This window comes from Miscanthus floridulus, chromosome 12 (genome assembly GCF_019320115.1).
Source record: "Miscanthus floridulus cultivar M001 chromosome 12, ASM1932011v1, whole genome shotgun sequence".
Lineage (NCBI taxonomy): Eukaryota > Viridiplantae > Streptophyta > Magnoliopsida > Poales > Poaceae > Miscanthus > Miscanthus floridulus.
In genome coordinates, this window is record NC_089591.1 from 40,002,267 (window position 1) to 40,074,355 (window position 72,089).

A 72,089-nucleotide genomic window follows, 5' to 3' on the forward strand; every position below is an offset into this window, starting at 1 on the left:
GGACCCAACCCCAACCCTAGATGTGCTTGTATGAATTGAGTGGGATGTTTCCTCAACATGTATTGATCGATGTCAGTGCCTCTGCAAAATCCCCTTCATCTTGTCTCGTTGGGCGTAGGCTTGTAAGAGCTCCCTCTGGACCGTCATCGTCGCTGTAGCCTGCATAAAAGAAGAGCACAAGCAGGAGAAACGTGGGGATGAGCATAAGCAGCAGAAATATGGGGATGAGCAGAAGCAACAGAGGCACCACCTGCTCCTGCACCGTAGATATGGTGTCATATAGATAGGACAATGAAAATCCATATGCAGTTCTATAAAAAATAAACTACATATCATTTACCTAGATAAATCATGGAGGCACTTTAAATATGGACATAGAGTGGTAGGTAGCAAGTTGCCTACCTTCATCTGAGTTGATTATGGATACCAATCTCTAGAGAGGAACCTCGCTCTGTTTACCAAGTTCATACCTCACACAGCATCATGCAGAGGAGAAAATTTGTGACAAAAAAGAGGGAAATTAAAACAAAAAATATATGTAGGAAAGCATGGAAACTTAGAATAGCACGAGCGTGAGCACAAGAGAAAGATCATGTTCCAATAATAAAATCAGAAAGGCAAACATTATAGACATCAGGTTCAACCATCTGCACTGAACCTGAGAGCAGGAAGGGGAAAGCAAAATAATAAACTGCATAAGGACATGGCGCTTAAGCTGGAGCATAGTAAACTATTTTTTTATGCATTTGTAGCAGATAGCAAAAGGCAAAAAAAAAATGGATCGAACAAATTTAAGCAGAATTAAAGGGAATTTTGGAGAAAAGGCATAATATATACTAAGCAACAAGGAAATGGAGAGAGAGATAGGAATAAATACATCATCGGCAATGGGGTGTGCTCAGTAACACAACAATCTAGGAAGTATATATGAAGTAAAGTCATCATTGACAATGGACCTATGCTCAGTGGCAATATGAACTAACGAAAACAAAAGAACACATGCAAAAGAGAATTGGGAAGATATAATGATATTGTCATCACAAAAGTAATGCAGGCAGCAGTAATCATGGAAGGATGAAATAATTAATCATCACTGCACAATTCCATTGTCTTAGTAAAAAAAAAGTTCATCACCACACAGTCCTAAGACCTCAGTAGATAACATGAAGAATGAAACAATCAATCATCACCGTACAATGAAGTTTACCAGCTCTGCACATGATCTGTGCACTTAAAAACAAGAGAGTGGCAAGGTGTATGCATGACATGGCTGTAATTGCTCTACGCTCGAGTACATGGCAGGCAAGCAGCTCCAGGCCAGCCGACAACACGGCAACCCAAAGCTGTCACCGCTCGATGCCCATGCTAAAAATGGAGTCCATCAGTGTAGATAGAGATAAAACTGGCATGACATTAAAAATAGAGCATCATTCTTTCTGGAAACTCATTGGTTTGAGTTAAAGAGGAATCTCCTAGAAGGAGCACATGGACATATGCATTAACCAATCACTTTCGTAAATCACACAAGGGAAAAAATGGCATTAAAAAGGCACTGACCTTGCTGCTCTTTCAACGAATGGACACAATCCACTCCGAGGAGATGAGAAAACAATGCTAATATATCAAGATTGTACCTGTAATTAATTCAAGCAATAGAAAATACAATATTAAAGGGAATAAAATGAGCAAAAACTTTAGAATCTACAGTTCTCAACTGCCATAGAAATTATTGTGAGGATCTGCCACTCCCAAAAAACGCGAGGGAGAGAGGATCTGGGGGAGGAGCCATGGGACGAAGGAGTAGGAGAAGAGGGTGAGTCACTGTCAAATCCAGTCGCCGAGCTTCGCCGTTGCCGCTGCTGCACAGGCACCTAGGGTTTCATCGAGCAAAGGAGCACAAGCTCCCCAGCGGGAGGAGGCATTGAGAGCCCGCATGGAGGATGGGGGAGAGGGAGGGGGCCACCGAGCCCCTGCCGCGCCGGTGGACCGCCCGCAGGGGCGCCGTCGCCTGGCACCCACCGTGGCATCAGGAGGGAAGGGGACAGAGATAGATAGATAGAGAGAGAGAGAGAGAGAGGAAGGGGATGAAGAAACGGAGGTGAGAGGCAGGTGAGGGAGGGAGGGAGGGAGGAGGAGGGCGACCACCGCCACCGCGCCCGGCCGGTCGCGCCCGTTGCCCTGTTCGCGTCGGGACGGAGAGGGAGAGACCGATGGGGAGAGAGAGAGAGAGAGAGAGAGAGAGGAGGGAAGAATCTGGAAGGAGAAGCTAGAGCCGTAGTATATATTTGTTTCTCTAGATTCGGACGAGAAGCGGGAGAAGCAGAGTAAAAGCCGAAGAAGGCGAAGAGAATCATGAGAAGCCGCTTCCGGCGAGATCCGATTCAGAAAATCTGGACCGTTGAACGGCAGATCGAACGACCAGGAGATTTGGAGGCGACGTGGCCGTGGTTTCTGGCCAAGAACCCCACACAATCTTTAGAGTTAAAAATTAAAAATGTAGTAGTATATGGAAAGAAACTTAGAAATATGGGTGTGTACAAATGGATGGACTTAGATTGTGATGAAGTTTTGTATATACATGCTCTTACATGCATACTCATATATACACATTATACTTATGTAAATAAATGATTATTGAATTTTGGTCTGCCATGTTGTATACATAAATTTAATTTGGATTAGTTTTTAGGTCAACCCAACCTAATAGAGTCATGATGACACTAATAATGACAAACAACCTGATCGGCTGTGTCCAGTGGCTGCTGCAACTTACAGTCGGCTTTGCTTTTTTTATTTTAGGAAAACAGGAGCGGGTGCACCCCTACTATGCTTTTATTGAAATTTAAAGACTGTTCTTACAAACTGAGTTCAAGAAACAAAGAACGTTACAAAGAAAATCAATAAAATTACACATATGCATCTAGCCATTGAGTCAACAAAGGTGCTAAGCTGTTCTTTGCTCTAAGAATAACTTGAGCAAATTCACGTTTGAAGATGACCTTGCAATGCTGAATTGTATGCTGCACTTATCTGAAGATGGCATCATTTCTAACAGACCATATTGACCAGCTCATGGTGACAATGATCTCCGTAAAGAAATGAAGCTACAGTTGATTCTTGAATGAAGTCAGGGTGCCAAAGGGATCTGAGGGTTGCTGAATTGAGAGACCAAGAGTTGCTCAGCAGGATTGGGAGAAAGGGCATGCTAAGATCAAATGAACTAGAGACTCTTCCAAAGCCTGATTGACGTTTTTTTTAATGTCGCCTGCAAGTCGTTGTGGCAACCAGGAGCGAGCAGGGCCAAAATCCGCAGCTCGCTCACTCGCTAACCCAAAGGAGTATTTGTGCTTGTGTTACACAAAAATTAGCTGGCCACTTGTCTTGGGGACCGCACGCCACCTCGGTCAGATTCATTTCTCATTCTTTTTAATAAGGTCAGTCTCAATGGGAGTTTCATGTGCATTAAATAAGCTGATGTGGCATAATTTAAATGAAGAGGGAGGTGAAAATAGTTTCAGGGGATGAAATGAGTCTTGGAAATAGAGCCATGAAACTCGTATTGAAACTGGCCTGAGAATAGTTTCACCTCTAGTTATGCACTGCCCAATCCTAAGAACTGGCACCACGCGCGGCCCGTCAATCGGCTGCTCATCCACAGCTCATATCGTGTATGAAGGCAGGAGCAGCCATGCACATGGAGAAGCCAAAGAAAGAGCATGCGGCCAACGGACATTCTATTTGTTGTCTATAGGTAATTATGAAAGATGAGCCAAGAAAGAATTTGTATTTTGGCTACAAATAAGCACACTCATGTCGAACTGTGACAACAGTGAACTAGTGTTGAATCTAGTTCGAGAAATAACCTAGGGCGGACTTATACTCTAAAATTTTAGCTACCAGCGACTACTTACATGTTTTAGGCAAAAATTATAGAACAACCAACAAAGAATCAAGATGTTGCCTTTTAATAATGGAATTATCAATAATAGATGTTTCAATAGACAAATGAAGTATAGAACCTGTCACAAGTCAATTAGAAAACAACATTTTAATAATAAAAGCATTGAAGAATGTAAAAATAACATCTAGACGTACCTTTCCTAAAACACTAACAACATCGAGGCTGCTTTAGGGAGGTGGTAAACTCATCTTCCTATCTTTCATAGATTGGAAAGTCCTCTTAATTTTCTCAGGATCAAGTTAGGTAAAAATCTCCTTCTCAATGTCCACAAAATCAAGTCATTAAGCCACTCATAGCTCATTCTATTGCGCAAATCAGTCTTGATTATTAATTTTCTAAGGAACTGCAGTCTGTCTAATCATGGTGGCACTGTTTGAACGAACCAGCTTCATCTCCTTTTGTTTGCCTCTGTTTAGTAGGAGAAGCTGGAAAACAACTTTGCGAAGCTCTCCAGAATCCCTATTAAACAAGGGCGAAGTATATGTTCACAAACTTAAAGATGACCTCCTTCCCTCGCAAGGAGGACATTCTAAGTCCTTGAAAAACTCGGAGACCTCATTCGGACTTTCGATCTACCGATTCCTCCTACCTCGAATCTCTTAGCTTACATACCCCATTGTAAGTCCTCAAAGCACTTGAACCGAGAAACACGAACTCGCTACCCTCTCTGAGACTAGACATAGGGATCTGGCCTAAACCAGTATAATTTCCTTGTGTCTTGAGTGCTACTATCATCTTGCTAGGGCAGCACGACACTCGAAAATTTACTCGTCGGTTTACGAAACACTGACATCTAGACTCTGCGTCTTACTGTTGCAGGAAATGTGAGAAGGTAGGAAATATATAGCAACTTTTCATTTGCCATCAGCACACTCATTGATTTATCAGACAGTGAATAATATGACTATAAATGTTTGATCCAATATTGGTAGCATGTTCATCTTTGGTTAAACTTCAATGTGATTCCTTGATTTTTGGAACAGAGGGTTTACAATATTTCACTTGTTGATGACAATTTTCATTTTTAGGATATTTCACGAGGTGGACAGTTGTTAGTATAACCTATTTCCTAGGTTCGTATTGTAATTTCTTCAAGGTTGTCATTGTACCTGTCACAGTTGTGATAACTTTTAGATGTAACATTACATGCTATGAACTATAATAACTAATAATATTTTGAAAGTTTATACCTTTGTGCAGAATCTTATGATTAGTCCTTTTTTTGCCAAAGGAGTCTTATAATTACTCAGAGTATATAGACATATTCATACCTTTGGTGCCCTAATACTTGAGCATCGATACTGAAAGTGTTTTGTTCACTGAAATAGCGGCTTACTTGCATAAGTATTGACACGTTCATACCTTTGGTGCCCTAATATTTGGGCATCGGTACTGAAAGTGTTTTGTTCATTGAAATTGTGGCGTACTTGCATCAATATTGACATTTCAGCTACCTCTATGTGATATTTGGTATCAATATAACACATGTTTATACTTATATTATTAGGACATTATTTTTTTCCATTGCAACCTGCGGACATTTATCTAGTAATGACAAACAACCTGATCGGCTGTGTCCAGTGGCGGCTGCAGCCTACAGTTATGGCAATCGCTTCGAGCCTTCAACCTAAAGGCATGCAACTATTAGCTGGCCACTTGTCTTGGGGACCGAAGCCACATAGTCATACTCGGTGCATTGGCACCACATGCCACCATGCACATGCCACCACGGTCAGATTGATTTCTCATTCTTTTTACTAAGAATAGTTCGCCTCTAGTTTATGCACTCCTGTCTATAGGGAATTCTGAAAGATGAGCCAAGAAAGAATTTACATTTTGGCTATAAATAAGCACACTCATGTAGAGATGTGAGAACAGTGAACAGTCAAATATGATCCATATATAAATTTGAAGGGCCTGTTTGGTATAGTTCATCTTCACCGGTGAATCGGCTTTTTGGAACTTTGGATCGAAAAGTAGCTTTACTAGCGAAGCTGAATATGTTTTTGAACCATTTAGCAAAACAGCTTTTCCTGATGGACAAAAAGCATAAAATGACCATAATACCCTCCTTTTTCATTTTTTCTTTTTCTTCTTCCCTCCTCAGGCTTCCGTTCATCCACAACAGCTCTCCTCTTCCCTCTCTCCAACGCCTCCTTCCATGTGCCGCCTCTACACGCGCGCCCCACCCATCTTCGCTGCTGCTCGCATACCACCCGCCCCGCACACAATTGGCCCCACGCGCCCCACCCACCACCGTCGGCGCTCGCGCGCCACACCCACCACCACCAGACATCCGCACGCTGCCCTCCCCTCCTGCCTCTCCACCGCTGAGAGCCCTCATTTGAGGGCAAATATTGGCATGCTCAGCCCCACCAGTGTCAAAGGAAGCTGGGTAAAGCTGATATTTTCAGCTTCACTAGCTCTCCTTGGCCTGAGAGTGGGACTTTGGGAGCTTAAGCCTGAAGCTGTTTTGTTTACCTCTGTTTAGCAGGAGAGACCAAAAAACAACTTTTGTGAAGCTATCCAGAATCTCTATCGAACAAGGGCGAAGTACTCCCTCCGTCCACAAAAGAATGTAATTATGGGAATCGTGCCAGTCAAATTCACTCAAGTTTGACTAAATTTATAGTAAATAGTATTAGCATTTATGTTGCCAAATAATTTTATTATAAAAATATATTCTATGACTAATCTAATGGTACTTATTTTGTATAAAAATGTTAATACTTTTTTATATAAATATCCTGTCATAGCTCAAACTTTTTGACTTCTTGGAAAGCGAGAATTGCATTCTTTCGTGGATGGAGGGAGTATATTTTGCTCACCAAAGTCACAAGCCTGGCAATCTTCGTAGGGAAGAAAGGATTTAAATACCAAACTGAAAGGCTGCCTCCTTCCCTCGCAAGGAGGACATTTTTGCTATCCAGTACCTTCTTTTTCGGTAGTCTTCTACAGTAGAATTTTTTTTACATCAAAACCCTTCGTCTTATCTAGCACGTCCTGCAGAAGAAACCTAAATAAATGGTGGGATCAGATTCAACTAGTACCGGGCTCCTTCCCGCCCCTTGACGCCTCCACACCCATCCCATGGCGGTGCCGCTGCCGCAGCAGCTAGACCGCCCCTACACCTCCGGTAGCCTTGGCTACTTCCACCTCCATCTCGTGGGCCCCGCCCCAGCCCTTCTCCTCCTACGCACCGACCGCCTCTACTCGCTCTCCCACTCCCGCCGCCGGGGCTACCACCTCCGCCTACTCGCCAGTCCTCATCGCTGGCGCGCCCGCGACCTCCTGCTCAGCACCTACGACTGCGACCTTCGCCTCACACACCAATCTGGCACCGGCTCCCCGAGCGTCAATGGCTGGCCCCTCTGCGCGGGGACCCCCACCGAGCTAGCCGTTGAGTTCCGCCTCTCCTGTTCGCGATGACACCCACTCTTCATCACGCTGGATTTCGGCGCTCGCCTTCTGGGGGCTTGTCTTCTTCGGTTTCGCAGCTCCCTTCTTCGGCGCCATCTCTCAGATCTGGCTAGGGTTTGGCGGCGGAAGCAGGAGTAGATGTGAATCTAGAAATACGATGGCTGAGGAGGAAGATGAAATGGCAAAGGGGGCAAAGGTATGAGCGCAGGGGTGCGGTGGCGCAGTTATAAAGCATTTCCCCCACCTTTTCGTATTCGAGGGTTTTTGGGAAACTGTTACATCAATTTGCGTTTCTCCGAATTCCCCGCAACTGAAGGTGGGCCGTTACCTAGGCCTTCACGCAGCCCTGGCCCGTATCGCTGATTTATCTCCGTAATTTGTTACGGCTCGCCGAATATCCACCAACATCTCCGCCGACCGTTACGGCTCAGTAATTACTACTATACAACAATTACTCCGGTGTTTTCTCCGTGATTCTATTTTCTCCAAGTTGACTATTGTTTCTGACCCTGGCACCACGTGACCATGTCACCTACTGTCAGGCTCGGGGACTAAGTGGGCACACTTCACCTTGCGGTGAATGTGCTTTTCGGGGCTACGCCCGAGGACTGGCTGCCTGCTCGGCTGGTCTTCTATTTTTCTTCTACTTTGGACCCTGGCACCACATGACTACGTCATCTACTGTCAGGCTCGGGGACTAAGTGGGCACACTTCACCTTGTGGTGAATGTGTTTGCTTTATTCTGGAAGACTCCGCGCCTCTTGAAGATGAAGAAGACTATCTCCTTTTCTCGTGGTCAGACTCTAAGTGGGCACACTTGGTCCACTGCGAAGAAATTTTTGATTCTAAACTTGAGCTCCTTACACCCTTATGGCAAGCCGCACTTGGGTTATACTGCTCGGCTATGGTTCACGCTACTCGGCAACTGTTCATAGCTGCTCGGCAACTGCTCAGCAACTCATCATGGTGGTCGGACCATGAGTTTGACTGCTCGGCTTTGTTCGCACCTGCTCGGACAAGCTCAAGACGGCGTTGCACAACGGGTACAAGGCGCTCGGGGACTAGCTGTGGGGGGTACGACCCCGGATACCCACGGCAGACCACATGGGTTGTGCCCCTAGGGGCGGCCCAGCCCACAAGACGAAGCCTTGCGGGGCACGACTCTGCTCGGCGCCTTCCGCAAGACACCGGGAAGATATCCTGAAGATACTACAAGATCTGATAGGATATGAATGATCCCAAGATTCCTGTAATCTGTTATTACTTTTCGGTTCTCTCTCAAATCTAACCGACTTGTAACCCTGCCCCCGGACTATATAAGCCGAGCAGGGACCCCCTCCAAACTCACGCAATATCGTATGATAGCTAATACAAACCAACAGACTACAGGAGTAGGGTATTACGTCATACTGACAGCCTGAACATGTCTAACTCGTGTGTCTCTGTTGCCTTCTTGTTCTTGATCACACGCTTCTCTGCCGACCAATCTACCTTCGTGGGATACCCCTCGGAGGACTGCCGACGATATTCTGTCGACAATGCGTGTTATTGTTACTTCAGCTAACTTAGTACCGAGGCAGGTCAGTTTTTTTTCCTGCTCACTAATGGCTTAGCTTGAACTTTGTGCATCCTTCCATTTTGCCCCCCAAAAAATGTGTTTTCTCTTGTGAAGATCTGCTTCTATGGTCTTGCTGAAGGTTTACATAATTTATGCAGTGGCATCTCATAACAAACACAGTGTGGTGGCAAGACTTTCCTCGTAGAACATCCCTGGGCTATGCAGCACTTTTTAGTGCAGCCGAGAAACAAAAATCTGATTTTGCTGCTCAATTAGTATCATTCATAGCATCCATGGTCAATGAAGTCCCTAGCCAGTCATATTGGATAAATGAGATTGCTAAGTATGATTTTGAAGGAGCTGGTGGCTACCTCATCGCTTCAGTACCTGGAATACATGCACAAAGTCCTCCTTATTTGGAGTCTAATTATTTCCTTTCAGTAAGTTTAATTTTGCTAGCATATGACACACTATTTTGTTGTTTAGCCCTTCTAGTAAGAATATCAAACATATACTACCTCTGATTCTAAATGTAGGTCGTTTAGGATCCTATTTGGTCAAACTTTCTTTACTTGGACCATCAGTACATAACAAGTTACATGCTATCACAACATATGGTTGATGTTACTACGTTCATAAAGGGCGTACCCAGTACAGAGAGCTCCTGCTCTGTGCGGGGTCTGGGAAATGATGTTAGTGGCAAACCTTACCCTCGCCTGTGCAATGCGAGGAGACCGCGACTCGAACCCGGGACTTTCCGGTCACAAGCGGTAAGACTCTACCGCTTACTACATTCATCATGGAAATATTTTCAGAATATATAACTTTCATCATTTAAAATTATATATTTAACAAAAATTGCAAGTCGTTGTCCCAACGGCCTACATTTGGAATCAAAGTGAGTATATCTTTTGCACCAAACAATATATTGCTTATAATTTTGCATACTTTCTGAGGAAGATATTAGCATAAGTGAATTTAACCCTAAGCTCAGAACTAGCTAGTGCTTTGTCATTACTGGAAAAATAATAGCCTATTTTTATGGTGCCCTATTCCGTAACTAGCTGTATCCACTGGTTTTTTTCAGGCTAAACATAATGTACACGCAAAATCTGCACATAGAATGTTTATTGGCTCTGTTCAAACATCTGTAGTTGGCCTATCCCATCGGTTTCACATACCATCAGATGCTGGCAAACAACTAAGAGCCTTATCTGCATTTCTTGGAAAATGCCGTGAGAATATGCATGGGACTACAGAAGCGATCTTGAAGAGGAACACCAATATACCTGCAGATGCTAATTGCTGATATGGATAAATTTACTGAGGAAGGTATGCATAGTTCAGTATGTGCACTTTTACTGAATGTGTGCCCAAAGGTGTTATGTGTTTTATGGTTCACGTGCAAAACAACAAATTGCTACCTTTATATTTTCATTAACCATATCCCAATGCCTTTCAGATTGTGTCCAACTTGGTTTCTTGCCTAGAGAGGTTGCTAAGTGGGTAGTTCCCCTCAGTGATTCAGGATTCTTCAGTTTCTCTGGATTTATCTACCCTAGAGAAGCCCTCGAGGCTGCATATGGAGTTACTAATACTAAAGTGCAGTTGCTTCTATACGTATCAAAGGTACGCCAGAAAGATTTTAAGAAACCTTCCTCATAAGTTTGTACTACCATTGTGAAACTTCTCCATGCATATCCTAAACTGTTTCAATTAAATTCAGGGTCCAGAGTTGTCGGTGTTTCGAGGCACCACCAAAGTAAATTTCTAATATTGCGCGTCTGACTCGGATGGTGTGCTTAGAGGACACGAGGTTTATACTGGTTCGGACAGAATGACCCTACGTCCAGTTCGTCGCTGCTGCTCGTGTTACTAGCACTGAAAGTTTGCAGTAGGGGTTATGTCGGATATCTATACCCGGGTTTCCAAGCTAAAGGATTAAAGAGCGTCACGTCGTCTCATCCGATGGTTAAAGATGCAACTACGGCCTCGTCCGACTCCGAGGGCGAAGTTTCCGCCTCGTCCGACCCCCAGGGGCCGGGCCACGCCTCGTCCAACGCCGAGGACGAGGTTTCTGCCTCGTCCGACCCCCAGGGGCCAGGCCTCGCCTCGTCCGACGCCGAGGACGAGGTTTCCGCATCGTCCGACCCCCAGGGGCCGGGACACGCCTCATCCGGTCCCATGGGGAGGGCCCCGCCGCGTCCGACCCCCGTGGGTCGGATTCCGTCTCGCCCGGCTCCTAGGGAGAGATTTCTGCCTCGCCCAATCCTTAGGGATCGGATCTGCTACCGGACCAAAGCAGTGGTCCTAGGGTAGGGCTTGAACCGCTTCAACCACTACAGCATGGAAGCGCACGCCCGGGAGCACGTTGTAAGGAAAATGGACCCTAGGCCCATTTACTTTGGATTTTGGTGTTTGATGACTAACAACCAAATTGGACTAATGAATTTGCAAGTGTTTGTTTTGAAGTCCAATAGGGTGCAAGACGTGACTTGGACGAAGGCGACATGATGATCCGATGATCAACACCTTAAGCAAGACCCTAGAAGCACAAGAGAAGACTCAATACATCAAGCAAAGTCCAAGCACGAAGATAGGAACCAAGCCGTACGTAAGATCGCGAAGAAATGAGCTCGCAGAGGCGACCGGACGCTGGACCGGACGTGCCGATGAAGAGGCTCAGCAAACCGGCGTCAGTAGCAGCGACCGGACGCTGGACCGGACGCTGGCGGCAAAACCAATCCGGACGCAGGGCAGCAGCGTCCGATCGAGTATAGAGAGGTTCCAGAGCGGTGAAACTACGACCGGACGCGTCCGGTGGCAGGTGATCGGACGCTGGCAGCGTCCGATCAGTGGTTCACGGTTCAACGGTCGGGACGACCGGACACGTCCGGTCAGGACGACTTCAGCGTCCTGTCAGTAGCAGAAAAGTGGGATTTTATCCCCAACGGCTACTTTCTCCATGGGGCTTATAAATAGACCCCCAACCGGTCATTTGACGTGTGTGGAGCTAAGGAAACATACCAAGGGTGTTGATACACCATTTTAGTGATCTCCACTTGCATAGAGCTTAGTGATTCACTAGGTGATTAGCGTAGGTGCTTTGCGAAGTGCTTAGGTTGATTAGACTATTGCTCATGCGCTTGCTCTAGGTTTAGGCCTAGTGTTTAGTGAGGTTTGCATACCTCTTACCACTCAGTGCTTGCACGCACCATTGTTGTACATCGGAGGGGCTTGAAGTCTTGCAAGATCACACCAACCGCGTTTGTGGTGTGGCCGCCACCGTGTACCGGAGGGAACAAGGCCCGCGGTGTTTCGGCCGAAAGCTTGATAGTGAAGACGGCGGGGAGCATCCGGGAGAGGCTTGCCAAGAGGCACGTCGGAGACCCACTTACGTGTGGGGAAGGCCCGAGGCTATCTACAGAGTTACCCAACTGGGAGCTTGGCCCTTGCGAGGGATTCCTTGCGAGGGGCTCCAACAAGGACTAGGGGGAAGCTTGCGTGCTTCTCGATACCTCGGTAAAAATACCGGAGTCATCGACGGGAGTTTGCATATCTCTACCTTGCTCTTTACCTTCCACATTTACATTGATTGTATTACTTCTTTTGCGGTAGAGATAGCAACACACTAGCAAAACCCTAGTTGCACATTTAGATAGTTCATCTTTTGCATAGGTTTTGCTAGGGTTAGAAAAAGAGGCCATAGTTTAGAGTTAGAATTTTAAGTTGCCTAATTCACCCCCCCCCTCTTAGGCGTCACGGTCCCTTCAATTGGTATCAGAGCCGGTTGGCTCAATTTGGACCTTTGGCTTAACCGCCGTTGGGCCGATGCTATTTAGAGTGGTTGGGATGGATACCTCTAGGCCTCCGCACTTTGATGGCACTAACTTCCCTTACTATAAGGCTAGAATGGCTTGCCATCTTGAGGCGGTTGATTTGGGTGTGTGGAGAGTCACTCGTGACGGGATAAAACCCATTAAGAATCCCGAAAAACCCACAAAGAGTGATGAAAAAGAAATGCATTTCAATGCTAGAGCTAAGAATTGCTTGTTTGAATCATTTAACATGGATGTGTTTAACCAAGTGTTCACTTTAAATACGGCACATGAAATTTGGTTAAAACTCCAAGAGCTCCATGACGGCACAAGTAATGTCCGTGAGCAAAAACATTCTCTAGCTAAACAAAATTATGACTCCTTTACAATGGATGATGATGAGCTTGTTCGTGATATGTATTCTCGGCTAAATCTAATTATCAATGAGCTCCATTCAATAGGATTAATAAAGCTAGATGATGCGGACATCATGAGGAAGATCATCTCCATGCTACCACAAAAGAAATATGCAATCATCATCACCATCCTTCACAATATGGAGGACTTGAGCACCATGACCCCGGGCATAGTCATTGGCAAGATAGTGGTATTTGAAATGTCACGCAAGATCGGTCAAGAAGAAGCTTCTTCATCAAGCAAAGGCAAAGCTCTCGCATGTAGCGAGAAAAAGAAGATAAAGGGCAAGCAAGTTGAGACAAGCTCAAGCTCAAGCTCCTCAAGTGAAGATGAAGAAGAAGATGAGGACAATGATGATGATGATGAAGATTCAAGCGATGATGATCAATCTTCCTCCTCCACCTCCGACCTTGATGAAGAATCAATCAAATTAATTAACAAGGTGGAGAAGATCCAAAGGCTCAATGTCAAGGGTGTGCCCATCCAAATTCAAGATCTCATTTTCACCAATAAAAGAAATGAGCAAAGAAAGAGAGGATGCTATGGATGCGGCGAGTTGGGGCACTTTGTGGAAGTTTGTCCAAACAAACCCACACCCAAGACAAAGAAGAAGGCATGTAAGAATCAAGCTCTCACATCAATAAGATCATGGGATGATTCTTCAAGTGAAGAAGAACACCATCACAAGAGGCGAGGCCGCAAGCACTCATCATCGAGCTCTTCTCGTGTGTGCCTTATGGCATGAGGTAACGAAAGCTCATCCTCTAGTGAGAGTGATAGTGATGATGATATGCCTTCTTATGATGAAATTGTGTAACAAAATCTTAATTATGCTAAAGTTTATACTAGTCAACAAAAGAAGCTCAAAAGTTTAAAAGAAAAGATAAATAGTTCACAAGAAGCATACAAAACTTTGCTTGAACAATATGAGAACTTTGCTAATCTCAATGTTGAACTATCTACTAAAATTGAGCAACATAAGGCTAGTGCAACAACAAATGAATGCACAATCAATGATGAGCAACTTGCAAAGAAAAATGAAAAATTAAAAGAAAAGTTAGCTAGCTCACAAGATGCTTATAAAAGTTTGCTTGCAAAAATGGAAACCATGTGCAAACATTGTGATGAGCTAACTAATAAAGTTGCTAATCTTGAAGCCGTTAGTACAACCCCCACCAAGGCATCTAAAAAGAAAAGTTCTATGGTTAACATGTCTAAGAAAGATGCCTTTACTTCTTGTAATGATTTGTGTTTAGACTCACCTTTGTGCAACCAAGTTTGTGTTGAGAAAGTTGTTGTAGATACATATACACAAGAGGTTGCAAAGGAGAATAAGCAACTCAAGCAAGAAGTAGCTCGCCTCACCAAGGACTTGACTCAAGTGAAAGACAAGACGAAGCAAACCCAACTTCATCAAGATAACACCATCAAGGGAGTGAAGAAACTTGATGAAGGACAAACCGTGGTTTGTTACGTGTGCCACAAGGAAGGTCACAAGTCCTATGAGTGCAAGGTGAAGAATGGGGGAGGAGCAAAGAAGAAGGAGAAAAAGCAAACAAGCAAGCTCTCCAACACCTGCACCAACAAGGTGGACAAAAAGGCCTCCACACCCTATCTTTTGAAGAAGAAGAAAAATGACAAGGTGGTGGCCATCAAGGTGAACAAGCAAGCCAACAATGGGGTCAAACGCTTTTGGGTGCCAAAGGAAATCATCTCCAACATGAAAAGCACCAAGAAGGTTTGGATCCCGAAAGGGAAGTGAGAAGTCCAATGGACTTTCGGGCAATTTGGAGACTTGGCAAAGTATGGGTGCATTTCATGGGGTGCATCGTGATGGACAAAATCATTGCCAAGTGGGTTAGTGAATACTATGGACCCAAATTCCCCTTCCCATGTTAGGTAACTAGATGTTATTACTCTTAAATTAGTACTCCTTTCAATTGGTATTTCTTACAAATTTGCATCTTTAAGCATATTACTATTCATGCCTATGTTTGCATTTGCATGCTTATGTCTTTTGTCATGCATACATTAGGTATATCTTATGGTAGGCTTGCTCGGTTTCATTCTTAACCCTTGGAGCAAACCTACATGGTTTAAAATTGTTTAGAAGCATGGCACATAGCTTGTCTTACAATTGTTCATATAATATGTGCCAAAGTCCAAATTATAGATAATCTTTCCCGAATATCATCTTCTAAAATGATTCTCACATTGTTGAGATGTCATCTTTCAAGTGGTATTTCGATTTTAAAATCAATGTGTATGATTCCTACAAGTATTCCACACTTGTGTGCACAAATTTAGGGGGAGGATTACTCTACAAGTTGGATGCTTTGAGACTAACACCTTTTCAAGCTTATTATGTGTGTAGTAGTCTCATTGCAAGGAAAATGGAGTCCCCGGAGTTAAGCATCATACTTCAAATATCCACCACAAATTGCAAGTGGTAGAAATCAATTTGGTTTCCACATGTGGTATTTCTAAACCGATATCATCATGTTGATTTCATTTTGATATTTATATGCTTCCTCCATACATTATATAGATTAAATTCACTTGTGCAATACTTTGCCAATTATGCATATACTTTGCTTTCTATCATATGTATGCATACATTTAGGGGGAGCTTAATCTATATAATGTGAGAGTCAAATTTTGTGATATATTCCACTCTACAAAAAAAGGGGATCACAAAGTTTGACCCTCCCTTGTGCTACTAATGTCTTCCTTTTCAATGTTTGATTCCAAAGGGGGAGAATTTAGAGGACCAAAGGCAAGCATTAATACAAGATGTAAAGGTCCAAGAAAGGGAGGATAATGGATTATGGATTGCCTATGTAATGGGAGAATATGTAGGAAACAAGGCTTAAATCCATAATGCCACATGGGGACATTTGCAAGGGCAAGATAAGCTTTATGTAGTATCATTTAGTTGTACAAAGTAGTATATTTTAGCATCACATAATCTTGCCCCTTGCATTGCATCCTAGCAAGTAGGTAGTTTTCAAATTTCAAAATTTTCATTATTTGCTTGCTTTGGTCGTGTTGTCATCAATCACCAAAAAGGGGGAGATTGTAAGGAAAATGGACCCTAGGCCCATTTACTTTGGATTTTGGTGTTTGATGACTAACACAACCAAATTGGACTAATGAATTTGCAAGTGTTTGTTTTGAAGTCCAATAGGGTGCAAGACGTGACTTGGACGAAGGCGACGTGATGATCCGATGATCAACACCTTAAGCAAGACCCTAGAAGCACAAGAGAAGACTCAAGACATCAAGCAAAGTCCAAGCACGAAGATAGGAACCAAGCCATACACAAGATCGCGAAGAAATGAGCTCGTAGAGGCGACCGGACGCTGGACCGGACGCTGGCGGCAAAACCAATCGGACGTAGGGCAGCAGCGTCCGATCGAGTATAGAGAGGTTCCAGAGCGGTGAAACTATGACCGGACGCGTCCGGTGGCAGGTGATCGGACGCTGGCAGCGTCCGATCAGTGGTTCACGGTTCAACGGTCGGGACGACCGGACACGTCCGGTCAGGACGACTTCAGCGTCCGGTCAGTAGCAGAAAAGCGGGATTTCATCCCCAACGGCTACTTTCTCCATGGGGCTTATAAATAGACCCCCCCCCAACCGGCCATTTGACGTGTGTGGAGCTAAGGAAACATACCAAGGGTGTTGATACACCATTTTAGTGATCTCCACTTGCATAGAGCTTAGTGATTCACTAGGTGATTAGCGTAGGTGCTTTGCGAAGTGCTTAGGTTGATTAGACCATTGCTCATGCGCTTGCTCTAGGTTTAGGCCTAGTGTTTAGTGAGGTTTGCATACCTCTTACCACTCGGTGCTTGCACGCACCATTGTTGTACATCGGAGGGGCTTGAAGTCTTGCGAGATCACACCAACCGCGTTTGTGGTGTGGCCGCCACCGTGTACCAGAGGGAACAAGGCCCATGGCATTTCGGCCAAAAGCTTGATAGTGAAGACGGTGGGGAGCATCCGGGAGAGGCTTCCTGAGAGGCATGTCAGAGACCCACTTGCACGTGAGGAAGGCCTGAGGCTATCCATGGAGTTACCCGACTAGGAGCTTGGCCCTTGCGAGGGATTCCTTGTGAGGGGCTCCAACAAGGACTAGGGGGAAGCTTGCGTGCTTCTCGATACCTCGGTAAAAATACCGGAGTCATCGACGTGAGTTTTCATATCTCTACCTTGCTCTTTACCTTCCACATTTACATTGATTGTATTACTTCTTTTGTGGTAGAGATGGCAACACACTAGCAAAACCGTAGTTGCATATTTAGATAGTTCATCTTTTACATAGGTTTTGCTAGGGTTAGAAAAAGAGGCCATAGTTTAGAGTTAGAATTTTAAGTTGCCTAATTCACCCCCCTCTTAGGCATCATGGTCCCTTCACACGTCTCGGACGTGTCCTGATGCGACTGGCAGTCGCATCAGGCCATGCTAGGAAACTCACGTCACCTATCACGTCAATAGGCCAGCATTGTGATGTCAACTCCCTGTCTGACCACCGTCCAACATCAGTCAACTGGCGCTCGTTGACTGGCACTATACCGCTAGCCCCCCGTATGGCTTCTGTCAGAGGACCCTCTGACCATTCCGTCTGCTCGGATGGAATGGAAGACAAGAATGGCGCATGACGCCCACACGTAAGCTGCAGTGGCCAATAGGACCCCAGTACGACGTCGCTGCCACCACGATCTACAGAGTCAGCGGGACCCACACAAAGAGGAGAACAACACACCTCTAGGAGCCTTATTTCTCTTTCCTTTTTTTCCTCTTCCCTTCGGCTGTAACCCATGCTTTCCCTTGACCTATAAAAGGGAAAGCATGGCGTCCCACTAAAGGAATGGCGATTCATCGAACAAACACACTGCATCACACCCGAGACTTGGGAGCTACCTCCCTCTCTCACCAGTTTGTAACCCCCTACTGCAAACTTAGTGCTAGTAACACGGGCAGCTCGAAACTGGACGTAGGGACATTCGGTCCGAACCAGTATAATCCTTGTGTCATCTTAGCACATCATCCGGGTCAGACGCGCAATATACAAATTTACTAGTCGGTGCTTACTCGAGACACCGATAGTTGGTGCGCCAGGTAGGGGCCTTTTGCACATTTCGACATCAACACCAGGCCTCGGATAGCTAGTCACGACATCAGCTGGGTCCCTGGGCGCCCAAGTGCGCTTCGGGGACTTGGACTTCATCGTCATGGCGGAGGGAGAGCTGGCGCGTGTGCCTGTCATCGCCCAAACCCTCCACTCCATCGGCCTCGATGCAATCACCTAGGCGCTCGAGGAGCTGCGGCTGCATGCGCCAGAGGCCCGAGCCCCGGGAGCGGTCAGCTCCTCGACTTCAACTATGGAAGGTTGGAGCGTCAGCTCGGCATCTTCCTAGGAGCCCAACTGTCCCGGGGTGACCTATGCCACCTCACCTTCTCATTCGCCAATGTCATGACCCAGCTTACCGGGGGAGAGCCGCTCTCCTTAGAATATCTCATCCGGAGCACCACGATAGTGCTCCCGTTCGGTCTCCACAATGCCGCAGAGACCGTTGGCCACCTTGTGGCACAACGCATGGATCCGTCCCCCGCAAGCAACGAATTCGTGGGGGTGATCAAACACATCATAGAATCTTTTCATGACCTCCTTGTAGAGGAGCTAGAGTTGCTCTTTAGCTCTGACTCCAGTAGGGGGAGCCATCATCCCTCTCATGAATGTTTCATTACGGGTACCCCCGAGGGGCATGTCGAGAGCATCCATGAGGAGGAGGCTACCCCGACCAACAACCTTGATCATGAGGTCAAGGGGGATGCAGGAGCCCCACCTCGCCTATGGATGGAGCAGCTGAAAGCCTGACACCTAGAGCTTGAGGAAGCGCGACTCCAGCTTGAGCAGGAATGCGTGGAGCTCGATCGCGAGATCGAGCGCCACGGAGACGGAGGATGCACATGCACCATGGCCCATGACATGAACTGAAGGATCATCGAGGACAATCAAGCACTCCTGCACTTCGCCCAGGCAAGCCAGAACATCGCTGCTGCGGTAGCCTTGCTTAGGAGGCTTCCGGAGCCCACGACGCCTGAGGATCGATGGGCCCACCCTAAGGTTCGAACGCTGCTCGAGCGAGCGGCTGCACAGCAGGCTGAGAGCTCGCTGTCTCGATGATGGGAGCTCGACATCAGCTAGCGCTCGCCCTCCGTGCGACCTGACAAGGACACATCAATCCACCAAGCGCCGCACGATGGCAGGCCACGCATCATGGTTTTGGTGCATGAGCGCCTCGGCCGCAACTGTGATGCGCGTGATACCCTCGACGCTCGTCGATGTACTCGCAACGATGCAGGGGAGGGGGCCAGCCATGGTTACCACCCTCGACGGGGCAGACAATATGACCATGAGGAGGACTAGAGTCATAGCCCCGAGACGATAGGGCCCTAGGCTTTCGATCGGCATATCCTCAAGGCGACACTCCAGCCCTGATACCGCTCGTCGACTAACGTCCCAAAATACTCCGGGGAAACAAACCCCGGCTTGTGGCTCGAGGACTACCGGCTCGCATGCCGGGCCAGCGGTGCAGTCGATGATGACTAAGTCATTCGCAATTTCTCCCTGTTCCTGGCCAATTTGGTGCGGACGTGTCTGGAGCACCTTCCGCCCAACTACGTTCAGGGTTGGGCGGACCTAAAACAAATCTTCATAGGGAATTTCCAGGGCACTTACGCATGCCCTAGGAACCCCTAGGACTTGAAGAACTACCGATAGAAATCGAGTGAGACTCTCCGCGAGTACATCTGACGCTTCTCCCAGTAGTGTAATGAGCTTCCCAATGTCGCCGATGCCGACATCATCGGAGCCTTCCTATCAGGGATCACCTGCGAGTCCCTGGTCCACAAGTTGGGATGTAAGGGCCCATGAACTACTAAGGAATTCCTCAACATCGCGACCAGCCACGCTTCCGGCGAAGAGGCAATTGGAGCAATTTTCAATCACTCCAGAGGTAAGGAGAAGCAGGACAATGACGTCGATGAAGGCCCCTCCGACCGCTCCAATAAGAAGAACCGGAAAGGGCGTGGGGGCTCGCTCGTGGCTGTCGCCGAGCGAAAAGCCTGTCGAGCGACGGCTGAGGGCACCCTCGATCACTTCGACAAGCTGCTCGAGGGGCCATACCCAAACCACGCTTTCCTGTCAAGCACATGTACAAGGATTGCTCCCTCATGAAGCGTTTCTTCATCGGTGGCTCTAAGAAATGGGAGCCGAAGAAGAAGCCCAAGGCAAAAGCTGACGACACCGGAGAGAAGGACGGTGGCTTTCCATCGCCGGATGGCTGCCTCATGATCTTCGGTGGGCCGGAGGCATATGGCTCTAAGCGCCGACAGAAGCTCGCACGTTGAGAGGTCTATGAAGCCGAGCCCGCCATGCCCATTTTCCTCAAATGGTCAGGGTCTCCCTATAACCTTTGACCGATCCGACCACCTGGATAGCATCACACACCCAGGTAGGTACCCGCCCGTGGTTGACCCTATCATTGACATGAAGAGGCTCACTAAAGTACTGATGGACGGGGACAGCGGCCTCAACATCATGTACGCTAAGACTTTTGATGCCATGGGCGTCGACCGATCGCGCATCCGGCTGACCAGGGCGCCTTTCCACATCATCGTGCCAGGAAAGCAGGCCATACCGATCGGGCAAATTGACCTATTCGTTACCTTCAGGAATCCATCCAACTATAGAACAGAGACCCTCACCTTCGAGGTAGTCGGGTTCCCCCTGGTCTACCACACCATTTTGGGGCGACCATGTTACGTGAAGTTCATGGCCGTCCCCAACTACACCTACCTTAAGCTCAAGATGCCAGGCCTGCGTGGGGTCATCACCGTCAGCACTTCCTTCCAGAGGGCCTATGAGTGCGAGGTCAAGAGCTGCGAGCTCGCTTCGGCAACCCTGGCTTCCGAGGAGCTCGCAGCCATTGGGAAGGACATCGCCGAGGGAGCGCCCGATGCGAAAGAGGCGGCTAGATCCTTTGAGCCTATGGAGAACATCAAGGAGGTCCTCGTCGACCCCGACAACTCCACTGACAAGACGGTGCGCATCGACACCGCCCTCTCCCCAAAATAGGAAGGAGCGCTCATCGACTTCCTCCACGCCAATCGAGATATCTTTGCGTGGAAACCCTCGGATATGCCAGGAATTTTGAGGGAAATCACTGAGCATGCCTTGAAGATTAGGCCGGGCTCCAGGCCAGTCAAACAACGCCTTCACCGCTTCAATGAGGAGAAGCGAAGGCTCATTGGCGTAGAAATTGTTAAGCTCTTGGTGGCTGATTTTATCAAGGAAGTATACCACCCATAGTGGCTATCCAATCCTGTTCTTGTAAAAAAGAAAAGTGGAAAATGGAGAATGTGTGTCGACTACACGAGCCTTAATAAGGCATGCTCGAAGGATTCTTTTCCTTTGTCGTGCATAGATTAGGTAGTTGACTCGACCTCAGGGTGCAAAACCCTTTGCTTCCTTGATGCGTACTCCAGGTATCATCAGATCACGAGGAAAGAGTCCGACCAGCTCGCGACCTCTTTCATCACCCTATCTAGGTCATTCTGCTACGTTACGATGCCGTTTGGACTCAAGAACACCGGGGCTATGTACCAGCGCTACATGACCAAATGCTTTGGAGACCTCATCGAGCAGACCGTTGAGGCTTACATGGACGACATCATAGTCAAGTCCAAGCATACCGACCAGCTCATGGCTGACCTAGAGCAGACCTTCAGGAAGCTCTGAGAGAATGACATCAAGCTCAACCCTGAGAAATGTGTCTTTGGGGTCCCAAGGGGCATGCTGCACGGATTCATCATCTCTGAGCGTGGCATCAAAGCCAACCTAGTAAAAATCTCAGCCATCACGAAGATGGGCCTAATTCTGAACCTAAAGGGAGTTCAGAAGATTATCGGGTGCCTCGTAGCGCTTAGTCACTTCATTTCGCACCTCGGCAAGCGGGGCTCCCCCTTTACCAGCTCCTAAAGAAAACCGACTGGTTAATGTGGACGCCTAAGGCTCAGGAGGCGCTTGACAAACTCAAAGTGTTCCTGACGAAGGCCTCGATTCTGGTCCCGCTGGCTGAGGGAGAGCCGCTCCTACTCTACGTCATAGCTATGACTCAGGTGGTCAGTGCCACCTTGGTTGTAGAACGGGGAGAAGAGGGACATGCCCTCAAGGTACAATGCCCCGTGTACTTTGTTAGCGAAGTCTTGTCTGACTCTAAGACACGCTACCCCTAGATCCAGAAGCTCCTTTACACCATCCTGATCACTAAGAGGAAGCTGCGCCACTACTTCGACACACACCAGGTGACCGTCATGTCATCCTTCCCCCTCGGCGAGATTATCTAGAACCGGGAGGCCGCGGGGAGAATCACGAAATGGGCGCTCGAGCTGATGAATCAGGGCATCATGTGCGCCCCATGAACGGCCATCAAGTCTCAGGTACTGGCTGACTTTGTGGCCGAATGGACCGAGACCCAGATGCCACCGGCGGCCGTCGATCAGGAGTACTGGACGATGTACTTCGATGGATCACTGATATAGAAGGGCACCGGCGTCAGGCTAGTTTTTGTTTCCCCCTCGGGGTGCGCATGAGGTACGCAATTCACATCGACTTTCTAGTTTCAAATAATGTGGCTGAGTACGAGGCACTAGTCAATGGCTTGCGCATCACGATTGAGTTGGGCATCCGATGGCTTGACGTCCAAGGTGACTCACAATTGGTCATTGACTAGGTCATGAAGGAGTCAAGTTGTCATAATACCAAGATGGCTACGTATTGTCATGAAGTTTGGCAGTTGGAGGACAAGTTCGATGGCCTCAAACTCAACCATATCCCAAGGTGGCTCAATGAAGCAGCCGACATGTTAGCGAAGATGGCATCGAGCCGAGAGCCAGTCCCCGCCAGCATCTTCGCTAGCGACCTGTATAAGCCCTCGGTCCGATACAAGAAACCCTAACAGACTGGCCACGAGCCACTAGTTCTGGGCTCGAGGGCTGACCGACCCTCAGTCCCATCCAACCCAGAGGTCATGGAACTCGTTGAAGACCCAGTGGCAGAGCCTGACCCTCTAACCGACTGGAGAACACCTTATCTAGATTGCCTCCTCCATGAGGTGCTCCCTGCTGACAAGATGGAGGCCCGACGACTCGCGTGTCACGCCAAGTCCTTTGTCATCATTAAAGGGGAGCTCTACAAGCACAGCCTCACCAGGATCCTATAGCACTGCATCCCCACCAAGCAGGGGAAGGACCTGCTAGAAGACATCCATGGAGGGGTCTGCGGACATCACGCCACACCAAGAACCTTGGTTGGAAACGCATTCCGGCAAGGTTTCTACTGGCCGATCGCGGTGGCCGACGCCGAGCAGGTCGTACGCACCTACAAAGGATGCCAGCACTATGCTCGGCAAACTCACCTACCGGCTCAAGTGCTCCAGACGATCCCCATCACATGGCCATTCGCGGTCTAGGGGCTCAACCTGGTAGGGCCCCTCAAGAGGGCGTTCGGGGGCTTCATGCACTTACTTGTCGCCGTGGACAAGTTCACGAAGTGGATAAAGGCTCGGCCGATCACCGTAATCAAATCCGAGCATGCCATGTTGTTCTTCACGAACATCATCCACCGATTTGGAGTCCCAAACTCCATCATAACTGACAACGACACACAGTTCACGGGGAAGAAATTCCTTCGGTTCTGCGATGACCATCACATCCATGTTGATTGGGCTGCCATGGTGCACCCCCGCACAAATGGGCAGGTCGAGCATGCAAATGGCATGGTCCTACAAGGCCTCAAGCCTAGGATCTTCAACCATTTGAACAAGTTTGGCAGACGGTGGGTCACCGAGCTTCCCGCGGTACTCTAGAGCCTATGGACGTCTAGCAGCCGGACAACCGGTTACACATCGTTTTTCATGGTCTACGGCTCTGAAGCCATCCTCCCAACTTCAGCACCCCCAATGCATCGGTCAGGGAGCGGACTACGAACTCAAGTCCCGAGCGCACGCTCGTCCAGTCCTTCTCCTCCGCTGGGTCGTCGAGGGTGAACACCGAGTCACTCGGGTCTAGCCACCTAGCCCATCGGAGCCAGCCTCCTCCTCACGTGAGCGGATCATCGCCTAGCCAGACAAGGGACCAGGATGACCTAGCCCCAACCGAGGGGTCGGGTGTGGCAACTGTCGGCGTCGGCCCGACGGGGGCCGACGGCTCCCCTTCGTCACCGATGCTCCCTCGGGAGTGGACCCTCTGATTACTGAGGAGGCTCACAGCTTAGGCTTCGAAGTTTGAGCCGTCACTGCTTTCACAGCGGAAGCCTTGGTCGTGCCTCCTCCTGTCTGCCCCACCTCGGGCGCATCGACCGGTGCGGGCGCCGATTCCATGAGTGCCTCCCCCTACACAATTGGCGCCTCTACCTCCCCTGCTTCCTCAGGTCTCGCCATGTCTGCCTCGGTGCCATCATGGCGCACCCCTGGCACCACGCCAGCTGACTCTCGAGGGGTTGGTCGACGCGCCAAGATCTTCTGCGGCGCCAACATCAGGGGTCTGTGGAGGCCGGTCCTGCGAAAAGCACCAACGTCACACAGCGAAATTCGAGAACACAATGAAAGGACAAAGAAATCGTTAACTCACCTCGACGCCATGACCCGAGGTCGTTTTGGGGGCTGGCCACTCGACTTCGACTCTGCCACATCGACGATAGTCCGCTTTGATCCCTCGGTAGGGCTGGTCACAGTAGGGCGGACTTGCTCCACCAACCTTAAGGGCGCGTCCTCCCTCGCCGATCTTGGAGGCACATTGGGGTCGATCTGAGCAGGGTGGACTTGCTCCACCAACCTCTAGGGCGCGTCCTCCCCCGCTGATCTTAGAGGTGCGTCCTCCTCGGTTTGCGCCGAGGCGTGCTGCAGAATCGGGATCAAGTTGACCTGCCTCGCATCGGCCTGCTCATCCTCAAGCACCAGCATGCCCCACGAAATGTTGGGGTCCTCCTCCTCTTCCTCCTCATCGTCGCCGCTCTCCTCCGAGCCTTGCCGATGCCTTCCACGCTGGAGCTTCACTCGCTCCTTCTTCGCCTTCTTTCGATCCTTCCTCGCCTTCACCGCCTCAGCCACAGCATGGTTCGTTGCCCTCCGCGCTGCTTCCTCGGGCAGTGGTGGGTCAGAACCACGGGCGATGAGGCCGGGCTATAAATCCTGGTGGTTAGAATTTGAGAACAGAGGAGGGTCGGACAAGAAAAGAAACTCGAAGAAGGCTTACCAGTTCGATGAAACTCGTGTCCGTCCGCATCGCGGGATGCCCCGGGACCGGGTACACCGGGGCGAGATCCACCGACGGATCCGTCGAGAACTCCATCGCCTCCTTGAGGCGCTATGCCATGTTGCCGACGCTGAGAGCCTTGCCGGCGACCATCACCGTCCCTTTGGGCGCAGAATCTGGCGTCATCTTATACATCGGAAGGGCGTGCGCCATCAGCGGCGCCAGCCTCCTGACGTGGTATGCTCCAATGATGTCGGTCCCACGAAGGCCGCGGCACTTCAGAGTCACGATGGCCTTGAGCAGGTCACCGAGCCTCTTTTGCTCCTTCTCGATGGGCCCGTATCTGTAGCACCCGGTTTTAAGGATAAAACCAGATACACACCATATATGAGCCCAGGAAGTCAAATCTCATATATAGCTACAAATAAGGGTAATATCAATAGACAATGCTTAAATACATAGCGTATTAGTATAAAGAATATAACCTCAAAGTATAGACAGCGGAAAGACAACTCTGATCTTCAGGCGAATACTCCAAATCCACAGGGACAACTGACTGGTTGATCACAAGCCTAATTCCTCCAAACTCTAGCAATCTGGTACCCATCCGGGATTTTTATCCAAATAATTAAAAAAAATAAAGCAAGCGTAAGTACATGTCGTACTCAACAAATATAACATGGGGTTCATGAGGCTCAAAAGACTGACACTGGTTAAACTGCGATTAGCTTTTAATGATCACACTTTTAGCGTAGGAGTAGCAACAAATTTATCACAAGCCCATATAAACACATGATCAGGCAAACATAAATAATGAATAGCATAAACAATTAACCATTAGTGAACATCTTCATCATCCATATCATTAGTGTGCATCATCTATTCTGTAAGGGTTCCAAGGCCGCTCGTGACCGTGAGCACGACTGATATACCAGTTTTACACTCTGTAGAGGTTGTACACTTTCACTGTGAGTCGTGATTTACCCTTTCACCCGAGGTCGCGAGCCTCTTGACCCACTACCAACGAAGGTCGACAGGGTTCACTATGAAGCCTTTCAAAGGTCCGTCTAACAAGTTAGGGCCGCTAAGGTTTCCCCATCAATAAGCATGACCCCCCCTCCAAGGAGTGACTAACAATATACAAAGAAACCAAAGTGCACTCTCTTGGCAGGCCAAGATCATACAAACCGGAGCCCCTCTTGCGCCATAAAGGTAGCATCTAACAAGCTAGAAAAGGTTCTCATACTGAGCTAAAGCCAGAGCCATATAGCCCTCACAGCTGTACTGTAAGTCCCAGATGATCACTTACAGATAAGTCCTTAGGAAGAGGAATCTAGAGCACCATAAAAATAACCCAATGCTCTAGCCCCCTTTTTCATGTTCCTAAAAAACATCTTTTAGTGTTTATTGCATATACCATTAGTCAAGTTACAAGATCATGGTTGTAGTTGAGCACTAGCAAAGCTACCCAATGCAATCACCCAAAGGTATCAAGGTACAAGTACAAAAGACTAGAAAATCCTTAGTGGTAGTCAATGTAGACACATGCAGTATGAATTAAAGTGATTAAAGGTGTATAGGACAACAAGGATGATCCCATGCTATATTTGCCTTAAACTTAGATCATTCTTCTATTGAATTATAACCTCCAAATGACTTCTTCTAGATCACCAACTTCTTCTATGTCACCAACTCAAAGCTCACCGACTGGACATGATCATAAAGCACCACACAAGCATCCATACAATCATACACAAAGCAAACAATAGATCTAAATTAGAACAGTACACCAGACAATAAAAAGGGTTGAAAACTAATCTACTCATCGCTACGAGAACACAGAAGCGAAAAGCACTCTAATCGGAGTTACGATGCAAAAGAAACAACTACCGAAAGATTTACTTCATAAAGAAAAAGAAACAACTACAAGCTTAATTTATTTTAGTCAAATAAACAAAATCATGGAGAAGTTATTAATTCAGATTAAACAAATCATAATTTAATTTAAAAGCCAAGTTAAATCCAATCATATTTTACTTATAAATATTGTTGTATATTTAAACAAATTAAACACTAACTTTGCCAAATAAAAGGACGGGTGAAACACCGATATTGCTTTTAATTATAAAGACAGTTGCATTAACGTTAATCAATTTAATTTTTAGCTCAGATACATTTAGCATAGTAATCATCATTACTAACAGATAGATCACGTCGACCCACAACTAACGCAATTTGAACGGAACAAAACGTAATTCAAATGAATAAACTGTGAAGGATTAAAGCCGTAGAAATTATGAAAAGTAGATACGTCCTGTACTTGCCAAATGGGAGCCTGTTGTCCTCTGGCCACTCACGTGCTAATGTGGATGCTATTTGCTTGTATAACTTAACAACGGAGCTAGCTGATGATTGTTGGTGACGATGGTCAATAGGGCAGCATGCAGGATTGGCATCAGGCAGCTGACTCTGCACCAACAGTAGAGAAACACGGAAGAAGGTGCTAGAGTCAGGCGGTGACAAATGGACATGGAGAAGGTAACCGTACCGTGGTCTTTGGGCCCTGCCGTGAAGCCACCGGATAAGTTCTCGATGACGAATACCAGAAGACAGCCGATGAGAAGTTCGACGGGGCAGAGTTCTGTGCGGAGAGATGGAGTTCGACGGGGCAGAGTTCTGTGCGGAGAGATGGAGACGACGTAGCAAGAAAGAAGGAAAATATATAGTTTGCTATCTAGAGATTCTCAAACTAGGGGCTCCTTTTATGATAGTTTTGGTGTGTTTTGTTCAAGGGGTTGGTACATATTTATTAGGAGAAAAAATCTCCACATCTACATCAACTAGCAATATAGTACTAATTGATGTTGCACCCTCCACATTTACTAATGTACCTAAATAATTATTAAAGCCCATTAGTAAATAAATGCATGGACCTTTAGGATTTATTAGGATTATTGTACATGAGCTTCAAGCGTGGGAAAGAAAAAAATGAGAGATTTATTATTTTTAGAATTAATTAATTTCATGAATAAAATAATTCTAGAAAAGTCCAGAATTGATATTTAAGCCACGAAAAATATTCCGAGGCCTCCGAAAATTTGGGGAAAATTCACAGAGACACATTAGAACATGATGAACCCAAAGAAAGTATTTGGAGCTCATAAAAATATTGTTGGGAACTTGGAACATAAAGATTAAGGTGAAGGAGGTAGCAATTAAATTCTAAAAAGAAACTAGAAAATTCCTAGAGATAGATATTCGTCTCCTAAACATATAAAAAAGCACATATTTTGCACATAGAAACACGAGGTGCGACCGATATGAATGCAACAAACACGTTTCTACCTTATGATAAATTTTAAATTAATGAAAAATTTTATTTCCCTATATTTCATGAGCACAAAAATGCGAAATTAAATCAATTTAACTACATTTCCAAAAGGAGCAAATTTTAGGGTGTTACAGTATCTCCACGCCCCCGGCACCTCCTCGATCAGGCGGCCAGTGAAGATCGGTAGGGGGGCGGCGGCGGCGTTCTTCTAGTAGAACGAGAGCTTGTTGGACTTTGACAAAGGGATGAACATATACTCCAACGCCCCGCCGCCCCGCGACAGATACTCGTGCACCCCATCAGCACCGCCAGGTCCGTCTTCTTCTTCTCCTTCTTCTGCAGCTCGACGGCGAAGAAGTACTTCCATAGCTCGAAGTGGGGCTCGATCCCTAGATACCCCTCGCACAGTCCAACGAAGGGCGAGATGTGCTGAATCCCGTTGGGATTCAGATGCTACAGCTCCTAGCCTATAGTAGTGCAGCAGCCCTCGGAGGAATCGTTGGGGAGGAGTCATGAACTCCCGCTCATGGAAGGGGATGAAGGAGACGACGTAGCCGTCGGGCGGCGATGGCACATCCTCACCACCAGGTACGATCCACTCATTCACTATGGTCCTTGCGCAGAGAAGGCCCTTCTTGACTAGACCGTCCATGCACACGCAGAGAACGTCGGAGCGAGGCCACGGCTCCATCGGGGAATGAGGATGGCAATGCAAAAGATCCGGCGGCGGCGTAAGGCTGGAGAGCGAGAACTTCACCGACGGCGGAGTGAAAACAGGGAAACAAAGGCTGGGACTCGGGAGCGAAAGGCAGAAAGATTGGAAGAGCAAAGGATGCGGCTGCGCGTATTGAGGCTCGGGAGAAACCGCTTCGTTTATAATGTAAGGGTGGAACGGGCAAGGGGCGAACCGTCCGCCTAAATTAACGTGCCACACGCCCCACTAGATCCATTTCCTTTGAGGCCTGAGCCCTCATTATTTCTCGCAGCATCAGTCGCCTCGCCGCCTCATGAGACGAGCACATGCCTACCCCAATCTTCCCCGCGAAGTGTCCACCGAGCGACGGTTCGACTTCAAAGGCCACGGGCCACTGCAGGTAATAGGGATACAAAGCTAAAAACGCTCCTACGGCCCATTAACGCCTAAGAGTTCAAAGGCTGACCCACTAGTGGGTTCACGGCCGGTGTAGGGCACCTTAGAGTGAGGGAGGTTAAGGACGGGCCCACTAGCGGCCAGTACCCAAAGCGCGCGAAGTGCCACGGGCGTCCCGACCCTCGTTTCAAGTCTTGGATAATGCACGGTCCATGGTTTTTTCCCCGAAGAAATGCATCGAGCCCTGGGACCGGTCAAATGGATCCAGAAACTATATGGACCGGCACCAAGAATCTGGAGTCAGTCACCAGCTGACCTCGAATCGGACCCCCGCGAAGGGGATGCCGGGGCTCCACTCGAATAAGCCCGTTAACAACTCACCGAGCACCGTGCTCCGTCTAGTGAGGAAAGCACGGCCCAGCTCAGTCCCTTTGTTCTAGCAAATGAACGCATGAGAGATGATGATCACAAGGCGAACCGACCCCTCGACCGGGCCCCTGCTACGCGCGGGGGCTCAGGGGCTCCGCATCGCAAGGATACCGAACACGCGGTCGCAGACAAACGACGAGTATCATACACAGCTTGCCATCCTATAAAATGACAATAACAAACAGTACTCCCGTGCGCCCTCAAGCAATGGACCGCAAAAGGCCTTTGCAGGAGTGTCTCACTCCTCCAAAGGCTCGAGGGCTACACCCACCAGGTGCGCTCGCTCGCACCCGGTGGAAAATGGATTACCAGCACATGTCCTCCCCAGGGGCTAGGCGCCCGTGTCCACTTTTGCCAATCTCCCACATAGAGGCTTGGTATCTAAATCCTACTCGGTTACCCTACGCGGATTAACAAACCGAGGAAAAAACGCTGAAGTTCCAATAACAACCCGCCTCCATGGCATAACGGCCACAGGAGCAACAAATCGCGAAAAAGCCTTTGCAGGAGTGTCTCACTCCTCCGAAGGCTCGGGGGCTACTGTTGGATATCTATACCCGGGCTATCCGAGCCAAAGGATTAAAGAGCATTACGTCGCCTCATCCGATGGTTAAAGACGCAACTAAGGCCTAGTCCGACTCCGAGGGCGAAGTTTCCGCTTCGTACGACCCCCCAAGGGCCGGGCCACGCCTCGTCTGACCCCCAGGGGCCGGGCCACGCCTCGTCCGACGCCGAGGATGAGGTTTCCGCCTTGTCCGACCCCCAGGGGTCGGGCCCCGCCTGATCTGACGCCGAGGACGAGGTTTTCGCATCGTCCGACCCCCAGGGGCCAGGACACGCCTCGTCCGGTCCCACGGGGAGGCCCCCGCCGCGTCTGACCCCTGTGGGTCGGATTTTGTCTCGCCTAGCTCCCAGGGAGAGATTTCCGCCTCGCGCCAATCCTTGGGGATCGGATCTGCTACCGGACCAAAGCAGTGGTTCCAGGGTAGGGCTCGAACCGCTTCAACCACTACAGCATGGAAGCGCACGCCCGGGAGCACGTCTCGGACGTGTCCTGATGCGACTAGCGGTCGCATCGGGCCATGCTGGGAAACTCACGTCACCCATCGCGTCAACAGGCCAGCACTGTGCTGCCAACTCCCTGCCTGACCACCGTCCAACATCAGTCAACCGACATCCGTTGACTGGCACTGTACCGTTAGCCCCCCGCATGGCTTCTGTCAGCTGACCATTCTGTCCGCTCGGATGGAACGGAAGACAAGAATGGTGCATGACGTTTGCACGTAAGCTGCAGCGGCCAACAGGACCCCGGTACGACGTCACTGCCACCACGATCTACAGAGTCAGCGAGACCCACGCGAAGAGGAGAACGGCGCACCTTCGGGAGCCTTATTTCTCTTTTCTTTTTTCCTCTTCCATTCGGCTGTAACCCTTGCTTTCCCTTGGCCTATAAAAGGGAAAGCAGAGCGTCCCACTAAATGGACGGCGATTCATCGAACAAACACACCGTATCACACCCGAGACTTGTGAGCTACCTCCCTCTCTCACCAGTTTGTAACTCCCCTACTTCAAACTCAGTGCTAGTAACACGAGCAGCTCAAAACTGGACGTAGGGACATTCGGCCCGAACCAGTATAATCCTTGTGTCATCTTAGCACACCATCCGGGTCAGACGTGCAATATACAAATTTACGAGCCGGTGCTTACTCGAGACACCGACAGGTTACAAACGGACGAAAGAGGGACAGGTCCCAACTCTCTAATGGAAGGAATGGGTGCCGAGAACTCGGTTGCTCCTCAGCCGTGTGCTTGTGTTGTGATCGGTTCGAGGTTCGATGGGTTCGTGATTGTTCGATCGGGTCTGGCCTGGATCGATAGTACGATTGTTGGACATCTTTTATGGGACGTCCTGCTTTATCTTTTATAGGTCAAAGAAAAGCACGGGTTACAACGGAGGAAAGGAGGAGAACGAGCGAGAGACAGAGGATGTCCTTCAGGTCTTGTTTTGATGAGCATTCATTCGGCTGGACTTATTGTGGGTCTCACAATTTCAGTCCGGCTGCATGGGGACAGCCTCTATCTCCTCCCTCCAAAGCAAATCCTAGCGAAGCCAGATCAGCACCTTCTGGTCCAAGGCTGCACATTTGCAACTATGAGCTCGGCATCATACTCATTGCTCCGCCACCAGGCATGTCAAAGCATGCAAAAGAAAGTAGGCACAGGATCGAGGGCATCGTCCAGCCGTTTGTTGTCCCTCCACCGCGATATAAGGGGAGTGATAGGCCAGCGACTCGGCTGGCCATGCGAGAGGCTGTGGCTGAGGCTTGTGTTCTGCAGGGTAACGGTGTTGTAGATTTGTCAGAGGATACTGACGAAGATGTGCCAGATGAAGACGATGAGCAGGTGGTTGAGCTATCTGATTGTTCTCAACAAGAGAAGGAAGAAGAGAAGATTTATGCAGAGACGCTATGGGGGCAGGTAGATTCTTCAGAGAGCCAGGAGTGAAGATCGCGTCCAGTTCTTGATGCAGTCCCATGGATCTATTTCGCCCTGATAGTTCAATGGAGAGGGGTTATAAAGAGAGTACAGTATCAAAGGTTGATATGACAGACATGTTTGATAAGCTGTTGTTGGAAGCATCGGATTCGCATATTTCAAGCGAACTGAAGTTTGTGAAAGACTGTTGTTGTATAGTCTGACGACCAGAAAGAGAAAGGTGGCCTGAGCCACGATTCATTATCCCATTTTTCATGTTTCAGATTACATTTATGGTGTGTAGATATCATGTCATGTTTTCATGTATTTCATTTTTTTTAGGAATGCATCCTTGTATTGGAAAACATGATGGCTTGCTCATTCATCTTATGAGAGACAAATGTATACATGATCTGCTGAATGAATAATTACATACTCAAATGAAGATGTGTGATATTCATTTTGCAGCTTATCATTCTCCTATTTCTATCTATTACTTTATATATATGTATATTCTAACTTTTTGAGTTATAATAAACTTATAGTTACTTTATTTACATATACCTATTTTGTCCAGTTCCATTCGTTGCAAATAAACAGCATCCAAATATCCCAGCCGTCCAATCGGATGTGGACCAGACGTCATATTTTTCCCGTGGTTCGTCGTTTACTGGTTTCCGAGCAGAAATCCGCAGGAAAACAAGCGAGCGACGTGGCAGCGGCTAGCGGGACGCCTCACTCCAGTAGTCCAGCTCCAGGCTCCAGCAGCCCACAACCACCGGCAACGCGAAGCAAGCAGCCCCACGCGGCCACGCTCTGCGCCACCACCTGCCGGCCGTTCCCGGCTCGCCGCCGCCGTTGCGCCCTCGCGCTCACACCTCCGCCAGCTCAGGTCCATCGAGCGGAGAAACCCATGGCCCCCTCGCCGCTGCTCGTCCGGCCGCCGGCGATGGCGAATTCACCCCTTCCGCCTCCCCGATGCGCGGCCGCGGTTGCAGCGGCGCCGGCGGTTCGGACGGCTCCCGCGGCCCCATTCTCTAGGTTATCTTATGCTCCCCCTGGCTCCTGCTGACCCCTCTCACCTGGCGCATGCTCTCTCCTCGTTTCCGGCAAAAATTCTTGGTGACATGACATGGTTTCTCTGGATCGCGCAGGCTCCGTACCAAGTGTAGGTTCGCCGCGTCGGATGTGAGAGAAGACTACTCATCCACTCCGATAGATATTGTCGCTGATGTGAAGACGGAGAAGGCATGGGTTTCCGCAGCTCAAGTTCTCTAACATTCAGCTTTTGTTAGGTTATTAAGCCGATTTTCCCCCACCATTCTGAACTGTTTCTTGGCGGTTGCAGATTGTGGTGTTGGGAGGAAGTGGATTTGTTGGCTCTGCGATCTGCAAAGCTGCTGTCTCTAAAGGAATTGAGGTTATGAGCTTCAGCAGGTACTTCTTTTGCTCTTCCCTGTGATGAACATTTCTGTGATGTATATATCCTGTAGAAGCAAATGGGTGATATATAAATCAATTCACTATGCAGCAGTTGCAACTTTCACTATTTTCTAGCATAATTTAAGTTTAGGTTCTTCATCTATTGATTTCTTTAGCAGACCCTTTATTTTACTAAATTGGGTCAATAATCTCTGTTTTTGTGGTAATGAAAAATGAGAGGTGGATACAGTGTTCTGGGTACCAAACCTGCATTATGTAGAAATTTACCCATTCTGCTTGATTGTGTGTTGATGGGCAGGTCAGGAAGACCATCTTACTCTGATCCCTGGGTTGATCAAGTCAATTGGCTAGCAGGTACTCTTATAGTATGTCGTTATATGAGTTTGATTATTAGATTTTACTCCTCACGTTAGTTAGCTGCTTTACTTCCCCAACCTGTTGTGTCTAGTGTGTTAATGTTGATGGTTTGTCTCCCAAATTATACCTTTATCAAGTGATTGAGGATACAACTGAATGGAGAATGAGAATAATAAGATTCATATCCAGAGTAATAGCTGTTCTTTAAGAAATGTATTATGTATGATCCATGTTGTACTTGTCTTCGACAAACAAAATTTTGTATTGACATCATTCTGTCATGCTGTATTATGTATGATCCCTGTTGTACTTGTAGTCAACAAACAAAATTTTGTATTGTCATCATTCTGTCATGCTTTGTTTGGGATATTCAAATAAACTGTACAAAGGAATTTATTTAAGTTTATACAACATTCTATTGATGTCCTATTGCTTCTGAGTTCTGAGATAAGACATATATGCATTGACATACATTGATTATTGCAAAATAATGTAACCCTGTACATAAGACTGTTTCTTACTTTAGCCTTGCTCACTGGCTTACTGCATGGCTCTTCATTCATAAAAAACTGCTTTAACAAAGTACAACAGAGAATAAACTGGATTTCCTGTTGGCACCTTGTTCCTGCAAATATGTGGAAGGGCCCACATGGCGATAATCTACTTTCAAGAATCAAGAGTCTGCGATTTACATGTTGTCTGGCACTCTAATATTCAGTTAAGCACCTTAATGTGATGTAGGAGATGTTTTCTATGCAAGATGGGATGAAGTATTGGTTGGGGCTACTGCTGTTGTGTCTACCCTTGGAGGGTTTGGCAATGAAGAACAAATGAAAAGGATAAATGGTGAGGCAAATACCATAGCAGTAAACGCTGCAAAAGAATATGGTAAGTATTACGTAGTGCACTACAACATTGATGCCATTTTGTATGCACTATGCTCTATAGACAAATTTTCATGAGATTGATGTGACTGAACTAAGATTGTTCAAATCAAACTATAGTAGTCTGTAACTTCTCAAGTGTCAGGTACATCTAGTGTAACGACAAAGTTTTTAGTTGTAGAATTTTTGTTAGAGAACTTGCTTTCTGGATTTAATCTTCTCAAGGAATGACATCAAAGAGAAAGAGGTGGATTGTTGTTTTACCATATCCTTTCCTTTTGGATTGAAATAAATATATTCATGGGTTCATTTGCAGGAGTTCCGAAGTTCATTTTAATCTCTGTACATGATTACAATCTTCCATCCTTTCTTCTTACCTCGGGTTACTTCACTGGTAAGAGAAAGGCGGAATCTGAAGTCCTTTCCAAATACCCAGCCTCAGGTTAGAAATACTTCACACCATTTATCGTCAGGTTTTTCTCTCGAATTTATATATTCTTACCATATATTGGACCTGCTTTTCTTTTACAGGTGTTGTGTTGAGGCCAGGCTTCATTTATGGTAAAAGGAAAGTAAATGGCTTTGAGGTACCGCTCGACGCTGTTGGACAACCATTGGAGAGGTTGCTCTCCTCTGTTGAAAATTTCACCAAACCATTGAGCTCACTGCCTGCCTCTGACCTAATCCTTGCACCCCCTGTGAGCGTGGACGATGTTGCCTACGCGGTAATCAACGGAGTCATAGATGACAGCTTCTTTGGGGTGTTCACCATTGAACAAATCAAGGAAGCTGCAGCCAAGGTAAGAGTGTGAATCTGTGGTCTTGTTCCCCAGTCTCTGAATGTATTATAGGTGGAAAGTTCGTAAACTCAGCAGTAACTCATGATCCTTGTGTTCTTTCTTTCTTTCTCCCTAAATCTTGGACCATAGTCAATAGTTCAAAAGTCAGTGCAGCATTTTTTTTTCTGCTGGAATTTTCTAGCACTTGAGACTTAAGAGCTAACAAAACTCCGTATATAGTACCGTGGGTCACATAATTGTTACGTTGGTTCACAATCTTGCTGGAGGTGAGCGGCATGAGCTCACAATCTTGTGAATGTGACATTAGACCCATTTTCAACAACCTGCACTTCGAACCATGTTGCTGTTTTCACCAGATGGTTTCCCACAAAATGTTTTAAGTGTAAATCATGTGTATCATTGATCAGATCAACTCAACTAAAAAAGACGCTATTCACAAAAGAACGACCCTATGTTCACGTGAATCCAACATGCCGAGTAATTGACTTAGACAATTAGACATGATGGGGAAAGCGGATCCCGGCCTGCGTGTATCACTTATTAAGGCTCTTTTGCCCTTCCTCCAGCCCGGCCAGCGGCCATGATGGGGAACAGATGTTCATGCAGTGCAAATCTTTAGTGGCAATCGGCAGCAGCTGTCCTGCTGATCGACCTGCCAGGTCAAATGGGTGGAGAATCGAGGGCTACCCTACCTCCTCATGACACATTGATACATCACACATGCACCGGTCGTTGACTCGCTGGCGATGATACTTCAGGCAGTGCAGGGCTGCAGGCGTTGCCACCGAGCGGCATCATGGCAAATCCGAGCGATGAGCAGCACTGCAGCAGGTAGGTTTTCTATGGGCTGAATGGCTAATGTATTCTATAGGGAAAGTGAACGTGAAACACTGGGCAGTTCTCGACAACGTCGTTGAAACTGAATGAAAGATTTGCTGTGACCATGACAGTGGAACAGAGCAGAACAGCTTCAGCTCACATGATCATGCCAACGGCAGGCAGATAAAGGGCGACAGCACATCTGCGACTCATGAAGCATTTCAAAATTTCAAGTTTTCAACCTGGTGCATACACGGGCCAAGTCACGGCAGATACGAACGCAGTACGACTAGTAACAGGAGCACTACTTTCACCACCACAGAAACTCCACCACGTTTATTCGGTTGGACGGACGACATGCCACGTCTGACCGACCACTCTCGCGTCGCGCCTACTACTAGCTAGTACGGCTTGAGGCAGTCGTAGAGGCGGCGATGCTCCGACGGCCAACCAACAGCAGCCTCCCCCGCCGCTGCTGCGGTCGGCGACTGCAGCGCGCTCGCAGTTGGGGATCTGACGCTGGACGGCGACGCGCCGGTTGGCGTCAGGCACTGAGCCGGCGTCCTCGGGCTCTCCCGGCTTGCCAGCAGCGCCTGCCGGGACGCGGCGTCGGGGTTGCCCTCCACCCGCAGCATCTGCAGCTGCCGCCGCCTCTGCTCCCTCCTCACCTCGTTGCGCTTGTTCACGTAGTCCTCGTGGATGAACACCTCCATCCTCTTCTCGATCTCACTACTACCACACAGGCACAGCCCACTGTGAATTACTACTGCTGCTGCACACTATCATTCATCAAACTATCCTATCCAAGATCCTAGCTGCAACACAAGCACAGAGAGGAGGAAGAGGGAGTGCTGCGGTGGAGAACTGCACTTGTATGTATAGCGATTCATCCAGATCCAAGGTGTTGTTAACCATGGAGGTCACTGTCAGTCGCTTTTGCCTTTAACCAATTTCACAAGGCAGCTGCCATTAGTCCATGCCAAGTGTGAAGTCCACGATGGCACAAAAATAAAATGCACGCCATTTTTTACCAAATTACCAAAAGGTCCAGTGCTACATTGCTTGCCTGGCTGCTTCTGGAAAAATAAGAGAGGCCTTTCTAATGCCATTTCCCATGTCTCTCTTCCTCGGTCACATCTACCAGGACGTCGCTGTCATTGATGCACAATAAAAAAACGCTAGAATTGGAGGATTAGTGGCTGGCGTACTTTGGCAGAGCAAGACAGCGATGTATTCCAGGTTAGACTCGGGCCGCGGGACGCTGTCCCTATCCACGCTCCACGGGGGATTTTCAGTGCAGAAGATCGGGAGATGGTTGCCTGCTCGCAGCGGCATGGAATTGTGGACAGAAAGCACAAAGGAGCTAGAGGTCTGTGGTATGTGCGCTTAGATTCATCACGCGCCACATAATATCTTCGAATTAGTGGCTGGTGATATCAGTAAATCCTCTGCACTGGACTGGTTTTTGCATGGTTTCCAAATTCTAGTCCACATGGACCACATCTCAAATGTTTTCCCTTTTATTTTTGGAAATATAAACCTTTGACAATATTGTCGGACTAGAAAACCATAGACTTCAAGTTCAAGCAAGTTCATACCATGAGTCATAAATTTACGATTGATGACAGAAACAACAAAAATACTTAGCAGAGAAGGATTGGCAAACGGAAACTGAAACGATCTACCACTCTGCTCATGGACTCATTAGCTCAAGTACGAGCCTCCATGTTTGATTCATGTACAAAAGTAGGTCAAATCCATGTGCACCTTGTGATTGAACAAAAGGTTTTGTTCAATTCCCAAATTTCAAAACAATATATACATTTTTATTCGGTTTATTGACTACCACACCATTCTCAACAAATAAAAACCTTGTAATTTGAAACAGACACGTATGCAAACACCCACAAAAATTTACCAGCTGATAGCCCGTCTCTCTAGCTCTCCATTCTTTCACACGGAAGTTGATGCAGTCCATCGTCCTCTGTGCATTTCCAAGGATGATAACAATGACAGTCACATCATCGTGGTACTTTCTCCTGCTCCCAACAGGTATCCTCATCAATTCTTCGGCTGTTAAAGCTGGGAAAATAGACAGAAAGCGATTAGGAGTTGCTGAGTTAGCATTGATGCAGGTTGATCTGAAATGATTTCAAAGATGCTGATTACAATGGGGGAAAATGATACAAAACTATATCAAACAAATCCTGATGCTTCTAATATAATATGGAAGACGAATTGTGCAGATGACTCATAGATTAATGATCCGCAAGGCAATAGCCCTCTTAACTGTTTGATAATTCAATAAAAAAAATTCAAAATATAATTTGGAGGGTACCTGCTTCCTTGGCTGCTTTGAGTATAAGTTGCTCGATGAGGTATTTTGCAGGATCCCCCATTGGATCATCATGCATAAATTGATAAACCAACCTGAACAACTTCATCATTACTGAAGAAATCAAATAAGCCATCACTACCAAGCACAACGAACAAGTCATCATCTGTAACTTTGTGACTCAATGTGTGTGGATTTGTGTAAACATATGGAGGGCTGCTCAGATCGCAGACTCGTAGAATACCCATCAGCGCATCATTGAACTTCCTCTGCAAATTGATCAAAAAATAATGGTATTAATTACAACTGTAACAATGATACAAATTTTATTCACTTATCCAAGAGTAATATGTCACCTGCTTTAGATAGCCAACTCCAAAGGCACGAGTAACCTTCAGCTTTCCTTTTATTTTGTTACCCCTGACAACTGAAGAATCGTCAGAATGATCAGCTAAAAGTCTTTGGTGCTCCAAAGGATTTTCAAGTGAGTGGGTCTCTGTCAGCTGAGTAGTCTTCAAAGCACCATTTTCTACATATGGCATGGAAGCAAGCACAGCTCTACTGTCCCCCATATTTAAGATGCACAGATCTGTTCCATGAAGAAGAAGAACCAGAACACAAGACCCTACTGAAACTAAATCTGGTCTATCATCCATCTCTTGTTCAACCATGCATAAAAAGTCATTCTCAGCTTGCTCAACAGCAGTAGAAAGGCAATTCAGCACACCAGCTCGAAATGTTTCAGAAAATTTTATGTCTTCATTTTCTGAATTTCTCATGGCTAGTGTTAACTCGCTTTTAAGACCATTGAGAGAGCTTTCTGATGAATTGTATAAACCATTTTGTTGCTTTATCCGATTCTCCAGCAGGTACAAGTAATATACTATGTTATCATATAGAGTTACCGCAAGAAAATCAGCTGCATCCCTCCCATTAAACCCATCATATATTCCACAAATCAGCCATCCATTTTTCTCTGAGCACACAGCTTGGACTCTATCCTCTCCAGCAGCTCCGCCAGCCATTTTCACCTCTGTATTAGTCAGAAAATTGGATGATATGGTTGTTGGGGCACTGGACCTCCAAAGATTTTTACTGATCTCAAATATAGAGCTCTCAGTTGACACAGGGCTACCTTGTGAGGTGGAGAATGAGTCCAATCTTGACATTGATGGAGAAGAAACAATTTTTCTAAAGGCATTTGGAGAATCTAGTTCTGGTAAAATTTCTTCACCAATAAGACCATTGCAAATATTTGTATTTGCCAGTGTAAAATTTGCACTAATAGCAGCACCAGATAAACAAGTAAATGAGCCATTTCGTGACCCCATCATGGTATTAGTCCCAAATATGTTCTTAGGAGAAATGCCATTCCCATGATCATTTTCAGGAGAGAAAGCTCTGATAAGAATCACAATGGTATCCAAAGCTCACATTGAGATTGCTACAACTCCTGACAAGCATATCTTCTTCCTCAGAGCTGATGCTGTGATCGCTAGTGTCCTTATAAAACAGTTCTACGTCCACCATGTTTTTCTACAACAGTATAACACCAGCGCAACGTAATACTGCTGGAACACTTTGTTTTCTATAGGTTCCAATGCTATTCAAATGCCATGCCAAATACTGCTTCCTTTATACTTGAACGGAAATGCAAACCAAACCTGCAATACTAAGCACAAAGTATTTCAGAAAATATTACCTAACTAATGATCCGAATACACATCATTGCTTTAGTGTTAAAACCGCTGTAAAAGAACAAAAAAGGGTCATGTACTATTTGATAAGCTAATAGCAAGGTGATTGTAAATTAGTATGTTCCAGCCTACTAAATCTGTAATCTGTGCACAAGAATTGCAAAGGATGGCAGCTCAACAAGGCAGAGGGCTGCTTCTCTAGTTCTGGTCATAGTATGGTTGTGATTGCAGTACAAGTTGATCCTCTGTTTTAATATACGTATATATGACAATTCACAGGGTTCAAATCCGGGTGTTCATCTATTTAGATGCTTGTCAGTTTAGTGGTCGTGTGCATCCCTAGCCAGTGCAGAGGCTAGAAGTTGACTCCCTTCATCTAAATAATGAAGTATTCCTTCCTGCTAACATGGTACTACCTCCATCCCTAAAAGAATGCAATTTTAGGTTTGAACCAAGTTTACGGCAAATAGTATCAACATTTATTACTTCAAATAGATATAATATGAAAATATATTCCATGATGTATCTAATGTTAATCATTTGGCATCGTAAATATTAATATTTTTTTGTATAAATTTTGCTAAATTTGAGATGAATTGATTAAAAAGAAAACTAGAACTGCATTCTTTCTAGGATGGAGGAAGTAAGTTTGTTTGACTATTTTTCCACCTGGATTTAAGAGCACAGAAATAACATATTAGGTGCCAATCGCCATTAATAAAATAAGAGAACTCAAGTTTGACTTGTGCAGGTTGTAATATTCGCCTGTTCCCGCATAAAAAAATATATATGAGGAAATCAAAGGCCACCAGGCTACAGCCTCCTCCACCTTGAATTGTACAAACCTACCCTCTTTAGTTCTTATCAAAAGTGGCCTACCCTCTTTAGTTCTTATCAAAAGTGGATACACCGGTTCTAAACTCTGGCAGTACTTGCTGCTAAGCAAGCAGATATGACCCACCGGACACAGTTTGCGAAGAAATATGACTGAGTTCTACAAGATCCAAATACAACAACTGAAGAAAAGAAGGAAAATGATAGCCTCCCAATCAAGAACAACATCGTTCGGAGTCAGAGCGTAGAGAGTTGTACTCTTGAACAAGACATGTAGGGGAACAGAGAGAACACAATAACCTGAAGTGAGAAGGGGTTGCTTCGCATACGACCGGAGCACACGGCAGCAGCTAAATGAACTTCACCGCAGCGGCTGTGGCCAGTGTTCCCACAGAAACTAACCTTCTTCTTGGCGTTCACCTACGCAGCAGCACAACAACACAAGAGAACGGAACACACATGAGAAGAACGATCAGACAGACAGGCAAAAGCAACCAGAGGCACAGAGACGTACAGATGCATCCATCTAAGTTCAGAGAGATGGGAACCGGACCAGGCGACGCAGCCCCTGATCTCCTCCCCCCATTCCTGAGCCCAACCCCGGCCCCAAGCGCGCAGCAAGGCAGGAGACGCGGGCAATTTGCGTCAGGAAAAGCGCCGGCGCCGCCCGTTCTTGAAAAGGCCCTATCGCAGCAGAACAGAACAGAACACGAATCAAGAATCAGCATACCGCGCGCAAGTCGAGTGAGATTATAGTTGCAGTTGCGTGTACAACTACATACGCATCTACAGAACGCGGACCAAGGGAGGAGAGGGGAGGATTCGCACGCTCACCTCTCCGCCAATGACCAACCCCGAGCCGCAATCCGGGAATAGCCGAGCAAGTTGAGGCGGGGTGGCAGGAAGAGACAGCCGCGGTGCGGTGCGGTGCGGTGCAGTGGAGATGGGGGACGGAAATTTGGTGGAAGGTGTGAGCTGCGGCGAATATATTGCGGGATTGGGGTTGGGGGTGGTGGCCTGGTGGGGGAGGGAGAGGGAGAGGGAGAGGGAGGGAAGCAACAGACTCCCCTGGTTTTTCTTTGTTCTTGTTTTGATTTTTTTAGGTTAGATCTGACTGCTTCCTGCCTGTGATCTGATTGGATCTACCAAATCTAACCATGGCCATGTTGCTTAGCTATGATACACTAATTTTCTTTTTCAATAAATTAGCCATACAAATTAATACAAACAGTTTATAGACCAGCCGAACAAGGCCTATGTCACTTGCCACCACAATAATGACACTCTGGCTTGTGCTTCGCCCTTTTCTGCGGCCGGGGTAGAAACTAGGGTAAAGTGAGTAGGTTTACCCAGGATTGGACCCAAAAATCATTTCAGCTTATCAAGATTATACAAATTAGTGAACTATTCCCAGTGAGAATCATTTCAGAGACTCAGTCAAAGAAACCGAACGAGCCCTAAAGCGTGTTTGCGTAGGAAATGGCGTGCGCCGTGCGTTTATCCCTAGCGGCTGGTGCTCGCGTGTAAGGCTGGATAACGAGCTGGCTCGGCTCGTTAAGATAATGAGCTAGCTCGGCTCGGTTCGTTATCCTAACGAGCCAGAAAGGCAGCTCGGTTCGGCTCGTTAAAAGCTCGAGCTGGCTCGTTAAGCTCGCGAGCCAGGTATAAAAAATACACAAAATATAATATTTGCATTTATCTAAAGTTTGAAAATAATAATAATATAAAAGAAATACATCTAGACCAGTTACCAGTTAATTTATAGGATCTAGACCAGTTACTAGTCAATTGTAAAGTGCAAGACACGAAGTAATACAAAAACTAATATAAATTTTGATACTTTTTTCCTAGAAGCTTGGCTCGTTTAGCTCGTGAGCGGCTCGTGGGCTGGCTCGAGTTGGCTCGTTATAGCTAACGAGCTAAAATCTTGGCTCGGCTCGGCTTGTTATCATAATAAGCCGAGCCGAGCCAAGTCGAGCCAGCCACGAGCCGAGCGAGCTAACGAGTTTCGAATTTTTTGTCCAGCCTTACTCGCGTGGGAGGTAGGGCCTGGCACTTTGAAACCTGAACAAAAAAAAAAGTTCGAATCAGACCTGAATCAAACCAAAATATCGGTTTCTCCGTTTCATTCAAGTTCGGTTTTAATACTTGAGAAGAAGCTTAGTGACAGAGCTAGGAGCAACTTTTATGAGGGATCAATTTGCCTAATGCTATAGCAATTAGTCACTAATCACAAATTTGATGCTAATTAATACCTCAACTAGAACTGTGCCCGTGCGTTGCAACAGAAAAATCACGGCATTGCCTTCCCAATTATGGTCTAATTTTTTTCCATCTTCAATCAGTCAATCACGGCATTGCCTTCTATATTAATTTTCTTTTTCCCTCCTCAAGCACGGCATTGCCTTCCATTCTGGGTTTCTTTCCTTCAATTGCGCCGGTAGGGAAGCGATTATATGGGAAGTTTTTGGTGCTGCCGGGTGGACCTATGTTGAGGGGTGTTTAGTCCTACCGGGTAGACGTTGACAATGCATATGTTTTAGTTGTAGAGATAGAGGTAGAGAAAACACAGCAAAATATATCAAGTAGACTCTATTAAATACAAGTTATAATTTTAATAGTCACTTCTAGTATACTATATAGGCTATATAGCAAATAGCTATTTGGATTAACATGAAAATAACTGGAAGAAAAATAGCAATTGAATATTGATTATTAGCCTACAACTACTACTCATGCTGCGATAACGGGGGAGGGGGGCAAGGCTCCATTGGTTCCATTATCGGCTTCTACTTCGATTTCCTTAATCCAATCGGGAAACCAAGAAACGGATCCTACGTAGGAGAGCATTTAGCACCGAGAACAAGATTCCTCTACAGACTGTACTCCGTAGCGCACAACAGCGGCCCCAAGATATCACCGTACATAAGTGCTAGTCGTCGGCAGCCCCCTAGACGCCATAGCCCACAATACATATTCCACTCCTTCAGTTCGGCCGATGCTGATACGATCGTATACAATCGTGGATTATTACTGCTGGTTAATTTGGTGTAAGAAAAAAATATTATTCTGATTGAAAATTATGCCTTCCCAACCCTTTCCCTAACCCTATCACCTCCTGTCCTCCTTGCCAACGACGCCCATCAGTCGCAGTAGTGGGCCACGGATGGCTCGATCCACGTCACCCCGTCCGTATGCATACTAGACACTAATGTCGTTGTTGTATGGGTGTATGCGTGATCAGTGTAGGTTCTGAAGTTGATGTTGATGTTCTTTGACATCCTCTCTCTACCAGGCTAGCAAACTGTCTTTTCATCCTTAAATAGTTTTTTGAATTTTCAACTTGTATATGGGTTGAACCGAAAAACAAACCAAACCTACACCAAACTTGTTGGTTTTTCATTTTGTAACGAACCGATTGACTCTTGATTTCTGAGAACCGAAGCTTACGAAAACCAAACAATAAACTGGACTAATTTTTCCATTTGAATCAATTGCCCACTCCTAGTTGGAGCTATGATCAAGTAGATCTCACGGCACGGGTTGGCCATTGTGCCATCAAACTATCCAACATGCACAATTTTTTGGTTGTTAATCCTAGCATCTAAACCTAACATTTTGGCATAGGGGGCTGAATAGCATGGTATCTCACGCGAGTGGCACGACATGGTGGTTCCAATCCTATGGCGGCCCCATGGTCAGATCTGGTTTCCTCGAGTGCAAATCTGATGTGATGTTGAGCTTAGGCTGCGACCATAGGCACATGCTGGCAACCCGCAGTGGATTCGGGAAAAATTTTAGGAGGCTGAAAAAAAAATACGACACCAACATATCTCTGATTATTGCTTGATTTTAAGTCTCAGTCCTATCTATACGATTGTGGGGGATATGACTCTCGGTATCTATAAGACAAGACATAGGCCGCACCGTCAGAGGTGGCCCAGTCCACAAGATCAAGACGTGCATGGCACTGATCGACGTGTACCGTAAGATATTGTATAGTAACAAATATGATATTTTTCTTGTAATCCTACCCCTCCAGAGTATATAAGGAGAGACAGGGGTCCCTTAGTCGACATCTATCTACATACACCCCATGTTCAATACAAATACAACAAAGACACAGGATATAGGGTATTACGTCGATCAGATGGCTCGAACCTGTCTAAATCGTAGTCTCTGCGCCTTGTGTCATCATCCGGTTCCTATCACGCGCACCTCCACCGATCAATCTACCTTCGTGGGATACCCCTCGGAGGACTGCCGAACATCTTTTGTCGACAGTTGGCGCCCACCATCGGGCTCGTGCGCGCTGATCCTTAGCGAACCAGATGACGTAACTCAAGATCAACATCCTTCGCGGCAACTCGGATGATCGCGTCGACATCCTTCGACAACCACGGCGTACGTCTTCGTACATGGATTGACACCGCCAAGCTCCGACTATGTCCGTCCTACTCCAACACGAGATCAACTTCGTTCCAGCCGTCGAGCGAGCCGCTAAGCGAGCTGCTCGCGTCGCCAACCAGATAACATCAAACGTCGCCGACCAGACATTCTATTTAAAGCTAAGTTACGATTTAATATTCTTCAATCTTCGTATATCGCCATGATGTTTCTCCGAGCTGTTTTCTCCATGTTTATTCACCAAACAATTTTCTTTCATGTATACCATCTTAAAGATGACATACAACTAAGTCTAAGACGAACCCCCGAACAGACATGTTGACGCTCAGATGTCCCCAGAGACGGCCCTGTCTCCGGCTCCTCCCTACACGTGCACGAGCGTCTACCCTCTGCGTTATGGGTGGTCGGCAACGGCTCCTTAGCGACGCCCTGTTCTTCCTACACGCGCACGGGCTCCATGCTTCGCGTTATGGTTAACAGGCTAGTTAGGGCTAGAGACTCAGCTACACACTAACTGGTCGGGCGGTTTATATTAAATATAAATACATCTTTAGAATAACACTAAGTCTTCACACCAACTGATCACCGAGCTGCATACGCTATTTCATCACCATTACTGATTCTTCTCCGGAGTTCATATATTTTTTACATCATGTACTACCAGTTCTACATATTTGTATTGCAGGATCATCGTCTAGGTGATCGGACCACCTGGTGCTCGGACTTCTCCACCGATCAACTGGTCGAACCGCTAGGTTCATGGACTTTGTCGTCGACCAGTTGATGGGACTGTTCGCCGGTCGCTTCTACTCAATGCTCACTTCGCCGCCGACCAGTTGACCGGATTGTTCATCGCTCGTGCTCGGATATCGCCAGCTACGCCAGGGACTCCTCAGTGCTCGGAAATCACCAACTACGTGAGGTACTCGTCGGTGCTCGGACGTTGCTAGCTATGCCGGGGACTCCTCGGTGCTAGGACATCGCCAGCTATGTCGGGGACTCCTCGACGCTCGGACATCGCCGGCTATGCCGGGGACTCGGAGCTCAAACATCGCCATCTATGCCGAGGACTCCTCGGTGCTTAGAAATCGCCAGCTACGCCGGGTACTCCTTGGTGCTCGGACATCGCTAGCTACGGCAGGGACTCCTCGGCGCTCAAACATCGCCGGCTACACCGGGGAGTTCTCGGTGCTTGGACATCGCCGGCTATGTCGGGGACTTCTCAGCGCTCGAATATCGCCGGCTATGCTAGGGACGTGCAAGCATCGCCAACTAAGCTAAGGACTCCCTTGGTGGTCGGATCTTGCTACGTCTCATTGGTATGCTATCAAGCTGCTCCATGCTATTCGGATTAGGGTGCTAATCTTGGACAACACGTCTAGGGTCTTGATACGTGCATGTCAAATGACGTCGACAAGTTTTTAGACTTTTTTTCTTTGAACCTGCTACAAGATTCATTCTTTATCTTCCAGTAGGCTCGGCGACTAAGTGACTACACTTCACCTAGCGGTGAATGTAGTGCTTATTTCTTGATTTACCCTTCTTATTGATGGAGTCTAAGTGGCTACACTTCTCCTAAGTCAAAGAATTTTTAGAATTTTCAGATTTTGAACTTGAGCTCCTTACATCCTTATAGCAGGTCTTATTTGGGATACACTACTCGACGACAGTTCACAACTGCTCGGCAACTCATTACGATGGTCGTACCATGAGTCTGACTGCTCGGTTTTATTCGCACCTGCTCAGACAAGCTCAAGACGGCGTTGCACAACGGATACAAGACGCTCGGGGACTAGTTGTGGGGGATATGACCCCTAATATCCATAAGACAAGACATAGGCTGCACCATTAGAGGTGGCCTAGCCCACAAGATTAAGGCATGCACGACATTAGTCGACGTGCACCGCAAGATATTGTATAGTACCAAATAGGATACTTTTCTTATAACCATACCCCTCCAGAGTATATAAGGAGAGGCATGGGTCCCTTAGTCGACATCTATCTACATATACCCCATATTCAATACAATACAACAAAGACATAGGACGTATGGTATTACGTCGATCAGATGGCTCAAACCTGTCTAAATCGTTGTCTCTACGTCTTGTGTCACCATCCGGTTCCTATCACGCGCACCTCCACCGATCAATCTACCTTCGTCGGATACTCCTCGAAGGACTACCGAGCATCTTTTATCGACAACGACAAAACTTTGCCTAAAAATTCAGAGGGGAGCTCTAGGGCTCCAGTATCGGTAGGGGGGCTCGAGCCCCCCCCCCCACGCCCCACCGTTGAATCCACCATTGCTGGCAACGTGTGTGGGTTGAAGACATGGCAATGAAATCATTTGGTATGTGTAGTGAAAGGATCAAGATGCCCAAGAGGGGGGGTGAATTGGGCTAATTCTAAATTTCTTTGCAATAATTAAATCTTATGGTTAGCCCAATTAACCCCTTATACCTAAAAAGTGTATCTAATTGTTCTACCGCACAAAAGACTTGCAACCTAAGTTCCAATCCTACTCTAGCATGGCAATTCTAAGAATGTAAAGACATGAATTGAATTGCTCAAAGTAAATGCTCAAAGTAAATAGAGAAGGAGGAACGCGGTGATGTTTTGCCGAGGTATCGGAGAGTCGCCACTCCCCACTAGTCCTCGTTGGAGCACCCGCGCAAGGGTGTAGCTCCCCCTTGATCCGCGCAAGGATCAAGTGCTCTCTATAGGTTGATTCTTCGACACTCCGTCGCGGTGAATCATCCACAACCGCTCACAACTTGAGTTGGGTCACCCACAAGCTCCATCGGGTGATCACCTCCCAATCACCACCAAGCCATCTAGGTGATGGCGATCACCAAGAGTAACAAGCACGAACTCTCACTTGACCACGACAAGCCTAATAAGAAGGTGGATGTAACAACCCAAAAATCTATACACCAAAAATACTAGCTACAAAATTTTTCTCAAAAATCCCATGTGATGATGAGTGCCATGTATAGAAACCCAACCTAAGAGATGCATTAGGTTTAACCCAACCTCAGTCAACATATAAGCATGGCATGTCATTAGATATCTGTGTTTATTAATTTCCAACAAATATAATGTTGCATACATTGTTAAATTCAAAATGTGATTTGAATTTCCATTTGAGTTATAATTGCTAAACAACTCCAATAAAATAATAAACCATAAAGTTATTATTAAAAACAAAATTCCCTAAACTCCAATGAACAAGTCACCTCAGTTGTGAAATCAAATTTCAAACCAAATTTGAATTCAAACAAATGGAAAAGAAATGAAAAAAAGGAAAAGGAAGAAGAGAAGAAGGCCTCCCAACCAGCTGATCGGCCCAACCCGCACGACCAGCAACCGGCCCAGCCAGCCACCGGCCAGCCCCGCCAACGCGCTACAGCCAGCCCGTCGCTCGGCTCATGTGGCCCAGCTTGCGGCCCAGCGTCGCCCGCGCGCCCGTCAGCCTCGCTCGCGGTCGCTACCACCTTGGCCCCACGTGACAGCCACACGTTGCCCATGCCCGCGCGTCTCCCCGTCTCCGCTTGCAGCCGCTGACTGCTGGACCCCGCACGTCAGCGCTACTATGCTTCTTCCCCACACTGCGCTCGAACCACCGCGCGACAGAGCTCTGACAGAAATGGCAGGGTGGGCCAGGGGTCATGCCCAGGGCATGGTCCTGTCTCCCCCTTGCGCCGCACCCACGTAACCCCGCGCACACCGTTGGATGCAAGCTCGCACCCCGATCACCCTTGAATTCCCAACCACCGATCACCGGGCTCGCCGACCCCCGCTCGGCTATAAGAGCCTCGGCCGAGAGCCCTAGCGCTCGTCCCATCGCCCGCCGCCACCTCGGTGGCCAACCTCAGCACACCCGAACTAAGAGCGAAGAGGGAGAAGGGGAAGAAGGGGGGAGGGAAGCGCCGAAGCCGCTGCCGGGGAAGAACTGGGAGCACGCCGGAGTTCAGAGCACCGCCATGGGTCGGCACTGCACGGCTTCCGGAGCTACACGGCCGCAACTCATCATGGCACCGCTATCCTCTCTTCCACAGCACCCACGGTGAGCCCTCCTTCCGAACCCTCAGCTTGCCGCCGGACTCTGTCACATCGGCCATGGCGCTCCACACTAGGAGCGTGTAGGCCAAGGCCATCGCCGGCCGCAGGGAACACCCGCACCCACGCACACATCTGTGACCACGCCGTGACCACCCCGCTGGAGCCCCGTTGATCACCCGCGTGCCTTGCCATCGTCTCCATGGTGCCATGGCCGCCGGGAAATCCCTGTCGGCCACATGGGAACGCCGAAGCCCCGCCTTGAGCCCTAGACACTTCACCGTGCCCCCACGGACTCGCAGTAGCCTATACCCACTCAAGCTGAGCCACCCGGAAGGCCACACGCGCGACTTCACCATCGGCAAGCATTGCTAAGCCGCCGCTCGCCGTGGCCAGCACCTTAGAAAGCTCTAGCCGCCACCTTGACCCCTCAGACGCAGTCACCATGGCCCGGGGAAGCTTTTCCCCTCCCCAATCGGACACCAGAGCCACCGCGGGGGCTCACCGTGAGCTCATCGCTGGTAGGAGCACTACCGTGGTAAGAAACAGGGGGACACCCCTCACCGGCCACCCGTGCATAGACTCGGTGCATGTGAGCCGAGCCAAGGAGAAGAGACAGGTGGACTCAGTCCACCGTAGACCAGTCTGTGGTCCATGGACCAGCAGCAATTGGTCCACCATAGACCACAGCCGTGGACCACAGCCCAATACGAGCCCACGGCCGTGACGTGGCCACGTCACAGCGTGCCACGTGTTCGGCCCAGCCTGGCCCAGACCGGCCCAACCCAAAGCCCAACCAGCCCAGTTCGGACCCGGCCCGTATTGACCGTTGACTGGTCAACGCTAACCGTTGACCTGGCCCACCTATCAGTGACACGGACACCCTAGACCCACATGTTAGATACTGACATCATGATGACATCACATGGGACCCACATGTCAGAAGCCAGCACAACCGAGGTGACGTCATGCTGACGTCACGATGACATCAGCTGCTGACATCAGCAGACCAGGCCCACATGTCAGTGACCATGACTATTGACCGTTGACTGACATTGACTGGCGTTGCCTTTGACCGGACCCACCTGTCAGTGACCCAATAGACTTTGGCCCCACCTGTCGGTGTGGACGACGTTGATGATGTCATGCTGACGTCATGCTGATGTCAGCTAGGACCCACCCATCAGCTCAGAACCGTGATGCTAACGTCAGCAAGCCACGTGGCCCAATCACAGCATGACACGTGTCAGCCCAGGATTAATTCAGCCTTTTCCATTTTCAGAAATAGATTTAAACTTCGAAAATTCATAACTAATTCATATGACCTCAGAAAAATACAAAACCAGGACCAAAATTCATCTAAAATCAAGCTCTACATAATGAACCCATGTTTGAGTGCATTTGGCACTTTTGAATTTTCATTGCTTCTTTGTGCTATTCTATAGACGTCGCTAACGCGACTGTATTACGATCGTTTGCAGACTCAGAGGAGAAACAGACAGACAAGGATCGTGAGTACCGTGAAGAGTATGGAGACGACTACACTGAAGGTGCCACATCCCACCCAATCTCGTAGCACCTATTACACATGGCTAATATAGAAATGCTAGCGCTTACTTTATTGTCATGATCACATTATGGTAGGACTTGCATGGTAGTATGCTTTCTTGATGGCATTTACCTTGACGCAACCTTAGCCCTACTCACCCTGCTATTAGGCTAGTCACACGCTTGCTAATATATTTCAATGCTTACTACTTCTACTATGCTTGCACTATATGGAGGCGTGGTGGAAACTGGTGTTACCTGGACCATGGGAAGAGTGCTGCGTGTGTGACTTGGGTGCGTGGAGGGTGAGGGTTGTGTCGACTAAGTTGGAGTATACGATGAGCCTGGGGCAAGTCTTGCCGTGGGGTGCTACCTGGGCACCCCTGGAATGGATACCTGTGGTGGGTAAATGTTATATAAGGTGGCCCTGGGTATGAACCTGTGATGGGAGGAGCCTAGGGTGGAGGTGCTATGGTGGCACGGTAAATGGAAACCCTGATGAAGACATTATGGCTTGGTCATCCCTAAGGACTTACTAGTACTTAGATTCACCGGGAAGCCTTACGTACCACTCGCCCTATATTGTGCGGGACGGCCGGACTACTTGGTAGGATATTGCACTACTGCTAGGTTGTTAGCGGACAGTGTAAGGAGGTACGGGGTGCGGTGGATTTCCCCCCACACCCTTCCGAGACTTCATGGAGACCTTGTGGACCCGGCTCATGACTCACAGTTTCAGCCACCCTAGACTGGACTTGGGGTGTACCAGGGCTAAATGGTAGAGTGGCATTATCCTAGGCTAGCAAGCGGCTGGAATCAGCCCAGTTGACGACGGTCAGCGAGGAAGGTGGATCTTGTGGTTATGTAAAACCTCTGCAGAGTGTATGGTTGATCGATCGATACAGGTGCCGACTTGTCGGCTATGGACCTTTCCTGGGTTTCGCTTAAACTAGATAGTGAGATGAGTCCTTCTCTTTCTCCCCTAGGAGTGAGTGTTCGGACGTAGCCAGGGGCTACGAGCCATGAGACAGTGCCGAGAGAGAGTTGGCCTATCGACTAAGCGATGGTACGGGTGTGGTATGGTGATGGTGTGGATATGGTGGTATATCGATCCCAGGATCGAAACCCGGCTCAGGAGTGGGAAAGAGGGTGAAATGTGTGTGAATGGTGTTAAAACTTGATCAACTATTATTATGAACTTGATATGCTAACTACATAGGAAACCCTAGCCTATTAGGTTCCTTTGAATATATCCGACTTGCATCCAAAGCAATGTTCATAGGGTTGGGAGTGGCCAGTACAAATCATACTGATAAATTTTGGCATACAGGTTTTGCTGAGGAGTATAGCTCCGAGGAGTTTGACGATTGAGAGATTCGTGCCTACGCTCGAGTTTGGCGATCTTATCTTCAAGCTGTTCTGAATGAATGCTACTTTTGATTCCGCCAATGCGGCGATGTAATAATTTATATAATTCCGCACTATTTATACTCTGATATCATCGTTGTATGGATGTGATATTCGACTGGAATTTGGGTAATATGATCTACCATGGTCTTATTACACTTCAACTCTGGGGATTTCCCATCGCAGAAATCGAGGTTGTTTCAGTGGATGCACACTATGCTACTCTTGATCTTCACTAATGAGGACTCTCTTTTGGATTCTCAAATCTCAATCACCTCACTAGGACCTTGCTCTTCTTGGCACTCTCTAAGGTGTTTCTCAGCTGTTGGAATGAGCAAAAGTACCCCCACACACGAGTGGAGGTTGTATTTATAACACCAGCTAAAAAATAAATCGTTATGTGCCTCTGCAGGGTGACCGGACGCTCCGGTCAGTATACCCAAACTCCAGTGTTTATAGTGTGATCGGACGCTGGCCAGCATCCAGTCAGCACTGATCGGACGCGTTCGGTCATGATTTTCCCTCTCTGGAACCTTACTGGAGTCGACTGGACGCTGGCCCTCAGCGTCCGGTACCATGACCTCGCAGCATCTGATCACTTCCAGACACTTTCTCCTTGGTCAAATGAACTGACCGGACCCTAAGCTAGCGTCCGGTCACACCAGAGCCAGCGTTCGATCAGTATTTGACCCTCCATTCACTTCTAGCTCTCGAACATATGTGAATGAAGTTTGCTCCATTGGATCAAAGGGCTGTTATGGAGCTACCTAGTGCTAGTTTTAACAAGTGTGCACCACACCTAACTCACTAGACTCACCTAGGTCAAGCTACCCGTTCATACCCCCCTTAATAGTATGGCCAAAGGAAAAACAAAGTCCTAAACTACTCTAAGTGTCTCTCCAACTCTAATCGACACTTAGAACTAGTCCATCCTTAACCTTGTCGTCCATCCTTTGAAAACCAAAATGATTTCCATCGTAGGGACATGACAACCATGATTGCCCAATCGATCTCCATTACCGTGACCTAACTCAATTGTTTATGCAAAACACGCGTTAGTCACAGTAATCATGTATTGTCATTAATCATCGAAACCCAACTAGGGGCCTAGATGCTTTCAATCTCCCCATTTTTGGTGATTGATGACAATACTACCTCAAGTATGTGAAAGAGATAAGGTTTTTAGCATGCTTTAGGCAATAAGAACAAAGGTGTTAGACAAGCTTATAAGACCCAAGCCAACATGATATACTCAAAAGATATGAAATAAGCATGAGTACAAGTAATAAAGCTCATTTGCATTGGAGTAAAACGCGGAAGCAAAGGGAAATGAGCAAAACACAAGTGATATGACATACAAAGAATTCAAAGTAGAGAGCACACATGTCATATATCACGACCACGTAGATATCACTATCACATAAATATAGTAAACATGAATACATAATGTATCTCACACATAAAAACTCCAAATGTGAGTAGATAAGCTAATATAATAACTAAGCTCCCCCTAGATAAGTAGCTCCCCCTAAGCCTAACATACTCGAACCCTCTCCCCCTTTGGCGTCAAACACCAAAAACTATGGGTCGGTCGGTGGGGCTATAGCGGACGAGCCAGGTGCTGAGGTACGAGGAGCAAGGTGGAACTCGGTGCCATCATCGTCTGATCCTGAGCTCTGGGCTACCAGACCCTCTGAAGCAGGAAGTGATGCTGAAGCAATCTAGGTTGGATCAGGAACTGGTGCTGCTGTAGGCTGAGCTGGTACAACTGAAGCAGCTAGCTCTGATGATGCCATTGAAGAGGGTAGCGTCTCTGTCATCGCTGTGATAGGTGCAGCCATAGAAGGTCCTAGAATATGCAGGTATGGAGGAGTGGGCTGCCCTATCAACTCACTGAAGGAGGCTCCAAGACTCCTAGAGACTTAAGTGTCTGGCTCAAGCAGCGACAATGTCTGTGCTAGTGTGAAGCCCATTCGAAGTGGTGTGAACTACGGGGCTACCACTGGTGAAGCAAACCATTGGGACACCTGCTCTGTCAGAGAAGCATACTATGCATGTGGTTGTCCCTGACTCTGAAGCCCACTAGGCTGTAACGCTAGAGTCATCGAAGTGGTAGCAGGCTGACCAAGCTGGGGCGTAGGCTATGGCGGTGGGGCCCTAATCGCCCACACAACATGCTGCATGAACCCGAGAAGCTACTGCTGCTGCTGGAGTGCCTAGGTCTGCTGCTGAATAACAAGCTGCTGGCGCTGGAACTCATCCTGCCGAGTCTGGAACTGTGCAAGTGTAGCAGCTATCTCCTGAGCCTATCTGGCCTGGTCCTGCCTCATCTGCTCAACTATAGCTAGAAGAGCGGGGTCAGTCTGCGGGGCCGGTGGCGTTGAACTGGAGCTACCGGCCTCAGCATCATGTCGTCGTGGAGGCATCTGTGGAATGGGCTGGTAATCATCATCAGAACTGTCACTAGGCTTGCTAGTGACCAACCCCTCCTGTTGAGCAAGCTCCTCCTCCTCTGTAGCTGCAATACCCCTGATAATATCATCCTACTGGGCTGTAGTCTCTGGCACCTCTAGACAACGATGCAGCTGACTTGGTGCCTATGGTGTACTGTGTCGGATCATCTGAGATAGGTTATAGGCAGGGAACTCCATCGTGGCAACACTGTACTTAGCAATCATCTCAGATGACTTAACAGAAATAGCTCTATGGATAAGGAAAGTGACCCAGTGAGAATTGGGTAGCTGCCTGTAACCTCTAAAGCCCTCAACTATAGTGTCCTCCATCTCTGACAGAAGAAGATCCCAGATGTCAAAGACTATCTACTATATCAGAGAGTTGAGAAGCCATAGCTGAATATGAGTCAATCCCTCTCTGTATCCCATCCGTGGGAGTAAAGTCCTCCTCATAACAGCCTTAAGCACATGAGTAGTGGGCGTGAGATCACTAGGGTTCCTCCTCGACCCCTCGCCAAAAGGCTCAGTGAAGCAGTGATGTACCAAGTCTGTAGGGGGTACCATGCCACCATGAGGGCGTCTAGGGGGTGTAGTCTGTCCATAGCACACCTCATGGAGCCTGACTGGCTACTCCTGAAGCCTGAGAATCTCCCTGACCCTGGTGCTCATCAACCGATAGTCTCTGCCACCAAATGCAAAGTGAATAAACCTGTAGTGGGGGTCAATCCAGAGAGATGCATAGAACTGACGAACCCAAGATGGAACATATAATCTGATCCATCTAATCAGATCTGTCAACCCCAGCAGATATGTAAGGAAGGGGTGAATATGCTCTCTAGCTGCTGCAACAATAGACTCTATGTTGCATACTCTCTGTGGTCTGAAGACTGCTTCACTGTTCTGATAGGCATTATAGAAATCCTCCTGAAGGGGTGTATAAAATCCCTCTGATGCTCGCTCATCTCTCCTGGGTGGAAACCACACCTCAAAGTCAACGAACCTCAGCTGCTGCACCTGCTTGGCCGTGGCGGCCCTCAGGTCAAGATGGGTCACTAGAGGCGGACCCTGTGGTTGAGGCGGTGGACAGGAACCCCTCCGCTGAGTGACTAGCCTCGGTAAAACTAGGACACGAGTACGACCAGAGCGACGTAACTGTGGTTGTGGTGCCATCTCTGTCTCCTCGGCCTACTAGACCTACTCACCCTCCTGAGATTGTTGTGTCGGCTATGCCTCCTGTGTCTGCTGAGCAAGCTGAGGCTACTGAGTCTGTTGTGGATCCCCCTGAGGCTGAACCTCGTCAATGGCAACACGCCATCCTCCAATCATGAGGGTCCCAGCTGGACCACCATGAAGACGCTCAACACGCTAAAATGTAGCCATTGCCTCTGGTGACAGTGGATCGACAATCCAGACTCCACTGTGAGCACCTCCTCTCTCAGGACGCTCTGCGGCCTCTGCAACTGCAGCGGCTCTCACTGTATCTACATCTGGATAATTGCGCTTCCTGACTGCAAGCTTCTTGGTCGCCTTGCCTTTAGGTTCTGCAGGCTGGCGAGGTGGGGGCCTCGGATCCTCGTGACCAAGACCACCTCTGACATTCTTCATGCGAGCCATCTGATAATCTGACAAAAAACTGCTACTGACAAAGATCAACTGTCAATCTGTCGCTTCTGAGGCTTGGCCTCATTTCGTACTCACAAGCATGGCACCGAGTTGACTGACAACTGCCACTAACACCTCAACGAAACTAACTCACTGCACGATGGAATAGATAGGATATACAAATAAATACAATGTATCTAATAGATGCGAAACCCTAGAAAGCAAGCAATTTAGATACGAAATTGAAACGTGGGGCTTGCTACCTGTCGAAACGGCAAAATGGCGAGAGGAGGAACGAATCAGGGGACACCGAATCGGCTAGGGTTGCTGGTCGGCGAGGTGCTAGGGCACAGCGACACTTGACTGGAGCTTAGTGAGATGCGGGTTTGATGGCACTAGAGATCACCAGCGAAGATGCAACGATGGAGCTAGGGCAGAGGCGAGTTCGGTGACGCTAAATCGCGGCGGCAGCACAGGGAGCAGGAGCAGCGGTGGCGCATGGGCACAGTGCGGTGCACGAGCGAGCGGCGGCGGCGTGCGGACTGTGGTGACGGCGCATGGGCAAGCGAAGCTGGGCAGCATGGCGATGCGCATAGAGGCGAGCGCGGGCAGAAGTGGTGGCGGAGGAGAGCTTAGTGGCGTGGGCTTGCACGACGACGGAGAAGGTGGCGGCTAGGGCAAGGAGCTCGACGATGGCGGCGGATTAGGGCTCGGTTAGGGCCTAAAACGGCGTGGTTCTGAGATAAAATAGGTCCCCCGATGCAACCAAAAAGGAAAGGAGAAAAGAGATCGTAAGCCGCACGAAATCTATTGACCGGACGCTCCGATGGCAGCGATCGGACGCTGCCACCCAGTGTCCGGTTGATTCCAGAGAGGTCCAATTCCTCTGGAATCACGACCGGACACGTCCGGTGGACACCAACCGGACGCAGCCAGAGTCCAGTCACCTAGCCTTGACGTCTTCGTGATCGACCGGACGCTGAAGCTCCTCCTGACCGAACGCTGGGAAAACACTGTTTCAGCGTCTGGTCACTCCTACTCGGTAGCTGTTCACCTCCTGTGAACTGACCGAACGCTAGACAACAGAGTCCGATGTAGCATTTGGTCACTCCTTCTTTATTAAATCTTCAAAGTCCTTCGCGCTGCCTGTTCCCAATCAAGTCCCAACTCGAATAAGATCCAAATAAACACCAATTGGGACTGATGTGAGTGACCTCTCACAATCCCTCAAGTTTTTCAAAATATTTTGCCTTAGGCTATAAATCTTTTTAAGAAAATAGTGAATAAGAGGGCGATTTAAGATAAACGACAAAACAACATTCATGCATATGCAATACTTGAATGTAAATCTAGTTGCTTGTCAAGTTTGATCCAAGGTTAAGCTTCTTCACACGCTTTTCGGCGGTTATCTTAACCATGTTAGACAAGCCCTATATGCATTACCAAAGATTAAACATATTGTATTTTACATTGAAATGCAAGGGACAACACAAGCTCAATTTTTAGTGAAGTTACTAAAATCAAGCACATTGAGTTCATTCCGCAATCTACAAAATGTTGCCTCATCTAGCGGTTTAGTGAAGATATCCACCAATTAATCCTTGGTCCTTACACCTTCTAGTGATATATCATTTTTTGCAATATGATCTCTAAGAAAGTGATGGCGAATATCTATGTGCTTGGTGCGAGAGTGTTGAACCGGATTATTTGCAAGTTTTACCGTACTTTCATTATCGCACAAAAGAGGTACTTTATCTATAACTACACCATAGTCTAGCAAAGTTTGTTTTATGTAAAGTATTTGTACACAATAAGCACCCACGGCAATGTATTCCGCTTCGGCGGTGGACAAAGCCACACTATTTTGCTTCTTGGAGGACCAAGACACAAGTAATCTACCAAGCAAATTAAATGAGTTTCCTTAGGATTAGCTTGAAACCTAGCACACATACACACACTAAATATGATATTGGGCCTAGATGCGGTCAAATATAACAAGCTACCAATCATAGAGTGGTAGAGAGTTTGATCAACCGGGTTACCTCCCTCATCTAGGTCGAGATGTCCATTGGTTGGCATTGGAGTCTTGATTGGCTTATATTCATCCATCTTGAATCTTTTGAGAAGATAATTAGTATATTTCTCTTGAGAGATGAAAATTCCTTCTCTCATTTGCTTGACTTGAAAACCAAGAAAGAATATAAGCTCTCCAATCATTGACATCTCGAACTCCTTCGACATCAATTCACCAAATTCTTTGCATGAATCTTCATTTGATGATCCAAAGATGATATGATCAACATACACTTGACAAATGAAGATATGTCCATCAAGCTTCTTGGTGAATAGTGTGGTGTCAACCTTCCCAATGGTGAAGCCCTTCTCAATAAGGAAGTCCCAAAGGCGCTCATACCAAGCTCTTGGGGCTTGCTTAAGCCCATATAGTGCTTTGAACAACCTATAAATATGATTAGGATATCTAAGGTCTTCAAACCCGGGAGGTTGATCAACATAGACTAGTTCATTAATAAAGCCATTTAAAAATGCACTTTTCACATCTATTTGATAAAGTTTTATTTCATGATGTGATGTATATGCAAGAAGGATACAGATGGCTTCTAATCTTGCAACCGGGGCAAAGGTCTCTCCAAAATCCAAACCTTCAACTTGAGAGAACCCCTTTGCAACTAGTCTTGCCTTATTCCTCACAACAACACCTTGATCATCTTGCTTATTTCGGAACACCCACTTTATTTCAATGACTCTTGCACCTTTTGGCCGCTCTTCTAGAGTCCAAACTTCATTGTGAGTGAAGTTGTTCAACTCTTTATGCATGGCATTGATCCAATCTGGATGTTGAAGAGCTTCCCCTATCTTAGTAGGCTCAAAGCAAGAGACAAAAGAGTGATGAGCAATAAATGAAGCAAGTTTTTGAGATCAAGTCATTACATCCTTTGATGGACTCCCTATGATGAGATCTTGTGGATGATCTTGAAGTAGAGGTGTATTTCTTCTATGGACCACTTGAGGGGGAGGTTGTGGAGCATCAACATCTTGTGCTTGTACCACCATTTGTTCATGGGAGACATGAGTGTCTTTATTTTCTACTCTTCCATCTTTTTCACCATCTTGTGGCACACTTGATGAAGAAGGTGGATCAATCACTTGTACATCATCTTCATCATCTTTAGGCTTGATATCTCCAACCTGAATGTTCTTCATAGCCTCCCTTAATAGTTCATCACCTACATCATCAAGATTCTCATGTGCTCCTTGGGAGCTGTTAGATTCATCAAATTCCACATCATATGTTTCTTCAACTAAGCCGGTAGCATGATTAAATACTCTATATGCTTTGGACTTTGATGAGTAACCAAAAAGAAAACCAATATCACAATGTCTTTGAAACTTCTCTAGGTGTTGCCGCTTCTTGTAGATGAAGCATTTGCAACCAAACACCCTAAAGAAGGAGACGTCCGACTTCTTCCCATTGAGCAACTCATAAGGTGTCTTACCAAGAAACTTTTGAAGGAATAGGCGGTTGGATGCATAGCATGCGGTGTTGATTGCTTCCGCCCATAGAGCTTCGAGGGTGTTGTACTCATTAAGTATTGTTCTTGCAAGAGTGATCAATGTCCGGTTCTTCCTCTCAACTACACCATTTTGTTGAGGAGTATATGTTGCGGAGACTTCATGTTTGATTCCAACTTCATCACAATAAGGTTTTATATTTGTGTTGTCAAACTCTTTTCCATTATCACTTCTTATCTTCTTGAGCTTCACTTTAAATTCATTTTGTGCTCTCTTGGCAAACTTCTTGAAGCAAGATGCAACTTCAGATTTGTCATGAAGGAAGAATACCCATGTATACCTTGAATAATCATCAACAATCACAAGATAATAAATATTTTCTCCCAAACTCTTGTATGTTGTTGGTCCAAATAAATCCATGTGAAAGAGTTCTAGCACTCTTGCGGTTGACATGAAAGCTTTTGTTGGATGGGTATTTGTAACTTGCTTGCTGGCTTGACATGCACTATAAAGCTTGTCCTTCTCAAACTTCACATCCTTGAACCCTCTCACCAAATCATTCTTCATAAGCTTCTTGAGTGAGCTCATCTCAACATGAGCAAGTCTTCTATGCCATAGCCACATAAGTGTTGTTTTGGTGAATAGGCATGTCTTCAAGTTTGCATCTTCGGAGGTGAAGTCCACTAGATATAGGTTATTGTATCTAAATCCTTTGAATATTACATGATCATCATCCTTCTTGGATACAACAACCTCCTTCTCGGTAAACAAGCATTGGAAGCCAAGATCACACAATTGTCTAACGGATAGCAAGTTGAAACTCAATGAAGCAACATATAGCACATTGGAGATGGAATGATCATTTGATATTGCCACTTTGCCAAATCCTTTGACCTTGCCCTTTGAGTTATCTCCAAATGTGATTCTTTCTTGCCCATCTACTTCTTCATCTAGTGAGGTGAATATACGAGGATCACCAGTCATATGTTGTGTGCAACCACTATTAATAACCCAATGACTTTCACCGGTCTTGTAGTTCACCTACACATAAGAGATCAAGCTTTAGGAACCCAAACTTGTTGAGGGCCCTTCACCTTCTCAACAAGTGACTTTGCAACCCAAATTTTCTTAGGCCTATTCTTATTTGGAGGTCCTAAGAACATCACTTTCATCTTTCTACTAGAATCCTTTCTAAGCATGTAGTGAGCATTAAAAGCAAAGGGTCTAGCATACTTAGGCAAGGGTTGTGGTGGTGGAGTTTGGCACTCATGAGCAAAGTGGCCTTCTTATTCACACTCAAAGCATCTCTTTGGCTTTGGCTTTGGCTTTGATTGTTGTTGTTGAGCTTGAGCCTTCTTCTCTTTGTTTGCCATGTACCCAATGCCACTTCTATCCATCTTCATGATGGTATTCATTAGAAGCTCACTTTGAAGATACTTGCCTCTAGTGAACTTGCTCAATCCAATCTTAAGATGCTCTTTCTCCAACTTGAGCTTCTTGTTTTCTTCCTTGAGAGCATCATTGTTCTTTTCTTCCTTGAGCTTCTTGTTCTCATCCTTGAGCTTCTTGATCAAACCATCATCATGAATAATAGTTTCTAGCACAATAGGCTTGGTGGTTTTGAGCTCTTCAAGATCTTTCTTGAGCTTTGCATTATCATTCTTGAGCTTGACAAACTCATCATAGTCATTGGCTTCAACCACTTGGTTGCCCTTGCTACTAGAACTTTGCTCAATGCTCTCAATAATCAAGTCATCACATGATGTAGCTATATCAATCTTAACAACATTGTTAGTAGCATCATGTGGCTCATTGGATAAGAATTCTTAAGCAATAACAAGGGTATCATGATTAACCTTAAGAGTGGTATATTCTTCTCTTAGCTTGTTGTGTCTAGTGATGAGCTCATTATGTGTCCTCTCAAGTTTATCATGTTTATCTTTAAACTCTTTCTTAGAAGATTTGAGCTCCTTGAGTTTGGATGTTATAGCATCGTTTGCTTCTATAAGCTCAACACTAGCCTTTTCGGCTATATCATATTTTTCTAAAAGTGCATCATTTTTAGCCTCTAGCTTTTCATTTTTAGCTCTAGTTTTTATAATGATCTTAGTGTATTGTTTTAGCAATCTAGCAAGATCATCATAAGTAGGTGATTCATATTTATCATCATCACTATCGCTATCATTATCACTAGCATGCTCATCATCACTACTATCATCATTGTTTGATACCTTGCGGTCACCCTTGGCCATAAGGCATAGGTGTGTAGAGGATGATGGCGGTGGTGGCGATGAAGATGATGAAGAGTTGATAACAATGGCAGCCACCTTCTCGTTGTCACTATCATCATCGGATGAGGCACTAGATGAATCAATGTCCATGAGCCAATCACCGATAATGTATGCCTTTCCACTCTTCTTCTTCTTGTGGAAATCCCTCTTCTTGTATGGCTTGTTCTTCTTCTTCTCTTCTTCTTCTTCATTACTTGAGTCATCTTTGTTGCCCTTGTATTTGTTCTTGAACTTGTCTTTCTTGGGCTTAGTGCATTGGTGTGCTAGATGACCAAGTTCTCCACAATTGAAGCAATCCATCTTGGAGATTGGCTTCCTTCTAGAGCTAGTGAAGAACTTCTTCTTCTTGCCATCAAACTTGATGCCACTCTTATTAAGCTTCTTTAGCATCTTGGCGGTCTTCTTCACCATGAGAGCAAGACTTTCATCATCAACTTCATCTTCACTTGAGCTCTCATACTCAAGTCTTGCTTTGCCCTTCTCTTGGCTAGTCTTGAATGCTAAATCTTTTTCTTTCTTTTTTTGTAGAGGATGAGCCATCTTGAAGTGTGATGTGCATATACATCTCATGAGCATTGATCTTCCTCAAGATTTGTGTTGGTGTAGCGGTGGAAAGATCACCTTGGTGTAGCACGGTCACAATATGCCCATATTTGTCAATGGGGAGGACACTCAAGATCTTTCTTACAACATCGGATGGTTGCATTTGAGTAAGTCCAAGCCCATTGACTTCCTCTATAGGAACATTCAAACATGAATACATTTCATTAGTACATTCCTTAGGAAGCATTTCAAAAGAGTTGAGCTTTTTCATAACAAGATGATATCGTTCCTCACGCTCACTCTTAGTTCCCTCATGGAGTGCACAAATGTCCGACCATAGTGCATGGACGTCTTTGTGGTTCCTCACCCGATTGAACACATCTTTGCAAAGGCCTCTAAAGATGGTGTTTCGAGCCTTTGCATTCCACTTCTCGTAATTCATCTCATCGCCTTGTAGGTTAGTAGCATCCTGAGGTTTTGGGAAGCCTTGTGAGGCGGCTCTAAGTATACCAACATCTAGAGCCTCTAGATACGTCTCCATGCGAATTTTCCAATAAGGCAAGTTATCTCCCTCAAAGATAGAAGGAGGTCTATCCCCATGAGACATCTTGCTCTAGGCGGTTAAGCCTAAATACATGAGCACGAGGCTCCGATACCAATTGAAAGGATCAAGATGCCCAAGAGGGGGGGGGGTGAATTGGGCTAATTCTAAATTTCTTTACAATAATTAAATCCTATGGTTAGCCCAATTAACCCCTTATGCCTAAAAGTGTATCTAATTATTCTACCACACAAAAGACTTGCAACCTAAGTTCCAATCCTACTCTAGCATGGCAATTCTAAGAATGTAAAGACATGAATTGAATTGCTCAAAGTAAATGCCCAAAGTAAATGCTCAAAGTAAATAGAGAAGGAGGAACGCGGCGATGTTTTGCCGAGGTATCGGAGAGTCACTACTCTCCACTAGTCCTCGTTGGAGCACCCACGCAAGGGTGTAGCTCTCCCTTGATCCGCGCAAGGATCAAGTGCTCTCTATGGGTTGATTCTTTGACACTCTGTCTCGGTGAATCACCCACATTGCTCACAACTTGAGTTAGGTCACCCACAAGCTCCGTCGGGTGATCACCAAACTCCCAATCACCACCAAGCCGCCTAGGTGATGGCGATCACCAAGAGTAACAAGCACGAACTCTCACTTGACCACGACAAGCCTAATGAGAAGGTGGATGCACACTATGCTACTCTTGATCTTCACTAATGAGGGCTCTCTTTTGGATTCTCAAATCTCAATCACCTCACTAGGACCTTGCTCTTCTTGGCACTCTCTAAGATGTTTCTCAGCTGTTGGAATGAGCAAAAGTACCCCCACATACGAGTGGAGGTTGTATTTATAACACCAGCTCAAAAACAAATCGTTATGTGCCTCTACGTGGTGACCGGACGCTCCGATCATGTTGACCGGACACTCCGGTCAGTATACCTCGAACTCTAGTGTTTACAGTGTGACCGGACGCTGGCCAGCTTCCGGTCAGCACTGGCAGGACGCGTCTGGTCATGATTTTCCCTCTCTGGAACCTTACTGGAGTCGACTGGACGCTGGCCCTCAACGTCCGGTACCATGACCTCGCAGCGTCCGGTCACTTCCAAACGCTTTCTCCTTGGTCAAATGAACTGACCGGACCCTGAGCCAGCGTCCGGTCAGTATTTGACCCTCCATTCACTTTCAGCTCTCGAACATATGTGAATGAAGTTCGCTCCATTGGATCAAAGGGCTGTTATGGAGCTATCAAGTGCTAGTTTTAACAAGTGTGCACCACACCTAACTTACTAGACTCACCTAGGTCAAGCTATCCGTTCATATCCCCCTTAATAGTACGGCCAAAGGAAAAACAAAGTCCTAAACTACTCTAAGTGTCTTTCCAACTCCAATCAACACTTAGAACTAGTCCATCCTTAACCTTGTCGTCCATCCTTTGAAAACCGAAATGATTTCCATCGTAGGGGCATGACAACCATGATTGCCCAATTGATCTCCATTACCATGACCTAACTCAAGTGTTTCTGCAAAACACATGTTAGTCACAGTAATCACGTATTGTCATTAATCACCGAAACCCAACTAGGGGCCTAGATGCTTTCATGTAGGTTTTGGAGTTGATATCATCAGCTTCAATTTTGTATTTTTTCAGTTCCAAATTATAAGTCATCCTATAGCAAACATACATTATATCTAGATTTATAGGTTTTACTATGTATATCTAAAAAACCCAGAACAACTTATAATTTAAAACAAAGGAGTAGCTGTTGAATTCATAAACCCAGGGTCCCTAGTGGACCTGCTTTTCAGCAAAAGCTTGGCCCAACAGACGACGTGGTGAACGACGCGCAACTCCTGGGCCGGCCCAAATACCTAACGACAGGCCAGAAGGACGGCGCTCGCTTCCGACTCCGACCCGCCTCTCCAATCGGAAGGCCTGGCCAAGGAGAGGACGACGCTCGCTTTCGACTCCGGCCCGCCTCTCCAACCGAAAGGCCTGGCCAAGGAGAGAACGACGCTCGCTTCTGACTCCAGCCCGCTTCTCTGACAGGGGGTACACCGAACCTCTGCTTACAGCTCTTCTTCGACTGGAAAACAACCGAACGGGGACGCCCGCTCGGTAAGAACCCAAAGAATCAGGTAGAGCAAGTAAGGCAGGGCTCTCAAGTCAATCGTAATACCGAGGACCGTACCCTACAAACCTGCAGGACAGTGCTGTCAGGTCATGTCAGAAGGGTGCTCTGCAACCTTCTAGACGTGATCAGAACACAAACAGTGTTATGGACGCGACATTTATCCTATAGTATGGTAGGCGCCGACATTGGCCATACCAGAAGAACACGATGGAGCCTACCACATGCATCTGGCGCGTCAACAGTATTGTGGACGCCGACAAACCACCTTGTATCCGACAACGGGGGCAACAAGACTAGGTAGCACACACACTCTTTCTCTCATACTCTCTCTCTTGTAAAGCCGTCCCCTTCGTCTATAAAATGTCTAAAGCTACACAGAGCATACGTTCCAATACTTAGCGCACATAAGAGCTTTCGTCACTCTCTGCTAGCTTTAGACATTCTAAAGCTACACAGAGCATATGTTCCAATACTTAGCGCACGTAAGAGCTTCCGTCACTCTCGGCCCTTCGGTCCAGAGTCCGACCGGACCTCTGATACCCTCTATCTTACTTCCTCTCGTTTGTAATCCACAGTAAGCTTCGAGCACCTGGGCTCAGGAATAAAGTCACCGATCGACTTAAACTGGACGTAGGGCACGTTGCCTGAACCAGTATAAACTATGTGTCATTGAGTGTTAGGCCACATCCAATCATAACGTACGACAAAATTACAAATATTTATATGTTGATCACTTTTCACACCGACAATAGTGTTCTGCGGAAAGATAAAAGAAAGAAAGCTGAAAACAAAATTTATGCTTTTTATACCCGTTGAGGCCAAAACATCAGCGTCTGCTCTATGGGCAACTCCTCCGCGGTGGCCGCGTATAGTCCGTACCACTATCACTTTTCAGTGGGAGACGCTGTTCCTGATAACGTTGCCGATAAGCCAGCAAAGGCACACTGTAGCACTCCGTGCTCAACAGTCAACACACGCCGGTTGGTGATTCTGATACATCAGCGTGTGTGTGCATGCATCGTTTGGATTGCGCGCATATATATATATATATCAATCAGTGCAATCTAAACGATGCATGCAGCACAAATTCTCAGCATCAAGTACACATACAGTATAGTGCACAGCGGCAGCGGCCGGCTCGCAGCCCGGAAGGTCGTAAGCGATAGTGGATTATTTACTACTGGCTGATTTAATATGAGAGAAAAACACTATTCCTAACTAAAAATTTACGATATTTACGAGCGAGCGAACAAGCTGTCGATCGTGGTCAGCGCAGCCGCAGGCACATGATCTCGATCCGGAGTCCGGACATGCACGTACTACGCTGGTTGCAAACCCGGCCCTTCTGGCTCTTTTTTTTTTGAAAATTCCCCTTTTGGCTCTTTTACCCTCGTAGCAGAGATTTTATGCTTCGATCGCATTCGTCTCCCCGCGCGCACTTTCCATCGAAGCGGACCGCCAGCTTCTGCTCGCTCGTCGGCGTTAGATTTTCTGAACAGGAGCAGGAATTGTGGCAGCCATTGACCAACGGGGCGAAGAAGCGCGACCCGGGCCGGCTCCTCCCAAATCAAATCGCCGCGTCGCTTTCGGTTCCGGGGCCCGTGCACGCATTGGATCGTGCGCCGGGATCGATCGACCGGGCGGGTGGTGTGTGTGGTGGTGATGGCAGCCGCGAGACAGGGACCGCGGAATTAATTACCGGTGCTGTGCGCGGCTACCCGTTCTGCGCCGCCAAAGGTCAACAAAACCGGTCGATCGATGGAGCAACGGCGCCGGCGGATGGGGATCGGGAAAAGAATGGATCGAGCCTCGAGCGCGGTGGTCTCTCTGGACGAGCCTGCAGCATCTTTCTGTCGGCCTGCCTTTCGTTGCTCTCTCACATATGCATGCATGCAGGAGTTGCTTGTGGAGATCTCGTGGATCGCGACGACGTGTGTGCTGCATCGTCACACGCACCTCCTCCGTCTCCAAGCTTCACATGAATACTTTTTGGATTTTTCGCACTGTTCCACACGGTTCTAGCGTGACTGTTTCCTCGAAGGTCGAAGCCATTGTATTTTTTTTTTTTTTTTTGCATACGCAAAATTTTGCCACAAAATCTTTACGCAAACTTCTCGAGTAGTTCAGCTGATTGGGAGTTCACGTAGCTCAGCTAATTAGGTTTCTTACGATGGAATCAGCACACCTGCATTTAAGTTATCAACTTGTATTTTTTTAAAAAAAATATTTCAAGATTTAACAGTACATGTGAAAATATGCGTTTGTACTATGTTTCGGAAAAGTGAAAACTGTTACACACCAAACATTTTAGAGAAAATTCCGTACGCGCCGCTGAATAATTCCACAATACCAAGAAAACCACTGATTAATTGATCTGGACATTAGTGCCATCGAAAATGCTCTTATGTTCTATGCGTGCCACTACCATCTATACTGCAACAAACAGTAGTTATCCCTAGCTTAAAAAGACGCTTATGCCCCTCCTTCATAGATGTGCAGCAAAATTCAAATTCTACGTGTGCCACTGCGTGGATAATGGCATTGTTGTTATTTTGGCTGATATAAATGCGCGGACAATAGTGGCTCACATAGACAGTAGCATCATATCATGTAAATGCACATAAAGTGACACAAGAAAAAATTAGAGATAGAAATAACTAAGTTTAACAAACACTGATTTATCCAAGTTGAACATAGGTTCACAACCGGGTCTCACATGGCAAACTCTTACATAGAAGTACATAAGTTCTAGGTGCGCATATTAAAGATAGCACATGTTCACTTATCAAGTCTTACATAACAAATATGACAGATCTCTAACAGTTCCACAGAGACAATCCAAAAGAAGATGTCATGCAAAAGAGAACACACAACAATTAGACATTTAGCTTCCTTTTGCTTCTGGTGCACAACGCTAGGCTTTCAGGAGTGGAATGATCTACTTTGCTTCTAGTGCACATTGCTGGACTATCTTGAGGAGTAGGCGCCTTCTTCTTATCCTGCACAAGCTTGGCCTTGCCCCTCTTTCCTTTAGTCGACTTCTCTGCAGTTGGAAGCATGATTGCTAGGGCCATTGGTTCAAGTTGGTTGGAACCAGACCCTGACATCCTATAATGAGGACAATAGTATGGTAGTTAGGGATAGTGAACATGTCTTCTCCATGTAGCTGTAAAGAATTATAGTCAGGTTACTTACTTGATTGAGCTTGATGATGATGATGGTGTCCTCTTTTTCTTGGTAACAAGTGCAGCCAACTCAATTGGTGTCTCAGGAGGAAATGTCATTGTTGGTGCAGATTGTAGAGAGGGTGCATCAATGCTCAATTCTATTGTAGGTTCATTTGTTTTTGTCTTCTTAGATTTTGGAGGTCCTCTGCAACATTATTCATTTTTCATTACATGAATTGGAAAATATAGATTTACAAGAAATATAAATAGAGGATGCAAGAGTTATGAAGTATGATAATACCTAGCTGCAAGCATGTCAGCTTTGTCTTCTGGATCACCATCTTTGTAGGTCCACCAGTGATGTCCATGTTGCTTGTAAATTGGACACTGGTGCCTCCCTTTTCTAACTTGCCCACCTTCGGCACTACCCTTATGCCTCTGTGTCTTTCTTCTTCCAGAAGTTGATTTCAGCAATGGTGGATGCATGAAGAAACCATGCTGAGACTCAGGCCACTGAGACTTGTCTGGCAAAGCTGGAATTACCTCCTCGTATGCTGATTTCAACATGTCAACTGAGAAGTAGGAGTCCACATAATCCTCAAGATTCTTACCTCTAATAGAAGTGATCATAGCAATTGCATGATTGCAAGGCTTTCCTGAAACTTGCCACTCTCTGCATGTACAAGTTCTCTCCTTAAGGTTAATAGCATACCTGTATCATAAACATGTAAGCAGTAAGGATTTAGATTAATTAAAATAAAACTAGCATTGCATTTAGCATCATAAACATGTAACAAGTAAGGATTCAGATTAGTTACAATAAAATCAGCAATGTAATTAGCATACCTATAACCTGAACCACCCCTCCTTATCACTTCTCCAATGTCATCTGAACTTTCAAGCACATCCATATCCAAGTTTCTGCTCCTCTTCTTTAGATTCTTCACAATATGGGGTAATATTTTGCCATCCATCTTCCTTGCAATTTTCCTTCTTTTATTCTACTTGACCATGAGCTTTTGCCTGATCACATCCATAAGATCATCTAAGTTCTGATCTTTTCAATCTTGATCCAGTTGTTGAAGCTCTCAGCTAGATTGTTAGTGACATAATCTACTTTGGAGAGAGTTGAAAACTGGCTTCTGGTCCACAATTTGGTATGATTTTGCCTTAGATACTTCACTGCAGTACGTTTAGCTTCAGCCATTGCATGCCAATGCTTGTTAAAATAGTATGAATTCCAAGAATATGCAGCATGCCACAAGTTCTTATCAAATACCTTCCCATGATACGTCTTTTTAAAGTTACTAACTAAATGCACCATGCACTCCCTATGCTCTACATTTGGAAAATAGCTGCTACCCCTGCCATGATTGCTTGACCTGCATCTGTGCATATCGATAATCCTGGTGGTGTGCCTATAGCATCCTTGAGTTGCTGAAAGAACCAACTCCAATTCTCAGTTGTCTCGGAGTCAAACACTCCAAGTCCAACTGGGTACATCCAGTTGTGCCCATCTACTGCACAAGCTACTGCTAGCTGACCCTTGAACTTACCAGTAAAAAATGTGCTATCAGCAGCCAAATAGGGCCTACATCCTCTAAGAAAACCATCGACATAGGGTTTTAGTGTAAAAATAGCCTTCTAAACCTGATCTTCTCCTCGATGGTATAGTGATCTATGATGACAAAACTGTCAGGACATGCCTCTTCAACTACTGCTTTGAATCTGTACAGGTTATTGAAGCTTTTGTCCCAATCACCAAACAATTGTTTCAGCGCCAACTCTTTACCATAATAAACCCTTTTATATGACACAACAACTTTTTGTTCATCTTTGATCCTTCTCTACAGATTTTTAGGTCCAATGCTGGCATCTTCCACTAACCAATCCTTAACCTTCTCACAAACCCAAAACTGAGTGGCTTGCTTCACCTTTCCACTCCTCCTTGTACTACCACATTCATGACCATAGGGGTTTTTCTTCACCTGTGAAACAAAACCAGCAATTTCATTAGCATCATAAACATGTAAAATAAATAGAAAGAACTCACATTTATAAAAATCGGTATGATTTACCTTAACTGCAACCTTGTCTTCCATTGTTGATGCATGGATCCTTCACTAACACCCTTCTGATTTGGAAGAGCAATGTGTTCTATACCTCCCTGGATCACTCTTCTCAATGTTATATTAAAACTCATGCTTGATTGAATGCTGAGAAATAGCCAACTTAAACACACTCATATTGGGATAAATGCTACCTACTTCCATTGGTGGGTCATTAACATCATAAATAATTTCTGGTTCTATAGGCTGGGGTGGGTCCTACTGCTCCTCATCAAATGAGGCATCATCAGTTCCATAGCCCGATTCTAGTTCAGATTCAGAGCTAGGCACATAGTCTGCTTTGGTTG

The 72,089-nt window shown here is 46.7% G+C and overlaps 2 protein-coding genes and 3 pseudogenes across 2 annotated transcripts; 2 read left to right on the top strand and 3 right to left on the bottom strand.

Moving 5' to 3' along the window:
- Nucleotides 1–7,051: 7,051 nt before the first annotated feature.
- Nucleotides 7,052–20,593, top strand: LOC136498246 (uncharacterized; annotated as a pseudogene).
- Nucleotides 20,594–33,556: 12,963 nt separating this feature from the next.
- LOC136497486 (uncharacterized protein At1g32220, chloroplastic-like) lies at nucleotides 33,557–36,549 on the top strand. Its single transcript, XM_066493305.1, has 7 exons — nucleotides 33,557–33,864; nucleotides 33,978–34,071; nucleotides 34,172–34,260; nucleotides 34,565–34,620; nucleotides 35,365–35,511; nucleotides 35,824–35,949; nucleotides 36,039–36,549. Exons 1-7 carry the CDS (start codon nucleotides 33,737–33,739, stop codon nucleotides 36,317–36,319), a joined length of 921 nt encoding a protein of 306 aa, XP_066349402.1. The 5' UTR covers nucleotides 33,557–33,736; the 3' UTR covers nucleotides 36,320–36,549.
- Nucleotides 36,550–37,345: 796 nt separating this feature from the next.
- LOC136497488 (uncharacterized) lies at nucleotides 37,346–38,621 on the bottom strand. Its single transcript, XM_066493306.1, has one exon. It carries the CDS (start codon nucleotides 37,837–37,839, stop codon nucleotides 37,528–37,530), a length of 312 nt encoding a protein of 103 aa, XP_066349403.1. The 5' UTR covers nucleotides 37,840–38,621; the 3' UTR covers nucleotides 37,346–37,527.
- Nucleotides 38,622–38,783: 162 nt separating this feature from the next.
- Nucleotides 38,784–43,035, bottom strand: LOC136497484 (probable protein phosphatase 2C 39; annotated as a pseudogene).
- A 26,347-nt stretch (nucleotides 43,036–69,382) lies between these two features.
- On the bottom strand, nucleotides 69,383–71,277 carry LOC136498247 (uncharacterized; annotated as a pseudogene).
- Nucleotides 71,278–72,089: the final 812 nt, after the last annotated feature.

Bases quoted from the DNA above. Each gene is read 5' to 3' on its own strand.
- LOC136497486 (XM_066493305.1), top strand. From the start codon at position 33,737: ATGGCCCCCTCGCCGCTGCTCGTCCGGCCGCCGGCGATGGCGAATTCA. The intron at 34,261-34,564 runs GTACTTCTTTTG...GTTGATGGGCAG, and splicing joins GAGGTTATGAGCTTCAGCAG to GTCAGGAAGACCATCTTACT. The intron at 35,512-35,823 runs GTAAGTATTACG...GTTCATTTGCAG, and splicing joins AAACGCTGCAAAAGAATATG to GAGTTCCGAAGTTCATTTTA.
- LOC136497488 (XM_066493306.1), bottom strand. From the start codon at position 37,839: ATGGAGGTGTTCATCCACGAGGACTACGTGAACAAGCGCAACGAGGTG.